Source organism: Vombatus ursinus, unplaced genomic scaffold, assembly GCF_900497805.2.
Source record: "Vombatus ursinus unplaced genomic scaffold, bare-nosed wombat genome assembly UNPS02014770.1, whole genome shotgun sequence".
NCBI lineage: Eukaryota > Metazoa > Chordata > Mammalia > Diprotodontia > Vombatidae > Vombatus > Vombatus ursinus.
The window spans coordinates 35,240,832-35,312,920 of NW_020954548.1; the positions used below are offsets into that span (position 1 = coordinate 35,240,832).

At 41.0% G+C, this 72,089-nt stretch overlaps 2 protein-coding genes across 3 annotated transcripts; both read right to left on the reverse strand.

Moving 5' to 3' along the window:
- Positions 1-24,400: 24,400 nt before the first annotated feature.
- Positions 24,401-41,695, reverse strand: UBE2I (ubiquitin conjugating enzyme E2 I). 2 transcript variants are annotated; one of them, XM_027862893.1, is made up of 7 exons: positions 41,531-41,695; positions 34,407-34,485; positions 34,122-34,205; positions 31,295-31,367; positions 29,816-29,925; positions 29,578-29,657; positions 24,401-25,058 (listed from the first exon to the last, which is right to left on the reverse strand). In XM_027862893.1, exons 2-7 carry the CDS (start codon positions 34,470-34,472, stop codon positions 24,995-24,997), a joined length of 477 nt encoding a protein of 158 aa, XP_027718694.1. In that variant the 5' UTR covers positions 34,473-34,485; positions 41,531-41,695; the 3' UTR covers positions 24,401-24,994. The 2 variants fall into 2 exon arrangements, with proteins under 2 accessions (XP_027718694.1, XP_027718695.1); XM_027862894.1 differs by lacking the exon at positions 41,531-41,695 and adding an exon at positions 41,065-41,206.
- On the reverse strand, positions 40,780-41,552 carry LOC114043635. Its single transcript, XM_027862703.1, has 2 exons — positions 41,531-41,552; positions 40,780-41,420 (listed from the first exon to the last, which is right to left on the reverse strand). The coding sequence occupies exons 1-2, from the start codon at positions 41,550-41,552 to the stop codon at positions 40,780-40,782; spliced, it is 663 nt and encodes a 220-aa protein (XP_027718504.1).
- Positions 41,696-72,089: the final 30,394 nt, after the last annotated feature.

A 72,089-nucleotide genomic window follows, 5' to 3' on the forward strand; every position in this document is an offset into this window, starting at 1 on the left:
TACAGACGTGTGTGTGCTCAAGTGTGTGCGTGTGTGTGTGGTCCTTCTGCCTCAAGTCCACTTCATCCCCCATTTAGCCGCCAAAAAGCACAGTTCTGATCATGTCACCCCGTCCCACCTCAATAAACTCCAGTGGCTCCCTCTTGCCTCCAGAAGTAAATACAAAATGCTGTTTGGCATTTGGCAAATGGCCCTTCATAACCTAGCCACTTCCTACCTTTCTGGTCTTCGTATACCTTAATCCCTGTATTTTTTGATCCAATGACACTGGTGTCCTGGCTGTTCCCCAAACACAACCCTCCATCTCTCCAGGCATTTCCTCTGGCAGTCCCCCATGCTTGGAATGCCCTCCCTCCTCTGGTCCAACTACTGATCTCCTTGATTTCTTTTAAATCCCAGCCGAAATCCCCTCTTTTACTGGGAGCCTTCTCCAAACCCTCTTAATTCTAGTATCCTCCCTCTATTAATTATTTCCTACTCATCCTGCACATGGCTTGCTTTGCATACATTTGTTTGCATGTTGTCTTCCCCATTAGATTGTAAACTCCTTGAGGGCTGGGACTGCCTTTTGCCTCCTTTTGTGTCCCTAGTAATTTGCATGGTGCATGGGTATCAGGCACTTAATAAATGTTTATTGATTAAGTGACTGATATGTATTACACATGAAACACACACTAACATTTGTTTTTAACTTTCCAAAACTCCTTTCACATTCATTATTTCACCTGATCTTCACAATAGCCTGGCAGCTTGGTGTACTGGATACTGTGCTAGATTTGGGAGTCCAGATGATCTAAGTTCAAATTCCACTTCGGACACTTGCTATGTGACTCATAGGCAAAAGTCACTTAATGTATTTTGGCCTCAGTTTCCTCATCTGTAAAATAGGGATAATAAAAGTGCCTATCTCTCAGGGTTGTGAGATAAATGAGATACTATGTAAAGTGATTTGTAAACCTTAAAACAATACAAATGCTATTGTTGTTGTTAATAAAATCCCTCTAAAGGAGGGAGGGAGGGAGGACAGTGCTCAAACGTAGGTCTGTGTGACCTTAGACAAGTCCCTTTTTCTCTCATGGAGAGAATGTGAGCTCCTGAGACCAGGGACTATTTCATCTTCTGTCTGAATCCCTAGCATCTAACATAGTGCCTGACACACAGTAGGCCCTTAACAAATGCTTCTTGATTAAATCTGCCTCAGTTTTCTCATTTGTAAAATGAGGATTTTCTTTCTAGACAGTTTCAGGTTTTTTCCAACTGTGAATCTATGATTCTATGATTCATCTTGCAGACTAGGAAAATGAGGCAGAAGTGAGCTGCTGACAGTCATAAAATGACTCACTGTCCTGCCTAAGACCAGAATCTAAGTCTCCTGAGTTCTGAGGTTTTCACTCTCTTAGAGAAAAGTCTGGAGAGGTCCTATGGTTTTCATCTCCTTGGGAAGTTGCTCCCAGTATGGGTCATAATGGGTTTGCTGGGTAGCTCTGTTCCTGTTCCTCTAATCTGGTTGTTACCACGGTGCTGGTGCTGGAGGGTGTTGGACCTAATCAACCCATTAAGGGGTTGAGGAGGAGATAAGAGAGGGCGGAAAGACTATAGGTTGCTGATACCAGCTACCATCATCAATGCCACCAAGGATGGGTGCTCAGGCTGAGCCACAAGCTTCATGTTAGAAAGTATAGAGGAGGTGTGGCCCCTGCACTCAAGGAGCCACATACTGGGACACCACAGGAGAATCCTTGCAAAACAGTCTACAAATAAATACATATCAGTATGGTTCCAAAGATCATAGGATTATGGATTTAGAGCTAGAAGGGGTCTTAGAGGTCATCAGTCTAACCCCCTCTTTTTTACAGGTGAAGAAACCGAGGCCAAGAGAGCTGAAGTGATTTCCCCAAAGTATACAGGTACTTGGTGACAAGAGCCAGAATTCAGCCTCGGGTCCCGTGACTTGACATCAGTGTCCTTTGTATATAGAAGGTGAGCTGGAAGCCACTGAGGTGAAGAGTCAACAGTTAGGATCCCTTCATGTGGTAAGACTTCCCGGCAGGGGTGATTTTTGAATCTGGGTTTTGAAGGAGGTGATGAACATAAACGGACGGGAGGAGACGACTTCTTGCAAAGGCATGGAGGAAATGCAAAGGTGTCGAGTAGCTCTGGTCTTGGTGTAGGGACGGGAAGCACATCATTCAATGCAACAAACCTGTGTAAAGTAACTGCTGTGCACAGAACACTGGGCTAGGCTATGTGCCAGGCTGCACTACTTCCCTTCAAACACTCCGCAATCCAATTAAACTGGGTTTCTTACTATCACTTATGCACCACAATAAATCTCTCATCTCAGCCTTTTCCCTGGCTGCCCCACTGGCTGGAACACAATCCCTCCTCATTTCCCTAGCTCAAACTTACCCTTTACATGAAGCTCTTCTTGAACCACCCCAGATGCTAATGCCTCCTCTTCCTCCCAATTACCATGTATTTATTTATTTATTTTCTATATATTTACATGTGCACACATTGTCTTGTCTAACAGAAAGTGAGCTCCTTGAAGTCAAGGATTCTTTTTGCCTTTGTCCTTGTACCCCTAGAACCCGGCACATAGTAGGCTCTTAATAAATGTTTGTTGATTGATTGATGGGGAAATAAAAAGTTCAAACAAGACAGATTTCTTGCTTTCATGAAGCTTACAGCCTAGAAGGGAGATAGACAGTAGTGCAAATAACTCTTATAGAAAATAGTATATTATTTTATGCACAAAAGATATAAACAACGAGTACGGCAAAGGGAAAGGGAAGGGGAAGGCAGAATACAGGAGAAAGAACAAGGATTGAAAACAGGTTGAGCAAAGATAAGGAGGAAGGGAATTAAAGTGCACGGTAAGTTTGTTGAATAATGAGTAGTCCAATTTGGCTGAAGTTTATAGTTCATAAAATTGGGGCTGAAAGATATCCCAGTCTGGTATAACTCCCATGGTTTGTTGTGGCATAGGTGGAGGGGAATACGACAAGGCTAGAAAGGTAAGATGGGGAGGTGTCCTCAGGCTGTGGAGGGCTTTGTTTGCCAGGCTACTGAGTCTGACCTTTACTCAAAAGGTAATGGTGGTTGTCCTTTGTTCTCGAAGAGGACCAAAATGATATCACTACGCTAGGGTCAAGTTTCAGCGTGTCCGACTATGGCTGATCAGACCAATATGACCTCAGAATGTTCTACCATGGGTCAGGCACAAATAGTTCATGTGAACATTTGGGGTAGATTCTCTAAATTTGCGCATCTTTCGTTTCTTTTAAGCTACTTCAGTTCTGCTTTGCTCATAGAGGACAGCACCTTCCCCGATGTGGGCATGCCATGCTGAGCAGTCCTGTGCCAGTGTCTCCCATGTCACACAAACAATTCCAAAGTTCTTAAGAGAGACCTTGAGAGTGTCCTTGTATTGCTTCTTCTGACCACCATGTGAATGTTTGCCCCATGTGAGATCTCCATAAAATAGTCTTTTTGGCAAGCATCCCTTCTGCATTCAAACAATGTGGCCAGCCCATCAGAGTCGAGCTCTCTGAAGTAGAGTTTGAATGCTTGGCAGTTTCGTCCGAGAAAGGCCCTCAGTGTCTGGTATCTTATTCTGCCAGGTGATCTTCAGAATCTTCCTAAGATAACTCAAACGGAAGTGACTGAGTTTCCTGGCATGGCGCTAGTATACTCTCCAGGTTTCACAGGCACACAACAATGAAGTCAGCACCAAGGGCTCTGTAGACCTTCAGTTTGGTGGTCAGTCTTTCCCATATTTTCCTTCAGAGCCTCCCAAACACTGAGATAGCTCTGGCAATGTGTGCATCAACCTCATTATCAATGTGTATATCCCTTTAAAGTACACTACCAAGGTAAGTGAACTTATCCACAGCATTCAAAACTTCTCCATTTGTTGTAATGGATGGTGTGATGGTGGTTGATGGGGCACCCATGTTTTCTTGGTGTTAATTGTTAGGCCAAAATTAGCACAAGTAGCAGAGAATCAATCCATACTTTGTCGCATCTCAGCTTCAGAGGCTGCATTGAGTGCACAGTTATCTGCAAACAGAAAATTACAGAACAAGACTCCCTCCACTTTGGTCTTGGCTTGCAGTCTTTTCAAGTTGAAGAATTTACCATCAGTGCGGTAACTGACCTTGATGCCACTATGTTCATCCTCATTGAAAGCATTTGACAACATGGCTGAAAACATCATGCTAAAAAGCATGGGAGCAAGCACACAGCCTTGTTTCACTCCATTGGTGACTGGGAAAGCACAAGAGCATCGTCCATTATCCAGAACCTGGGCAAGCATGCCGTCATGAAATTGATGTACAATGCTGATGAACTTCTCCGGGCAACCAAATTTTGACATAATTTTTCACAAGCCCCCATGACTGACAGTATCAAAGGTCTCATTCAGATCTACAAATGTTGTGTACAGACCTCTATTCTGTTCCTGGCATTTCTCCTGGAGTTGTTGGGCAGCAAACACCATATCCACCATTCCTCAGACCTTTATGAAGCCACACTCGCTCTCAGATGGATCACCATCACCCATACTCAAAAGGCAATAGGCAGTCATTGAAGGGTTCTGAATGGAGAAGACGTGGAGATGTCTAAGAATGAAAAGTATATTAGTAATATGAAGGATGGTTTGGAAAGGTGAAGACCGGATGTAATAAGATTTGTTAGAAAGCTCTTAAGATAGTCCAGATGGGTGAGAAAAAGGGCTGATACTGGGGTGGTAACAATGGGACTAGAAAGAGGACAGATTCAAGAGATATTAGAAAGTTGGTATGTGTAGGGCATGGTAGAATACGACAGTTGAGGGAAAGAGAAGAGTTAAAAAATATGACTGAAGGAGACAGGATATGGAGTGAAGTCACTTACAGAGGGTGAATTTAGAAGGAGAAGCAGGTTTTGGGGGAATTAAACTTGCCAAAGTGATGAATAAGGCCATGTTTAGAAGTATGAATGAGTGAATAAATGAATGAATGAAAAAGCATTTATTAAGCACTTACTGTAAACCAAATGCTGTGCTAAGCCCTGAGATACATATAGGAAAAAGGAACAATTTCTCTTCTCAAGGCGCTCACATTCTAATAGTGGGAGACAATACATAGAGGAGAGGACTTGGCTTCAATCGGACGAAAAGGCCTCAGTGGTTCTTTTTCCCCCAGTCTTTAGTAGCTCTGGCTGCTGAGGTGGTGAAGCTAGTGCTGGCAGAGACAACTGCCCGGTCTACAACGATTATTTTCATTTTTATTACTATAATCATTTGTGCACATAGCTTTCTTGATTCTGCTTTCTTTGCTCTGTATCAGTCCTCCTTGTAAATTTTTCCTTCTTTCTCCAAATTCCTTTCATCTGCTCCATGCCTTATGGAATAACAATATTCCATTGACATTAATATGCCACAAACTGTTATCAGTGGGACTGATGGGCATCTACATTGTTTTCAGTTTTTTACTACCACAAAAGTGCAGCTATGACAATTTTGAGCTATAATTTTTTTTATCTTTAGCAGCATTATTTCAATTCAGTCCTTTCCCTAACTCACTCCCCCAGCTCATTACCCCATTGTCAATTACTATTAGATTACCAAGCCAAGTAAAAGAAGTTCTGTGTAGTAGAAAAGACTACTGGATTTGAAGCCACAGGACCGGGTTCTTGTCTCAGCTCTGTCACTCTCTAGCTATGTGACCTTGGGTCAGGAACTTGACCTAAAGTGATTGGGCTTCAATCTGTTAATTGAGATGTTTCATGTAGTTGTCTGAACAGATGTACCAATGGATGTAAAAGTGAGACGTTGGATTATAACTCTAAGCTTTCTATAATCTCATGATTGAATAAAAATGCTGTACATTTTTCTTGTAAAGGAAGAAAAAAATAGATGATCAAGGCAACTCTCTTAATATTTTAAGTAGCAGAGTGGCCAATGGGCATCAATGGAGGGAGCCCCCATACCAGGAATTTCCTAGTACCCACTAAAAGAAAACATCAAAAAAAACAAAACACTTTCCAATGGAAGGAGAGTGGGATAGGGTGGTGTCCAGAGACCGAGATCCATAATAGCACAGTATAGATTGGGGACAGATGGGAGAAAAAGGGGCAACACATAGTTTTGTTTCGGAAGAGCACATAGCAAAGCTAAATAGGGCCTTATATGGTGATTGTCATGGCAGGTTAAAAAAAAAGGATTACCATTATACAACTGTGGTAATTTTTTTAAACTCTCATAAAGAAGTGTCTCCCTACTTAATTCTCAGGATATCCTGAAAACTGAGGCCTGGAGAAGGGCAATGACTTGTTTAAGGTTGTATCTCCAGCTAGAGGAAGAGTTGAAACTTTTCTGAATCCCACCCTGGGACCCTTTCCATACAACATGCTGGTACCAGATTAGTACGCTGGCACTCTGCTCATAAGGCACCCCTGCCCCACCCCCCAACATTTGTATTTCAATACTTTAACCTAAATTAATGGCCATATAATGGGTAAATTGCGACACGGAAGTCACTGGTGGCGGAGGTCTACAACCATGCAGGGGATGGAATAGGATGGGCATGGGATACCCTACCAAGGCCCTGATTAGTAATTTCCTCTCTTCTGAGCTAAGAAGGTGTCTCTTCCTTTTTCAGAAATCCATGAAGGACAAAGCTCTTGTAGAGAGCTCAAGGGTCGTGGGAGCCAGTGGAAAAGGGCCAGGACGGAAGGGGAAGAACAGGTTTCTCCAGTGTGGGAATAGGCCTATTCCATGCTACATGAGAACAATAATGCCTTTCATCTATTTTTACCACTGTTATCTCATTTTCCAGGAAAAAGCTTGGAGGCCCAAAGAGAAGTATCTTTTCCAAGGACACATAGCTGGTTGTGGCAGAGCAAGGACTAGAATTCAGGACATATCAGAGGTCATTAGACCAACCCCCTCATTTTACAGACAAGGAAACTGAGGTTCAAAAAAATTGAATGACTTACCTAGGGTCACACCAGCTGTAAGCAGCAGAATCAGGATTTGAACCCAGGTCTTTTGATTCTAATGCCCTATGTTCTTCCCTGGCTCTTCAAGAACCAGGCCTAGAACTCAAGTCTCCTGACTTTCAGTCTAGTCCTCATCAGTCTCCCAATCTAAGGAGAGACCTCTTAGATATTTCTGCCTTGTGTTTCCCAAACCTGCCACTGCTTCCCCTTCAAATTTAATTTACCATTTAATAATAACGGCTAGCATTTATATAGCACTTTAAGGTTTCCAAAGCACTTTACGAATATTACCTCATTTTTATCTTCACAACTACTTTGGGAGATAGATACTATTATTATTCTTCCCCTTTCACAGATGAGGAAACTAAGGCAGGAGGAGGTTAAGTGACCTGCCCAGGTGGGATTTGAACTCAGGTCTTCCTGAGTCCAGGTCCAGAACTCTATCCACACTTTGCTGCCTACCTTTAATGTAGGGGTAAAGAGAGGGATGGATGGGAGGGATAAAGGGGCAGATGAGAGACAAAACAAGAGTAAGGCAAATGCCAGGACATGAAGATGAGAGGTGTAGAAAAAGATATAAAATATGTGTCTACCATCCCAAATAGTCATGACATCAGGACAGGGCCTCTCAATTTTGTATTCTAACCTCCAGAGCAAAATTAGCGGGTCCCTTGACTTACTTGGGACAAAGAGTTCAAAGCCCAAAAAGGAGATTCAGTGCCCGTCCTAATCATACATACTAACTCCAATTTATACAGACCTTGAAGGTTTTCCTCCCAACAATTCTGTGGAGGTAGCACAGACAGGGATTATCACCCCCATTTCAAAATCACAGAGTGATTTATCCATGACCACAAAGCTGGGAAATGTCAGAGATCTCTCAGCTCTCAAGGGCACCCCACTTCAATGGGTTCCCCAAGAGGACTACCATGTCAGACAGGAAGCCAGGGGGAGGGTACTCTTCTGAATTCTTGCTTTACTTCGGCTTTTTGGAATCATCTTCCTTCAAAGCTCAGCTCAAATACCGTCTCCTTCACATACAGCTTTTCCTGATCTCCTCGCCCCAGCTCCGAATGCCTCCCCCACCGAATTACTTTGTTCATATTTTGCATTTACTAATCAGAGCCATGCTCACTTTACCCCTAGCTCAACTCATTCAATGGACCTCCTCACCTCCTTAAGCAGCAGCTTGCCCCCAGAAGGGCGCCCTCTCCTCTTGTTCACACTCGTTTTTCAGTTCCCCTTTATACACTGTTTTCCCCTATTAAAATGGAAGCTCCTTAAGGGCAGGGATCATCTTGTTTGCTTGTATTTGTAACCCCAACATTTAGCAGTGTCTAACACATAGTACTTAAAAATGATTTACTATCTATGCACCTGTTGATTTCACGGATAGAATGTAAGCTCCCTGAGGGCAAGGACTGTTTCATTTTTATCTTAGTATCCCTAATGCCTAGAAAGATGCCTAGCACATAGCAGTCAATTAATAAATTATTGCTGATTGACTCTGAAACCAATACGGTGCTTGTCAAGAAATAAGTCTTAAGTGAGTGGCTACTAAGGTGTGTCCAGTTGATTTTGGTGGAGGAAAAGTCAGGTCCCTGCCATAACAGAGTTCAGTCTCATCAGGAAGCTGACTCACTCACTTTTCAGAATCTTTTCTATCCTTGAAGCCTCCACCTTAGGCCTTCCCCCTTCCAAAACCTGCACTGATCACTCTGACCAACAGTATTGCTCCTTCTTCTATGGTTGAGCAGTCCTTAGAGTCTGGTTCAATTTAACAAACATGGACCAGGCATCTATGAGATGATGGTCCCCACTGAGCAGGGAAGATAGAGAAGTGAATAAGACATAGTCACTGTTTTCATGACAGTCACAGTCTAGCAGCAGGGTGTAAAGCATGCCAATATACCACAGCACAAAATGGAAGGTTTCAATTCCTTGAGGACAGTGTGTCTGTGGCACCTGTCCTTGTCTCCACAGGGCCTAACAAAGTTCCTTGCCACGTGATAAATATCCTTAATAAATGTTTGTTGAAATAAATTATAGATAAGAGCCCAAGGGAGTCTGAAGTGTAATGCTGAGCCCCCAGGAAAGATAGTTATTACTATACTTCTTGGCATTATCTTTCTTATTATCTTACGAAAGGCAGCTTTCATGGTGGGGAGAGATTGGCCTCTCCCCACAGAAAGAAACATCTGGCCTCTGACTTAACATATTGGCTGTTAACTATGGGGAAGTTGTTAATTTTTCTAGGTCAGATTAAAATGTAATTGGAAAATATTTAAAATAAAAATACAATAGAACATAGATAATGTTAATATGTAATTTTCTAAGTCAATATGTGGCCTGCAAGGATCCTTATGTATGGTTTGGTTGCCTCGTTTCTATTTGAGTTTGACATCACTGACTTAGGCTGCTCTAAGACTATATCGTGGTAAACTGCACTGGTAGAGGGAGCTTCCTCTCCAGGGACCACAGGTCCAGTCCCCATCTCTTGTTATCTTTCCATATGTGCCTCCCCTTCAATTAGACTATGAATCTCTTGAGGGCAGGGACTAAATCCATCTTTTCCACAGAATCACGAAGCCTAGGAGATAATAGATACTCAATAAATGTTTTAGTTGTATACCAAAAAGGTTGTTTTCTTTTTGACCAACCTGCAATTTCATTAGTGTCTTGAATTCTCAATGAGGCATCTTCTCGCCCATGCATTCTTTTCAACTTATAGTCTTAGAGCAGGGGTTCTTAACCTGGGGTCTGTGACCCAAAAGGAAATGGGGAAAAATAACAGCTTTATTTCAGTATAATTGGGTTTCCCTTGTGATCTTATCTATTTTATTTTTTTCACTATTGTTCTGAGAAGGGGTCCAAAGACATCATCAGAGTGCCAGAGAGGTTCATAACATAAAAAAGTCAAGGCCCTGTCCTAGGGAGATGCCTCAGGCACTGCAAGTTTAAGTGGGCATCTAGAGGTTACATAGGCAGTATGTCGGAGAAGAGACTCGAACCCAAGTTTTCCTGACTCAGAGGTGGGTTCTCTATCCACTCCATCACTGCAAAGATAACAATAATATGTCTGGGCCATGACATTTGAGATCTTAGGTTATGGATATGTTTAACCATGACCCCCTAACTTGTGGAGCTTCTGTGAAGGTTCTGATTGGCACTTATCCTTACTGACTTCCTCCTCAAGTGAAAGGACATCTCCTCCTCCCCCCCACATCAGGCCCCTCCTCCCCACGGCGATGGTTAAGGGGCAGGGAAGAGAAATAAATAATCTTTGCCTCTGCCTCCTTCGACCTTGGAGGATGGAGTGAGTCTTCTGCATCTCCTCTCGTCTGCCTTTCTCCCAAACCCCAGCCCTGTGCAGCAAGCAGGTTCTACTAACCTGCTTAAACAAACAAGTCCCCGGTTGCCATGGTAAAGGGAATGGCGTTGGGGGGAAAGAGATGAGGAGATTATGCAGAGGCCTAAAATAGGCCTGAGGCTGGAGGAGGAGGGGAAGGAGAACTCCTGGGGGACATTGCAGACCTAGACTGAGCTGGGGGAGATGGGGGGAGGGAGTGCGGAAGGGGGAGGGCCAGGAGACCACATCAGACACAGAACCCAGGAAGGCATCAACCTCAAAGATATAGGACACAATATTAGAACTAGAATGGCCCTTAGACACTAGCTTGTCCAATACCCTCATTTCGGAGATGGGGAAACTGAGTCTGAATGCAGGCAAGCGATTTCTTCAAGGTTACACAATAAATTCAGGACAGTAACTAGGAGGTTCATCAGTCTTCATGGCATCAGACCTCACACCTTAAAGACACCAGTTACTGAGATGGAATGCCCAGTGCCACTGACCTGGAAGGAAGCAGGAAGGTACAGCGAGGAAGAGCGTAGGCTCAGGGGAACCAACTATAATGACTCCTATATTTCCTTCACACATTAAGGTTTACTAAGTGCTTCCTCACTGCAGATTACTGAAGGTATTATCTCCCCCATTTTACAGCTGAAGAAACTGAGGCTTAGAGTGAAATGACAACCACGGTCACACATCCAGGAGTGTCAGAGCGGGTTTCTGAACCCACCAGGGTCCCCTCCCTGATTCCAAGACCAGCAGAAATTGTTGCCTCGAAGAATATCATGGAAAGAATACTGCGTTCAAAAAACTCAGTCTTGCCTTTTACTGGCCTTGTTGCTATGGGCAAATGAAGTCCAAGTCTCAGTTTTCCCATCTATACAATGGGATAATAACACTTTATATTATCTACTTCCTAGGGCTTTTGGAAAGTTCTTTGTAATCTGTTATAGCTATGTGGAGACCACTATTATTAGAATTGATTTATTATTATTACTATCATCGTATATCTTTTCATTGAGGTGGGGGTGTGTGTGTGTGTGTGTGTGTGTGTAGCAAGCCAAGACAATAATGTGGTTGAATCACAGTGTATCACCTGTTACCAATGCGAACTTGGACAAGCTCCTCTTTCTCTGAGCCCCAGTTTTCTCAACTGTAAAGTAAAAGAAATGGAATAGATGATTTCCTAAATTCCCTTAAAGTATTCTCTAATGACTCCCTGAATATACATCCACTGTAGTTTCGCATAGGTAGAGAAGGGAGGAATCCATCTGGTGGCAGTTTACTTGAATTGCAGGTGTAACATAGGATTGTCTCTGCTTACCAGCTGATACCTTACCAGAGTCCTGGGAAAATGTCTTTACTGGACGGCCCAACTGTTCCAACAAGCACACTCAACCCACAAAATAAAGTGTCAAAGGCATTTTTATTATAAATGGAAATGGCCGATTCAAAACGAGAAAACAGCCCACAGATGGCTTAATACCTCTCCCTTCTCCCTTCCCCTGCCTCATCTCCAGGTGTGCAGGTCTGGGAGCCACACTCTCATTCCTCTGGCGCTGGTTCCAGTTAAACTCCACTCCAAGTTTTGCCTGGCTCACCAAGGCTCCTGAGCTGGAAGGGATGTTAAGAGTTCAACTAATCCAACCCATTCAATTTTTTTTTTTGAGGGAAGTCCCAGAGAAGAAAGAAAAGTACCTTGTTTTAGGTCACAGGTAATAAGTAGCAGAGAAGAATTTTCTTTTTTTTTTTTAATTTCCATATCTGCCTCAAGAGAGGAAAAAAAGCAAGAAAAATAAAGTAATAAAAGTATCTGCACTCTGAGTTCATCAGTTCTTTCTCTGGAAGCAGACAGCATTTTTCATCATGGGTCCTTGGGAACTGTCTTGAATCACTGTCTTAATCAGAGTACCAAAGTCTTTCACAGTTGATCACATCATTACAATATTGTAGTTACTGTGTACAATGTTCTCCTGGTTCTGCTCACTTCACTTTGCATCAGTTCATGTAAGTATTCCCAGGTTTTTTCTGAAACCATCCTGCTCATCATTTCTTACAGCACAACAGAATTCCATGACAATTATATACTACAACTTGTTCAGCCATTCCTCAATTGATGGGCATCCTATTCTTTGCCACCACAAAAGGAGCTGCTATAAATATTTTTTGTACAAAAAGTCCTTTTCCTTTTTTTTTGATTTCTTTGGGATACAGATCTAGTAGTGGTATTGCTGTGTCAAAGGGTATATATGAAGTTTTATCGACCTTAGGGCATAGTTCCAAATTGTTCTCCAGAATGGTTTGACCAGTTCACAACTCCACCAACAATGTTAGTATTCCAATTTTCCCACATCTCCAGAAGAGAATTTCCAACTAGGTTAGAAGACAGAGTCCTGAAAACCTGGAGTTAAGGGGACATGGGAGTTCAAATACTGGCTCTTTTTTCGAATAGCTATGTGGTCTTGGGTAAGTCACCTTCCTGGGTCTGCTTCCTCATGTATAAATGAAAGAGTTAGTCTCAGTGGTCTTTATGATCCTTTCAAGCCTTAAATCTGAGCCTGGGATCTTAGCTGATAAATCTGATGCTCTTTCCAGAGAGGTCTCATCAGTGTAATGTCAAACTTAAAATAAAAAGAGATCCCTGCTAACTGCATATTGACTTAGAAAACCACAAATTAACATTATCTGTTGTGTTGTATTTCTATTTTGTTAAACATTTCCTAATTAGTTTAATGTGGTTCAGGCCGCACTGGGGGGAGCTTCATAGGTGGCTTTTGGAGTTTGGAGCCTTAAGAGTTTGACACCTATTTAAGGTGCTGGTCAGAAGACTCAAGTTTGAATTCTACCTGCAGACTCTTAATAACTGTGACCCCATCAGGCAAGTATCTCAGCCTGTTTCCTCCTCTGTAGAGCTGGATAATAACTGCAATGCCTACCTTACAGAGTTGTTGTGAAGATCAAATAAGATAATGTACATAAAGAATTTTGCAAACCTTAAGACATTATACGTCAGTGATTATTAGTGTTATTATTCCACATCAGAGATTTCATAATGCCCTTGAACTCTTTCACCAGCTGATATCGGACTTCTCTCTGCTCTAGGTTCCAGTATTCTCTCCTTTTGCTGATAAGATTCCATCTCCACACCCACACCCCTAATCCTGACAAAAGTTGTGGCTTTTGCAAAAACATCCCCAAACAGTTCTCTTTCTTTTCTTTAAAATTAGAACTTTCCTAGATGGTTCCTAGATTCATAACAATGACCAGCTACAGCTGGCCACCTCTCTCACACACTAAGGGCCATTGTTTCTCACTCTTCTACCGACCTAGCTGGGAGAACAAATACTAAGTCTGTTGTCCTCAGACTTGAAGGGCAGGCAAAGGGAAAAAGAGAATCGATAAGGATGTGGCCAAGTTTCTTCTCCAACTCTGGGCCATTTAGAGACTTCCCAAATGGCAGCAAGAATATCTTCTGTACCTGAGATGGATGGAGGTAGTTTGAGGGGCTTGAGGGTACCTGCATTTAGGGAAAGGTTGAGGTTTGGAAGCTGCAGGCTCTAGGTTTTCAGGGAGTTCATCAGTTGGGATCTGCTTGGCGTCCGAGTGGCCTGTCTAGGCAAGGAGGAGAGGTGCCACAAAGGTTGGGGATAGAAATGCTGGAAGCACCAGGGTCTTGGATCCTGAGGGCATGGGAAGCACCCATAGCCAGGAAGAACAGTTTGTGCCTAGATAAGAATCTAGGCAATAGCCTGACAGAAATATCAGGCAGCAGCCCAAAGTCTGACTCAGCCTCCACTCTGATGGTGGTGGCAGGAGCAGGGAGAGCAGAGGTTAAAAAGGGAGAGGTTGTTGAATTTCTAATATGACAGCTGGTCAAGGCAAATGTTATGTCTATTATGCAGATAAGAGGCAATATGTCATACTGGATCAAAAGTACTGGATTCAAGTCCTGGCTCTGACACTTGTAACCAAAACACTGTCGTTAATGGATCAATGCCAATTTAGAGGAAAGTCTGGAACATGCTGTTGGCTCTGGGTTCAACATTTTAATCAATCAGTTGAATGTTGGCCCAGATGCCATGCTTATCATATTTGAAAATGGCAGAAAGCTGTGAGCGTTTAACTAAGATGGGATGTCAGAATCAGTGATTCTAACAGGCAAGACTCCTGGGTCAAATTTATTAAGAGGAAATTTAAGACAAATACAAAATTCTACATTTGAATTAAAACAAAATCAGCTGTACAAGGTAGTTAATTACTTAAAAAAAAAATCCGGGGATTTTAACAGATTACAAGCTCAACATGAGTTGATTGTGTGACCCTTCAGCCAAAAGGCTGATGTTATTCTAGACTACAGCAAAAGTCAAGAGTATCCAGAATGAAAAAATTGAAAGAGCTGCTAAGTGGCTGTGTGGATAGAGCACTGAACCTGGAGTCAGGAAGATCTGAGTTCAAATTTAGCCTCAGACACTTACTAGGTGTGTGACCCCTGTCACTTTGCCTCTGTTTCTTCATCTGCAAAATACGGATAAGACCACCTGTGAGGATTAAATGAGATAAAATTTGCAAAGCACTTACTGTACTACCCAGCACATAGTAGGCACTTAATAAATGCCTGCTTCCTTTCTTCTTTCCTGTATTTGGCCTTGATCAGGCCCTACCTGAAGTATAATCATCAGTTTTGAGTACAACATTTTGCAAAGTACATCAATAAATTGAAATGCATCGAGAAGGTGGGCACGAGTCTGGTGAGGGGACCACGTCCATATGGGGATCAACTGAAGGAACAAGGGACTTTAGGGGGATCATGAAGGCTGCATCTGAGTATTTCAAGGGCTGCCATAGAGAAGAGAGGATTAGAATTATCGTAAATTTGTAAAGCACTTAGTATAGTGCCTGGCACATAGTAGGTGCTACATAAATATTAGCCATTATTATTTTTATCATTGTTGTTCTTTGCCCTAGAGAGCAGAACTTGGAGCAATAGAGAAAAGTCACTGCTCAGGGAAGTAATGGGGCCTTCTTTCGTGGAGAGATACTGTAGAAGTTACTCTAATTCAGTTATGAGTACAATTAGATGATACATCTGTGAGAATACTGCGATTCCCCTCCCCCAGTCTCAGTTTCCTCATCTGTAAAGTGGGGTTAAGAAGAGTTGGACAAGACTGAAAAATGACTTAACAACAAAGCCCCCATTTTCAGACTTGTAATCCACCCTTTTTTTTTTTTTGAGAAGGGGTATCACGGAGGCAGGAGTGTGTTGTCACAACTATTCCCCTTGTTGCCCCCTCCTTTCCTCTTGATCAGTCTGGCCTGTTCAAGCACAACTGCTGGATCATGCTTGGTCGAGACATGGGGTGGGTTTCCAGGGGAACCAGAAAAATATCCTCAGTGGAAAAAATTTCTTAGGTTGTGAAGGTACCCTATTCTTTGGGTCCCCTTTATTAACTGCCAGGAGTGGCCTCTAGTGCCTTCATTTTCAGATTATTGGTCCTTTCCACTCAGCCGTAATTGTCATCTTCTGGGGTCCTAAGGGACCACAGCCAGGTATATTGTAGAGTTAAGGCAAGAAGCTGGGGGCCCTAGCAAAAAATATTAGGTTCATTTGCAAACCAATGGACAAACAAATCAGTTTTTTTTTTGGGGGGGGGGGGGAAGACTGCTCCGAGAAACAGTAGCTGGAAACGGGTAGTCTTCCTTGAATGTTGTATTTCATCAATCATAGAATGCCAGGGTTTGAAAGGCCCTTAGTAATCTGGTTCAATCCCTTTATATTTTAGATGAGGCATTGCCTGAAGGGAGGGTCTCAATACTCTCTTCCACATAGCTCTGTATCAAATATTTGATCAAAAATTTGATCGAGGATCAAATATAAACTATGGTATTTGGCATTTGAAGCAGTTCACAAACTGGTTCTAACCTACTTCCAGGCTTATTACTCACTACTGCCCTTCATATACTCTTGGTCCAGTTAAACTGGCCTTCTTGTCTTTCCCCACAGATCCTCCATCTCTCCTGTCCAGACCTTTTATTTCTCGGGGGTGCTCCTCCCTCACACCCTAGCTTCTTTCAAAACTCAAGAACTCCTCCTACAGGAAACCTTCCCTGAGCCTCCAGCTGCTGGTAACCCCCAAATTACCTTGTATTAATTTACTTATCTATAAGTTGTCTCCCCTAATAGAATGTGAGCTGTGAGGGCTGAAACTGTTTTGAATTTGTGTCCCTACTATCTAACAAATCTCAGGAGACGAATATAAGTGTTTACTAATTTGACTAGGAAGAGGGTATGCTGGTTGTTGTGTCCAAGTCTCCAAACCCTGGTCTCTGCCATTTAGGTGCTGATAGTGTCAGAAAGGCAGCATCATAGATCAAGAACTAGAAGGGCCCTTAGAGGTCATGCAGTCTAACCCTCTCATTTTACATAGGAGACTGAGGCCCAGAAAAGGAAGGTCACCTGCCCAAGGTCATATGCAACCTGTCTGGGACAGTCAGGAGCAGAAGCCAGACTTCCTGATATCCAGTCCAAAACTCTTTTCACAGTACTGTGCTACTGGGAGGATTCTGGCATATCAGAACTAAAGCTTGGGACACTTGCAGCTTTGAGGAATAGCATAATGCAAGTGTTGGGCTAGGTTTAGAATCGGACAATATGAATTTGAAACCTAGTTTTGACATGCCTAGGCTACCTTGGGCAAGCCCTATACCTATCCAGGCCTCCATTTCCACATCTGTAGGTTTCCCCCAGCTTGAAATCTAAAGTACTTAGATTTAAGTTATTTCAAATTTTGCTCTTCCTGTTGAATCCTATGAGAAGACTTGCTGCAGGAGGGGAAGAGGCAAAGGTGAGTCTGAAGGCCAGGAGAGGGTTGAACAAGACTAGACTGTGGTTTCACAGAATCTCTCCTGACTTCTGGGAGCTGAAGTTGGTACTTGGTTGAATGCAGCCAAAGCACGTCTTAGCTACTTCTGATGGTTGAGCCTGGCTCTAACACGCTCCATGTGATAGGAAAGGGGAGGTCAAAGTTGCCAGATGAGGCCATATTCAACAGCCAGGTTGCATGGTCTCCACCACTGTACCTTTTCCCTGTCCACCATTGCAAGATTTTAGACATCAATGACCAAAACACTTCCCCATTTTATTTTTTTCCAATCAAGGATTGGAGGCATTCTAATTCAAGCTGATGCCATGGAGGAAAATTTCTGGGTCATCATCCAAATTATTCCTTCATCCAAGATAATCTTGGGAGTACATGTGTATGTGTATATGTGCAGCGACTCAAAAGCATTCTTTAGGAAGGCCAGCTTCAAAGATATCCAAGATCACAGACTGTTGGTACTGGAAAGAACCTTATGAGTAATCTACTCAAAATGAGGAAACTGGGACAGAAAGGAGAAGAGCAAAAAGCTCATTAGCAGCAAATAAAGCCTGCATTCCAGCAACAGAAGGAAGGACTGAACCCAAGAATGGGACAGTCTGCTCTGGCTAAGAAGTAAGATTCCTGTTATTGGAAGAATCGGAGCAGACTGAACAAACACCTCTCGCAGCGGGTGGCAGGCTGGACTAGGTGACCTCTGAAGACCCCTACAGCTCCAAGAGTCCAGAATTTTTTGACACACTCAAGGAGAAACACTACTGGCCTCAGGTATGGGGGTGGGCGACTTGCAAGGCAAGAAGAACAGCAACTGAGCACAAGCCGCTGTCCTCGCACTTTGTCGAATGAACTGGTCAAAATCAGCTTTGCTCTCTCCAAATCATCGGGCCCGGAACCACGGCAACCCCAAGCTAGACGTACTGCTGGTGCCAGGCTCCGGATTCACATGACTGTCTTTTCTGGCACCAGCCGCACATCGCCATGTTTCAGGTACAGGGCCAAGCCTGGTCCCAGAGGAGGGCAGGTGGCGAGTGTTTGTTCTAATCCTCCCCCACGACGTTGAGACTGGCAATCTTGCCTTTTAGATTATAACAAAAGAGTTACGTGGGGTTGGCTGGATGAAGACGGGGTGCACATACTCAGCTTCTCTTCCTCTGACAAATAACAGATGCTACTGTTGAATCGGGTATCCTTTAGCAAAGGCAGAAAGGCAATCTGGAAGTGGAAGCATCGTACAAGCGGAAAGCCAGGTTGAGGGGCAGTTGAGAATCGCCAGGCACAAAGAGGTTGATGAGCAACAAATCCCAAAGGCTGCCCATTTTCTCTGAATATTTTCTCCCTCATCCTGCAGTGAGTATATCTGCATAATTAGATTGAAACCCCAAATCAACTCTAAGATTAAGCAAGATTGGAGAGGTGTACAGAGGAGAAACTGAGCCTGGCACTTCTGAAAAGGGTTTAGAAAGACAGATCTGAATAGGGCGCTTGAAAGCCGTTCTCCAGCTTCTGATGGACTTTAGGAGAGTTCAGACGAAGGTTTACTGCACAGATTCTAGTCTTTACTAGGGCACTCAGAAACCAAGCTCTGAAATGCGCTGGGCCAGCAATGCTCTTGCTCGTGGTCTGCCACTGCGGGTGTCTTCAGTGGTCAAAGGCTCTCTGAGGAGGGAGACTGGGTTCAAATGCCCTGTTGTTAACATTATTCTTTCCATCTCCCTCCCATACCCAAGAGCTATGTGTCTATCATGTACCAGGCTGGAACAGATGTGTAAACACAGCATGCCAAGAGGTCCTGCATCCATAGGGTAATTCCTGTTGTCCTACTATTCTTAGCTCCTTCTCATTCTTCTACTGCAAGTCTGATCTCAGTTCAATAGGTAGTACCTAGGGTCTCCTCTGACCATCTGTTAAAAACAGTTCCCCACAGCCGAGACATCCTTACACCCACTCATCCATACGAGCGTCACAAATTTTCAGATTCCTTAAGGGTCTGGCCCATATGGCTCATCTTTAATAAACCTTGTCTTTAAAAAAGGGGCAGCTAGGTGGCTAAGTAGATAGATCACCGGCCCTGAAGTCAGAAGGACCCAAGTTCAAATCTGCCCTCAGACCAAACACTTGACACTTACTAGCTGTGTGATCCTGGGCAAGTCACTTAACCCCAATTGCCTAAAAAAAGAAAAAAAATTCCCTTCTTCTTCTTCCAAACATATACAAAACAAAATTAAAAACAAAACAAAAAAACAAAAACCCCAAGCCCAGCAAGCTCTTGTTCAGGCACTCCATCTTTAGCTATTTGTTATCAGCAGTAACATACTCGGCAGCTTTTAAGAAACACTAAATGTTATAAACCAGCTGTGTTATCTCCCCCTGCCCCCCATGATGTCCAAGGTGTCCTTCACAAGCTCCTAGGTCCCCTGTAATCTTCCCCAAATATGGCCATTTATGCCCCCCAGCAGGCTTATTTCTTAATAGAGTGTTCATCCATGACCATGCTACAGAAAAGGTAGGATGATGGTAGAGCCACCCACACTTTCAGGCTGCTTATTCTTAGTTTCCATTTTTAAGCTACCAAGTTCTATCAGAAAAGGAGTTTAATGATCAATTAACATTTACTGTCTTGTGCTAGGGTGAAGAATGAGGATTCTCTTTTACCCAACCTATACTCAAAAACCCTTCTACGCTTGTGACTTGACAAATCAAATCAGGCCACATTCCCCACCACCGTAGACCAAGTTTTAACGCTTAACTGTGTAGTTGAGAGGAACCCCAAAAAGGCTCTAGGAACCTAGATTGTTTACCTGGGAGACCTCATAGCAAAATACTGCTACCAAATTAGAAAAGGGTTGGGGCGGGGTGCTACAGGCCTGTACACTGACACATGACAACAAATGGATCTTAGGATAATAGACTGACTCAGAAGAAACCTCAGAAGCCATCTATCCCAATTCTCTCATTTTGCAGACGAGCAAACTAAGCCTCAAAGAGGTTAAATGACTTACTTGCCCAGGGTCATGCAGGCAATAAAAAGCAGAGCTGGAATTTGAACCCAGGTCCTTTATATCCAAATCCAGTATTCTTTCTACCGAAATATACTGCCTTGAAAGAAAAGTTGAACAAAAAACAGTACCTGAAATTTGGCCAGATCTGCTAAGGGATTCTGGCAAAAGTGTTGGTTAACAACCTGATGTGTAAGACTTTACATGTCTGAGGTGTTGAAGATCCACAGCAGGACCTGACTGGAATACATAAAGGATGTCACTCAGCTCTTACAGGGCAGGACTGATTTCTGATACAACTCTGAAGAGCAGAGGAGAGATGCGCATCATCATTGTCCAGATCATACACCTCGTACATGAACTTTGTTCATATAACATAGGGCCAAAAGACAATTTAAACGCTATGACTCGCCAGTGGGTCTTGAAAGGTTCCTTTTGCCCTACCCACATAGGGAGTATTCTTTGAAAGGCACGAGGAAAAACAAAGCCCAGGAGCAAGAAACAGTCCAATGCCTCAAATAGCCTAGCTCTTCATAGAGTAATAGATCTGGAGTCAAGACTGGAATTCAAATCCTGCCTCAAATGCTTATTACTGAGCGACCCTCTGCAATTCGCCTCTTTGAGTTTCAGTTTCTTCTCTGTACAATACTGGAGTTGGAATCAACAGCCTCTAAGGTCCCTTTGAGCTCTAAAGGAGGGCCAATGCCTAATTGTTCCTTTCCCCTAAAGAGGGGATACATACCAACCCCCTCAATCCTGTGCAGAATCCTAACAAGGCAAATCAATGTGTTTACTATATGTACTTAACTCCAGGTTTTGTATCTGCCTAGGAACGCTGACGCATAGACCTGAAAGGGAGGTATTAACTTAGCTGATGTCCCTAGGACATTGAGGATTTATGTCCTCACAACCAAATCTCTTCTCACCATGGGGCTCCTCCCAGAATTCCTGGGTCAGGCGAGTGCTGAAGCATGCAGCTTAAGAGTCCAAGGCAAATGGATGGGAGGAAGCCCCTTGAGGCAAAGGATACCAACACCAGTCTCAACTTTCCAAAGCTCGTTACCACCCAGGAGAACGACAAGGGCAGTGCATGAAAAGGAAACATCCTACATATCAATTTTATGGAAATTTTTTTAATGAGAGGATTCTCAGATACAGTGGTTACCTATTTCCCACAATTCCTTACTATAGGATTCTCATGCTGGGAACACAATCTTTTTCCTTACATTTAAAAACAGGAAGATCAAATTTCATAGTCCTCGCATTACAAGATTCACATCTTTGTTAAGTCAGAATTGTGGTACAAAAGAAACATTTCATTAGCCTTAAATCACTACAATTTGCTAGAAACATCAATTACTTTAGAATACTTTAACTATAAAATATATTGTATTTCCATATATATTAACCATATACATGTTTAACTATTACTAGATTTAGTTCAGTCATTACAAAATAAGACATTCTGGGAGCAGGCTACAAATATACAATCCAGCTGAATTACCCATGTCATATTCTTTGTATTATAAATAAATTGCAAATATCAAACTGAGGAACTAGTGAACAATACAAAATATATTAAGCAAGCAAACAAGGCACTCGTACCTCAAATGGAGTTGGAAGTGAATGAAAATCCTAAAAATCTTAAAAATTAACCTCGAATTGAACCAAGTTCTAGACGATGACATGCTAGAAGGTGTCTAGCCTAGGGGTTTTAGATGGGAAATATCCTACCATTGTGTTGTTGAAAATAAAAATATTATCTCATATTCTGTTTAGTTTTATTTGGGCCAGAAGCAGTCTTTCCCTACATGGAGAAGGTATGAAGCCCATGCATCTTCCTTCCAATTAGCTTTTTTCCCCAATGAATGGGGAAATCTTTGTGAGGGAAGGCAGCAATATTATGTGAGCTAGACACTGGTCTCGTAGTCCCTTCAGAGCCAGCCTGACAATGTTTCAGATGAATGACCCCCTTGCTTATGGATACCAGGCAGCTCAATTTCATGTCCAATCATTACGGTGATCAGAGGGTTTAAAGAGCTAGATTCAGTTTCTAGCTTGTTTAAATGTGAGAACTTTGATCTAAGAAAGGTCTACTTCCATAAGGAGCAATGGATTTAACATAATTCTTAAAAGTGGTTTCTCTAATTTGGAATCAGTTACTTGCTATCCTCACAGCTCTGATAAAAGCTCTGATCAAGTCCACCATCTGATGCTCTTGAAAATCTAAAACACTAAGAATCCCTATATTCCCAATATCAGGGAGGAATGTTTTGGTTTTGTTTTTTTTTTTTTTAAAACAAACACTGGGTGCTCCCCACCACCTCTTAATTCCTATCTATTTCCAACATATATTTTGCCAAAACTGGCAGAATCTGATAGCCACAGCTAAAGTGAGTTTTGACTCCAAGCTGCTGAGACTCCTAAAGTTCTATTTCTTTTTAAGGCCCACCTCAAACATCAGTCCTTAATTAAATCACCACACATCAGTGCATGGAACAGCTGTGAGAGTCATCTTTCATGACTGACAAAGGCTCAGCAAACCAGCTATTGAAAGTCTGGAGCAGAGACTGCTTGGCAGTTCCCCTCCCCCCCACCCCCAAAGTCATACTCTGCCAGCTGGGGTTGAAGGAGGTAGAGAGGGGGAAAAAAAAAAAAAGAAAAAAAAAAAGGCCTCCCCCCACCCCAAGTTTCCTGTTCCAATAAATTAAAGGTAATTTTGAAAATTAGAATGACCTTATTTAATAGGAAACAATTTCAGGAAGCTTAAGAGCCAAATGAAAAGGCCCCTTAGATGCTTATTGACTATGATTCACTACATTCTCAGTGTACAACTGGGGTTACAGGGCATGTGCCAGAAACAATATTCAGGTGCCCAACTGGAGTCTCATGCAATAGAAACCACTAAGTGTTATTCCCTAGATACACAGAAAGTTAACTACCTGCTGAAAAAGCATGTCTGTGCCCCACAGCTCTATGGGTTGGACACACATGCAGACTTTCACTTGTGGACTGAACCACTGGAGGCAAAGCGTGCAGCTGGAGTGAATGCCTATGACCTACATGGTTTAAAAGCCTACTCTAGGGGAATCTCTGGAAAGACTGCCTACGAGAGCACGCAATGAAGAACATGCAAGTGATTCTAAGGCAGCCATTGATACCAGAAGCATGTGACTTAGGATCAAACCTCCAACCTGTTTGCAAAGCCAGTCAATACATTTTCAAACAAAGAAAAACAGGAAGAGTATGGTTACTGTGAGAGGGCACTAACAGCAAGTCGCTTTCTCCCCAGATCCTCCCTACAGAGAGATGAAGAATGAGGTCATTCCTTTCACAAAGCAGTGATTTCCACCCTATGGTGCTCACCTCCAAGAACTGAGATTCTTTTGCGAATATATTAAAAAGGGAGCATTCTCCAAGTCATCAATTCCATCCCACTGTCGAAACAGATCTCTTTGGAGTAGAAGGATGCCATTTTCATTAAGAGGAAAGCTCATTTGTTACCAGTGAATTAAAGTACACAGCACAAGTGAATCATCATCTGGTTAATCTAGGTTTGGGTCCCTAGCCAGGTATACCCAGCTTTCAGACTGGCTTGCTCAGTTATTGCTTTATATCCAGTCTTCTAAATCTCTTAGACCTTAGTTTAGTCTTAGTTTTGGTCTGGCATTTTGTACTTAGAACTTAATTATCAAAATGCCTCTTGGAACCACTGAAGCTCTGCATTTCAGCAGAGTACATGGCAATGGGCCATGTACTCACCAATCTCTTAGTTGGATGTTTAAAATGGGAGAGTTCAAACCAATTCAGATTAACCAGGCTTAAAGTAAGTCCAACAGTGAATAGCCCCCCAAAGGTAGGGAGGAAAAGAAAAAAAAATCAACCCCAACAATAACAAAAAACCCTTATACATACAGATATATATATATATATTTTAACATAGCAGTATTTACAAAAGGAGAAGGACAAGGTATAAGAGCCAATCAGGGCTTCCTAGGTCACCAAGAAGCCAAACAAACAATTGGAATGCTCCCAGGCTGGCCCTAATTTGCAGGGCTAGTGAGATAAGTCTATACACAGAGGTCTTTACAGAGTAGGCAACAGAAGGGTGGCTATGTTAGTTTGAAGACAAAGTCTAAACTATAAGCCTCTTCTTTGCACTCATTTTAATGAAGAAGATAATGAAACAAAAACCTTTATATAAACAGTTTATTTACTCTAAACAGCAACACAGACAAAACGCCATATAAACACAAGGAAGTGATGCAGAAACGAGATGCTGGCTGACTTTGGATCTCTGGGGCTTGTAAGCAATATAACCTAGTCTCTGAAAGATAGAAAAACAAATTAAGGGCAGGGAAAGGGAGAGGTTATCAACTTCCTTTTTCATACAGCCAGCTAGAGGCTAAATAGAGTTCTAAACATTTGTAAGCATGCCTGCATCAGAGAGCAAATGAAACTAGATACTAGGGAATTTATAGAAGTATAAAAGTTTATAATTTTACAGCAGTTGAAATACTGACATCAATATTAAAATAAAAGCAAGTTTTACATAACAATCAAAAATACAAAAGACTGAAGGAAGAGACCCTGTATGAAAAAACTGGGGGCAATTCAGCGAATTCAGAACTGTATACAAGTGGCGAAAATGGAAAATGGCACACACACAACCCCCTCCCCTAAGTGAATAGTCATTGTACATAGCAACATTAGATTTTGCAAAAATTTTGTAAACAAGTTCTTGCCAAACCAATCCCTTCCTTTTTAAGATGCCACAAGATCGATGTTTATGAGGGTGCAAACTTCTTGGCTTGTGCTCGAACCCTTTTCTCATATTCCACTCTGTTTTGGCTGAGGTTTAAAAAAAAAAAAGAGAGAGAGAGATAGAGAGAGAAAGAGAAAGGCACGTTAGATAAACCAGCTCCTACTACCATGAATGTTTGGCTTTGCATAGTAGGATAAACCAGCTCCTACTACCATGAATGTTTGGCTTTGTATAGTAGATCTCAGACAAGTCGTATACAGAATCCATGAAGAAAGAATACTTAGCCCAGGACAAGGAAAGAATCCAGAGGGAAACAATCAAGTTAGATGAAGAGTATTTTAGAAATAATAAGTAGGTGAATGCCCCTATAGGACGACGAGAGGCAGAAGAATTATAAAAGGTCATCTAATCTAACCTCCTCATTTTACTGATGAGGAGAATGAGGCCCAGAGAGGTTGTGACTTGCCCATGGGTAGTTTAATGACAGAAACAGGATCTGAACCAGGTCCTCCAACTCCAAAGTCAGCTATTATATGAAGAAAAGTTAAGATAGAGGCAGAGCAGTAGCTAATTATAAATGGAAACCTATAAATGAACATCAGTAAATCCTGATGACAGGAGTAGGAAGGTGGGTGAGAGGGATGAATCATTTTTACAGGAGGCAAGGTATGATTTGGGAAGAGCTTACCATTTGAACTCTGCTCAATGAGTAGGTTAACAATGTAGGAGAAAAGTTATCAGCTGAGAGGCAGGAGGAAAAACAATCAATTCTACATTGCCTTCTCAGGAACTGGGGCAAAACAGAGGATGGGAAAGAAAAGAGAAGGCATTTATTGCTAGCATGTGACAGCTCTTCCTACACTACACTAACAAAATCACATACCCCTTTCAATTATCACACACTCAAGTTTTCATCCATTCAAATCTTTTGGTTTCCATTACAAAAGACCATCTAGAATGGTATACATTGACTGGTTTAGAGACAGGAAAAATTAAAACCATAATTATAGAGTTAGGAGAGTGGTATACAATTGGAAAGCATGAGCAAAATTCTGGTTGACACTGTTAAGTTTCATTCTTGAAACATTCACACATTTTAGATAACTCCTTTAACCTTAATTTCTAAGTCTTTAAACAAGCCACAAACAGCTTTTGATTTCTCTTGTTTCTTATGTATTCCTTTGTTTTTCACTGTCAAAGCCTAACCTAGGGGTGGGGAACCTATGGCCTCGAGGCTACATGTGGCCCTGTAGGTCCTCAAGTGTGGCCCTTTGACTAAATCTAAACTTCACAGAACAAACCCCCTTAATAAAAGAATTTCTTCTGTAAAACTTGTACTCAGTCAAAAGGCCACATCCAAGGACCTAGAAGGTCACTTGTGGCCTCCAGGCTGCAGGTTCTCCACCCCTGGCCTAAGTCCTCGAGGTTATATTTACCTGTCCTTTAGGATGTGCTAGAGTGGAAGAGGCAGATACTGCTAATTTTCAAAAGGGAAAAGTGGTCAGCACTCACCCAACCACTAAGAGAGAAAAATCTTAGACCATAGTTATAAAAGTAAATCATCGATAGGGTGTAGTGGAAAAGAGGGCTGACCTTGGAATCACAGGACCTGAATTTGAATCCCATCTCTGACACCTACTGCTTGTGTAACTTTGGACAAGTCATTTCATTTCTCCAGGCCTCAATTTCCTTATCTGTCAAATGAAGGGACGGGACTAAAGGACCTCTGAAAAGGTTCTTCCAGTTCCGAATTTATAATCCTGTGGTCCTAATTGCTTTAGAAATTTGGTAATATAGTAAGGGTGGGCAATTTTTATTTGGTGGAGGAGGAGATTGCTGCAAGAAACAGAAAACATCTTGGGAACTGACTGAGGAAGGTAATATTTATAGAATTTCTCTCCTGAACTCACTACTAATTGACATTAGGAAGCTTGCATCACTACTACCTGGCAGAAATACTCTGTGCCAACAACTTTCCATTACATGGCTAGTTCAGTACATATACATATACACAATGTTATCTCTCCCCCCAGTAATCTCCTGGCAGAAGGGACCTGAGCAAAGAAACTGCTGGCTTTCTTAAAATTTTGCCCAGCACTGAGTCCCCTGATCACTTAAGATACCGGGGTCATATACCAGTCTAGCTTTTAACTCCTAGATTAGAGGGAGGAAATATGAATTACTATTCAACTTTCCTACTGAGCTATACAATTAAAAAGTCCCATGAAATCAAAACCAAAATATCTTCCTAAGGATGCTGTATCACCTAATAATTTTTTTAAAAATGCCAAATGCTGTTTTTTTTTGTTTTTTTTTTTTAACAATTGGTTTCCAATCCCTAATTAGGGTCTTTATTCTTTTTCACAAGACCTTACCCCAAAGCTCAAATTTCCTGCCAACCCAAAGGACACAAAAATGCCCCTTGAGTGCTGATTCTCCATACCGACTTTTGGACCCTCTTTTCCTAGAGACTTGCCAGGCTGCTCTACTAGCCCTTCAAAGGACCTGTTTCAAGAGAGCCAAGAGTATCTGGGTTATGCTCATGATCTAGAACTAATCAGAGATTAGTTTGGCTTTTCATGAAACAGAGTAATGAGAGGGCCAAGTTTTCTAAGTTAACAACTTTAAAATAAAATCTAAGAGCCCAAGCTTAAGTTTAGCTTCCAAATAAAAGTAACATGTTTGTGTTCTCAAGAAGGTAGATTTTCCATAAGAAGATACACCCTTGCCAAAGTTGAATGAACACCATTTTGTGATGTGCCAGCACTAATTCTACCCCAGCTCACCTGTTCCATGCGTATAAAAGGTCATGAGTTCATCTGGCTCTACTTCAGTATTTATAGCCTCCCCCTAGAATAGAGCCATAACTCTATTGAAATACTACCTTAAATAGATTACCTCTCTAAATTCTATAAATTGAGTAAATACAAAAAGGGAACTTATTTTTAAAAGGAATGTTATGGTGAATATTCTTGCAAAATTATATAAGCAACCTCATTCTCCAGTCATTTCAAAATGTCCAAATGTCCACATCCAAAATGTCATAACGTATTTGCTTGATGCATATACTTGTACCTGGTTCCCAAATGTGCATCATTACCCATTTTCAAAAGGAGATTTGCTTTTCTTTCTTCACTTAGTCATGTGAAGAATTACATCACTCAAGAATTTTCATGTTACAGGTTCCCAAATCCTATTAATATTTGCATGCGACTCCAGGTGATCAACCTCAACTTTCAAATTCCCTCTTTTCCTTCAGAAAGTGAATTCTAAACAAACTCTCTGTTCTCCTTCACTGCCCTAAGAGTTAGACCACAGGCACAGAAAAGTCATTTTGTCTCCCAATGGGAGGGGGCTAATATATCACATTACTCATCAGTGACAACCCCATTTCCATCTGGATAAAAAAGGTTTTATACTATAATGAGTACTTACACATCTTTCATCTAATTTTAGCCACAGAAAATGCACCCATCCTTGCCCCCTCCCAAGGAGGATATTTAAGGGATGGGGCAATTTACTATATCACTCATGCCAAGGTTGAAACAATTATCTGCTTTTCCTATATTCCTTGCTCCCTCCTCCCATCTTAGCTGCTTCCCAAACCCAGGTAACTTCTACACATGGCTTTGTGGGAAGCAAAAAAGATAAGACAGATGCTCAAACTCAACAGGCATAGAAAGCCGAGAGCTAAGAAAAATCTCATAACCTGCCCTCTTCAGAGAGTACCTGAAGACTCAATACCTCTACAATTCTAGAAGCGGAGTGGAAAGATCCCAAAACCCTTGGCCCAGGCAGAGATTGGGGAAATCACTTCTCTGCACAAAGTGTGCTTTTCCTTTCACTTTGCTTGATAAAATAAGTTTAATGTCTGATTTGGGATTCTGAATAAATCATACCAGTGTTCTACAATCAAAGATGGCAGAAAATTACGTAGAAATGGACCTTATTGTAATTAAATGCTGACACAACATAGTCAAAGCAGAGGAAAAATAAGGTTAATTGGCAAGTTAAGAAGGTAAAAGTGAGTGAGGAACTAAAGTTGCACAGCCATCATTAAAATGATAATGCCCAAGCCTCTCAGTTTTTTTTCCTATGTCCACAAAAAGATGACACTTTGTTGTGTTACACCCTTTTGTCACACAAATATAGCTATTCTGTCCCTCTGCAAGGTCCCTTATGCACACCATTGGCTCATCTACAAGACAAAGTAGGTGTGTAGTAAGTCAATATGCTAAGCAACAGAGTCCCTTTCCCTCTAAATTTAAGAAAGGCTACAGGTGGCAAAAGGGTTGGTATTACTATTGCTCACCATCAAACAAACTGATTGATACACCCCACCTATTCCCAGGTTTCTACAGTGGCTCAAAGCAAAACTCCAAAGGGAGTTACTTTCTTTTGCAATAAATGTGTAGCTTGTAGTCATTCAAATAGCTTATTCTCATGTGAAGCACATCACACTAACGTTTAGCTAGCCCTCTATAGTCAATCCTGCCATACAAGGCACATTTTTTTTTTTTAAGAACAGGCTTTTCGTCAAAAGCACCCAAGTCAAAAGAAACAAATCATATACAATAAAAACAAGTAACAGAATGAATTACCAACCAGTAAATTGTGTAAGCCTCTGCTTGAGCTGGGTCTTGAATATTTGGTTCATTTAGAAGTTCCTGTATTCCTAACAAGATCTATATAGGAGACAAGAAAAGTTGAGTCATGCCTTTAAAAAAAAAATTTTTTTTAAAGTAAAAACCTGTAGTTCTGCAAAAGTAGCTTCAATGTCTTGGTTTGCTCAAGATTACAAATAGTCTTTTTGCCAACTCTCCAGTTGGAAAGATTTCCCTACCTGTTTAATTGTGATTGCTGGCCTCCAATCCTTATCTTCCTCTAAGATGGACAGGCATACTGTGCCTGAAGGATACACATTTGGGTGAAATAACGGTGGTTCAAATTTACCTAGAAAATAGTGGGAAAGAAAGCAAGATGAATTAAAATGTAGAGTTCCAATGTATTTTATAAGAAATAGGGACTTCTAAGGCCTACCAGTAGTTACCACACCTCGAGTCTATTTTACATTTAGTAGGCCCCCCCTCTCCCCCCAACAAATCCCAACACTAATATAATAGTCAATCCCCAGTGGCCTTGCTAAACTATGAGGAAAATGCTAACAGCTTTTTAGACAAAATTACAAACTGTGATCATGGTCTGGAGAGAGGTTTAAAAAAAAAAACCAAAAAAAACCAAAAAAAAACTCCTTTCCAATTTGAAGAACAAAGCTAGAAAGAGGTCCAGAGATTCTGGGAAAGGATGTAACACAGACTAGCAATCTCATTCATGTTCCCTTCTATTAAGGGGATTAGTGGAACGAAGACGAACTCTTTCCCACCCGTTTTTGTGATCTAGCACACCTTTCCAAAGCAGCCAGAGACCGTGGCGAGTGGAGTATGGTATAGTTAAAACAACACTGATTTTGGAATCTGGTTCAACTCCTAGCTCTGCCGATTACTATACTGTGTAACCTTGGGCAAATAATTACTTACTGTCTCTCAGTTTCTACATCTCTAAAATCCTTTTTAAGTTCAAACATCCTATGATTACATGGGTAGGTATGGAACTGACAATGGCACTATAGGACTTGGCCAACCTGATCTAAAGCCATCTAAGCCCATCTGTTCAGTGAAAAAATCCATATTCTGGGTTTTTAATTGGTGGGGTATATATCACCAATTCAGAATAAAAATAATCCACTTTTTCCAGGAAATTTCCAGAATTTTCCAGGAAAATAGTTCTGAAGATTCACTCACATCAACAATTTTTGCTGCAAACAATTGGCCATGAATTTTATATCAAAATACTGAGGTTTTTAAGGATCCTGAATTTCAAATGTCATTGCATCTTTTCCCCCAAACTTACCTTCTGTTTAGAGGACTGTACATTATTCAAAATATGAACAGAAGATACAAATGAAGTTTGTACAATGAATTAAGAAGAATTTCTGAATCTGGGCAAAAAAATCCCCAGGCCCAAAAAGGGCTGTTTTGAGCAGGTAATGTTCTGCAATCTCCAGGCAAAGACCCAACAGCCTTGGTGCACACAGAACATAAACTGCAGTTCAAACTGTGGCTATGAGGCATTTGAGCTAGTGATCAGAGTGAATCTCAAGTTAGTCACATTCATCTCAATTACGCATTCAGTCTCTCTTAATGGCTAAATAATTTTCCTTTGGTAGGCCCAATGGCTTCAGCAATCACACGATCTCAGGAGACCTTTGGGTACTGCAGTAGAAACTGTTAAGAAGACCTGCCTTAGACTTTACTGTACTTACATTTTGGTGGTGAAGATGGATAATCATCCTTAAAAAGCATCCGTAGTTTAAATAAACCTCCTTCCCATGGTGTCTGCCAGGGAATTAAACCAAAGTTAGGCATGTCATTTGCCTCTTTTGTAGGCAAAGTAGAAACAGGGAAGATGATTACTGATGTCTACTATACACCCCAGATCTGTCCAGTATCCATATAGTCACTTTAAACAAAATAACCTAATAAATACACAAATAGAGCTCATAGAGAGCCAGGAGCTTGTACACAATTTCAATTAATCAACAGGCATTTACTGAGAGCACTTACTATGTGCCAGGTAGTATGCTAAGGATACAAAACAAAAATAGTTCTCACCCTTGAAGTTTACATTCCAATGAGGGAAGACAACATATAAAGATCAGCACACACAAGATAAATACAGAGCAGATAGAAGGTAACCTTAGAGGAGATGGCACCAGTAGCTGGAAGGAATCAAAAAAGGCCTTCTAGAGTAAGTGGCATTTGAGCTAAAGCTTAAAGGAATTTAGGGATTTTAAGAATCAGAAGTGGAGGGGGTGCATTCTAGGCATGGAGATGTGGAGTGTGGTGTTCAAATTATGGCTGGATTATCGAGTAGAATGAAAGAAGGCTGGAATGGGAGGAACAGACCAGATAACAAAAAGCTTTAAATGCCAAAGGATTTTATATCTGATGCTGGAAGTTAATAGGAGGCTACTGGAGTTTACTGAGGAAATGGGTAACAAAGTCAGACCTATATTTTAAGGGGGGGAAAAAACCACAATTAAGATTTGCAGATGATGGCATGTGGTGGAGGTCTCTGCTTTGCATTTATCTTTCAGAAAAGCACTGAAAGCAATGGTACAAAAGAAAGAACCTGAACTAAAAGACTTTGATAGTTCTAAATCCCAGGAATAGTGTTTTGGTAAAGGAGTATAAAAGATTACTATATATATGGCTACATTTTGCTACCCAAGTTTCCCCATGATTTCAATTAGATACAATTTCTTTGTTGCTCATCTTAGGTGAGTAGGAGATTTCCGGGTGTCAAAACAGAGGCTGTACAGGGCAGCTAAATGGCAAAGTAGACAGAGCACTGGCCCTGGAGTCAAGTTCAAATCCAGCCTCAGACACATAACACTCACTCTGTGACCCTGGGCAAATCACTTAAACTTAATTCCTCACCAAAAAAACCCAAAACAACCAAAAAAAAACCAAACCCCAAAAAAACCAGAGACTGTATTCCTAGCTCTAATTCAGATGAATTTCAGAGTTCTAGTACAAAAAACTACAACTATATTTTTACTTTATGAAATACCACACTTTGCCAACTTTCTCTCTGGGAAATGCATCTGCCTTATCTTGGAAGCAGGGTATCAGACAATAGCTGAATTGTAGAAGGCCACAGACACTTTATACATCTCCCTATGATTACTCACAAAATAAGGGAGTAAGAAGCTACTTTTTGGAAAGAAATCTAAGTAGGTCCCATTCAAAATAGTTTGGGGCGGGGGGGAAGGGAGGGGAAAAGAAAAGTTGAATGGACTGTTTGGAATGCAGCACTGTCTTTCTTGAAATTATATGCCTGAGCAAAGAGACCTGCCTAAGTAGCTACTCTGACCAGTTAGGTCAGAAAGGTTCTGGTAATCTAGTACATATTCTTTTGTTCAAGAGTCAGAAATGTCGACCATCACAGAATTAATTTAAGTTCCCTGACAGCAGGAATTCTTTCAAGCTTTGTATTTGTATCTCCAGCATCTAGATGGGTGCCTGGCACAAAACAGGAATTTAATAAGTGTTTGCTGATTGACTAGAACAAGTAATGTCTCCAAGAATTTGAAGTCAATGAGGATACCCATGATTCTTTTCATGGGATTCAGAGGATTAAACTGCTTCATGCCTAACACTTGAACTACACAAACCATCATGTCTCAGTTCCAAAAGTTTCTAGCAAAGATTCCTATTTCTGATCATAAAATCTGCAAAAGTCTGTTCTGGAACTATATAAATCTATTTTGCCTCATCTTAGGCTAAGGGAGTATTTAAAAGACAAAAACACCCCAGTTTCTAAAATACATGCATACTTAAACAAAAATTCTGAAACTGTTATTTCCCCCAGAGTTCTTTCATGTTAAATAGTTCTTGCAATCTTTCCTTCTAGGTCCTGATCAATCATTTTATTCATTTATAAGGCTCTTTTCCAAATTATCCAAAGTCCTACTCTGGAAATTCTGCTGAAGAAAACAAGTTAGCAGTTGAGTATCACAGTATTTCCTTCTTCTCAATGCCATGAAAATATAAACTGACATGGTTAGTAATATGCAGACACACACTCTCTGTATGTGACACACTCTCTCTGTATGTGACACACTCTCTCTGTATGTGACAATGGCAATCTTAGCCCACTGTTAGCACATATTTTGTATTAGTCTTCCAGCACAAGAATGAGTTATACTGAGCCATCTAAAGCAGCTTTGAAGATGGCTGTCCAGGATTGAAGTTGCAGTCTCTAGCACAAGAACAAAAGTGATCCAGCCTAGTAAAGCAATTAAAATCACTTAACTACCCTACCGGGTCAATATTCTAATCAGAAGCTAAAATGGCCTCCTTACATGTAAATACCTAGAAGTTTAAGTGGATGGATGGCCAAGGCACTAGCAGTACCTTGAAAGTATAAGCAAATGGGAAAACAAACAAGCAGTCAGCTTGTTTTGGAAAAGGTTACATCAGAAAGTTTTGACTTTATTTTGCATTCCATAGGCCAACTCCAACCTATTTGCAGCCTCTGCTGAAGTGTAAGACAGGTAGAAAAGGCAAGCTACTGAGAAATCTTACCCCTTTCTTCCCTGGAATGGCACATTCCCAGTTCATGAGATTCATTGTGCCATCTGGATTTTTCGTAGGGACTGCTACAAAGCCCTAAGTTTAAAAAACAGAAACAAAAACAAAAGCATCAATTGAAGATCTCACTTCAAATGCTCTGGAAACAAATCCTATTGACTAGATCAACCAGTTTGGCACATAGTCACACACCTGAATAAACAGTTCCTAGCTAGCAGTTCAATTAAGAAAAGGCTAAATTACACTTTGCATGTTACAAAGAAACTCTATTGTACTTACAAAAGGATGATCTTTTCTCCAAGCTTTCCGCTCCTGTGCAAGTCTGCTGAGGGCTATTCCAGACATATTCAAAGTCCCTCTAGTACAAATGTGAAAGAGATAGTGTTAGGTCAAGACAGTCTTTACCACTTGATTTTATACCCTTCTCTCTACCACCACTTTTTTGGGGGGAGGCGGGGGAAGCCTGAAAATTTTCATCCATTACATTTTGCCTCAAGCAAGCACAGATTACTAAAGGAATCAAATTAATACGCAAGAGATTGTAATGCTGGCAAGATAACTCCACCCAGTGTTTGATGTTTGTACTACACTAGGAGGAAATTAGTGCTCACTATATTGACAAAACTAAAGCAGTTACCAAAAGAAGACCTCACAGAAGAATCAAAACATCAGATCTGGCCTGTAGTTCTAAGTAATATTTCCAAACCTTTCACTCTACCCTGTTACTCACTCTCTCTCTCTCCTCTATTAGCCTTCCTAAGGGTCAACAGCACAAAAGTACTGTTATAACACTCACCCATATCCCCCAAATCTCATTCCTCCCCTTATGAGTGGAATATAAGCTCCTTGAAGGCAGGATTGTTTTTAATCTTGTCCTTCTAACCCCAGAGCCTAATGCATTGCCTTACAACACAATAAGAATTTAACAAATACAACTCTATCTAAACTGTCAAAATTGAAGCTGGCCAGTAGCACAATCTCACTATGATGACAAGGCCAAAACAGCAAAGGAGTAATGTCAGAAAGGCTAAAGCATAGAAGGGATGGATGATGGCCTGTGGCATCATATGAATTCGGAACTTGTGCCACTGGTTTCAGTGTTTGCTCCTAAGCTGCTGAAGCCAGGCAGCAACTACTTTGACAGTTATATAGCCCAGATCCAACCATATCATTACGGAGTTCTTGTCCAGAAGGGAGAACTGCTTATTTTACAGTTAACAAAAAAGAGCATGGGAATCCTGTCCTGGGGCCCAGAATTCAAGGATAGGTCCCAAGTGAAAAAAGGCACATTTAAAGAATAAAGAGCTTTAGCCTGTTAATTGTGGATGAAAACTAAAGTTCCCTCATTCACAAAGAAAGAGAAAAAGAGACATCCAAGAGAGAAGAAAAAGGGGACTGTGATGGTAGATAGGCACTAAATACAATTAACTAGATTATCTGGACACCTTGCTCTCTCTCCCCCATCTGGCAGATCTTTTTCTTCTCATTAGCCACTTTACAAAGTGGAGAGGACAAAGGAAAGATGAAACTCAAGCTCCTATCAGCCTGTGTACTCTGTATTTGTCAAATCCACACAGATATTCTGTGAAATGTGGTTGGGGAGAGAATTGGATTGCATTAGAGAAGTGACTAAACCCAAGCCCCACTTTCCTCATCTATAAAACAGTGCTATCTACCAGCCCCACAAACCTTAGAGGGCATCAGTATCCCTGTGGATATAAAAGAGCTACTCAGATGGACACTCAAATACATACCAAGTACTAGTATGAAGGCAAAGGAATCTTTCACTTAAAAGTAGGACTACAAAAGCTAGATTGTAGTATTATGTATTAGATGTACTATTAAGAGAATATCTTCAGCAGTACAGTCAGAGTATGGATATGTTGTTTTCCTTCAGAAAAAAGGTGGCAATGCCAATTCCGTAGTATACATTAGTACAACTATCTACTTTATTCACTTCTAAGTCTCATGAAATGTCAAAGATCACCCACCCAGCTCTAGTGAAAAGAAATGCCCCATATAAAACACAACATATCTTTAGGATAGGTACTAGAATCCAGGGAAAATTACTCACAATGATGCTTTGGGCACTAACACTAATAACAGAAGGCCCAGGAAAGAAAAGTGAAAACCTCATATTATAAATTGTCACTTAGAAGTGGCTTAAATACTTCTCTCTACCCAACTATGGACACTCCACCCCCTCTAATCCACTCTTGACAAAAGCTAAACATGCTGATTACTTGAATTTCACCACTCTCCCAGCTAACACACAGCAAAACAGTCCAAGAAAATGCATCATGTGGCAAGAAAGGTACTCATATACATCTTATCAGTCCAGGAACACCAGAGGAAAGACACCCTCCAATTAAATATCTTCAAACAAACTACCAGAAGAACTAGGTTTCAAGGATTTGCTTGTGTGTGTTTACCACAGACTGACAGCTTTATCCTGAAGCTTTTTAGTCCCTCCTTCTCCATAAAAAAATGCATCCAAATGATAAAACATCAAGCTTGGACAAAATTAATGTTTTCAGCAACAGTACTCCTCCAGACCTATATGTACAAAAATATTTATAACAGCTCTTTGTGGTGACAAAGAATTGGAAACTGAAGGGATGCCCATCAATTGGGGAATGGCTGAACAAGTTGTACTGTGATTGTGATGGAATACTATTGTGCTATAAGAAATGATGAACAGGATGGTTTCAGAAAAACCTAGGAGGACATACACGAACTGATGCAAAGTGAAGTGAGCTGAACCAGGGGAACATTGTACACAAAAACAATACTGTATGATGATCAACTGTAAATGACTTGGCTACTCTGGTCAATACAATGATCCAAGACAATTCCAATGGACTTATGGAGAAAAAACACTATCCACCTCCAGAGAAAGAATTGATGGGAGTCAGAACACAGATTAAGGCTTTTTTTTTTTTTAAACTTTCTTTGATTTTTTTGGATCTTTGTTTTCTTTTGCAACTTGGCTAACATGGAAATGTTTTGCATGACTACACAGGTATAGTCTATATCAAATTATTTGGAACTCAACATTTTTTTTAAAATGTTAATTTTTTTTGTGTACAGGTAACTGAGGAAAAAAATGTAAAAAGACTGTAAATTCCTTAAGGACAAGAATCATGTAATTTTTAGATCTTCCTTAATGATTAACAGTGCTTTATATACATTACATGCTCAATGTTTATTATTAAGAAAAAACCCCAAAAGCAAAAAACAGTACTCTTCCAGAATTTTAGCCAGTCCATTTCTTTCCCATGTATGGATCAATTCCTTTTCTGCCCTGCCTATCACCCTCCTCACAAATATAAATTATTCAGTCTTGCATAACTGGATTCAAAGAAAGTTAAGGAAGGCAATATACAGCTGAATATATCACCAAAGAAGTTACCACATTACTTCTGAAAGGCCATGAATGAGGGTTCTTACTTAAAAACAAAACAAAACCTGAAACTCAGTGGCATCTGTTTTAATAATAATCCTGAACCACCTTAATATGTAAACGGCTGCAAGAGCTGGGAGTGCTCAATAAACTTAGATAAATTCATTTGATCCTTTTAACATCCCTAGGGGATGAGGAGGAAAAAAACAAAACAAAACAAAATCCACATAGCCAGTTCAAAGATAACAAAACATAGAAAGATTGAAGTGATGTTCAAGGTCATCCAGTAAGAGCTTGAAATCAAAACAGATCTTTTGATTCTTAGACCGCTATTCTATCTTGTAGTGCAGAGGTCAAACCTTTATAGCTTTGAGTACTATCAATAGGAATGAGCAATGCCTACAAGCAAGCATAAGTATAATTAGGAAGAAAAGAAAGGAAAAAGGCAAAAAATGATGATTTTTGGAATCAAAGGATCTGAGCTAAGTAGAGGCTTTTCAGCTTACTACCTGAAGGACTTTGAGCCAGTCACTCAACCAGTCTGGGTCTCAATTTCACTATTTGTAAAATGAGAGTATTGGATTAGATGATTTTTAAAGTCCCTTCCTGCTCTAGATTCTATGATTTTATAAGAGGTAGGAGAATGGAAAAACTACAGCTGCCTCTTATTCCACAGGTATATTGGGGAAGAACTGCTTACTTCTGTTCTATAATACAAGCCTAACTACCTATACATAAAAAAATCAAACTCTATAATGGCTTTTCTTCCTGAAATTATTTATACCTTGAATGATGGCTAGGGGTTGTTGGACAAAGTAATCTCTCAATACCAACCCTTACTCTTAGCCTAAATTACCTGTTCCCCTTTAGTATATCTGGATACTAGACTAAGTACTTCCTGCTATTCTTAGGAATGCTACTAAAGAGGGCTTAGATGTACACTTGTAAGAACTGTATAAAGTCCCTTCCAATTCTAGGATTCTCTGTTTAATCAGGGGAAAAGTCAGATATTACCTTATAATTACAAGAAACCAGATCCCACTTTAAAATTGGTCTAACTTCGGAAACTAAGCACTTAATGGACTAACCAAGTGCTCCTAGTAGTTTAAAAGCAGAAAAATTAAGTCATGAAGAAATAGCAATAACCTTATCAAGTTTTCAGAGACAAGGTAAAAACACTCCTTAAGTATACCAAGTTAAACTGAAACACTGCAATTTTGTTTCTTCCTTACATTGCCTTTGATAATGACTTGATCTTTACATGATAGCCTGAATCACACTTAAAATGCTTCATATTCCCATTACACCTTCTATAACCCTCAGGTACGTAACAGTAACTATCAGATACATCACTTAGCGAAACTAAGTTCTGGCACATCTGTTTAACAATTCAGAACTAGAAACCGAAACCATTCTAAAGTATCTATCTCCTAACCATTCAAGGCTATGGTATGTGATATATTTCTGTAATAGAACCACAACAAATTTGGAATGAATTCAAAAGTTAGTTAAATCCTAGAAAAGTCCCTCTTCACATCAGATCCTAACAGCATTTTCCCCTATTAATGAGACATTTAAGATGTTTTTAAGCCACCATTCCTTTTAATTCTAGTAAAAGCCTAAATTAAAAAAAAAAAAAAAGTTAAAATCATGGACCCGAATTTCTAATTTCACTTCATTTTAAGTGCAACTTTGCTCTCTAATCACTCCCATAACAAGTAACACTATTAATAGTGATACTGAAAAATAAACATAATTTTTTTTTAATGTGTCCTTTCATCTGGAATTAGTGTACTTCAGGAAAACTTTCGGTCTTAGCAATGTTGTTTTGATCTTAAGCCACGAAAACCAGCTGTTCAAAATTTTCTGTATGTTTGAGAATGCTAACTGGGCCCATGAACCAAAGAAATAATTGTAAAAGTCTTTTTTTGGTGGACTTATTGTACATTTGTATTCTTGCTAACTTTGTCTTCCCCTCACAACCAAAAAGTTGGACTTTCCTTTCACTCTTCCTAAAGGGATAGGAGCATCTCTGAAATACTGCCAAGAATGCAAGAGGGAATGGGCATTTTTCTTTAAAAAGTGAAGAGAATTCAAGGATAAAGGAGAGAAGATTAACTGCTCACACTTTAAAAAAAAAAAAAAAAAGCATGAGTATGTAGGGGGTAAGGTCTATAATAGCCAACACTCTGAAGAGAGAAAATGGCAATCCAGTTTTCCCTCTTGCTAATTTTTCTCAATTTCTGCTCTATATCAGGCAAGACCTGTCTAGCAAACCTAAGAGTTGTTAATAATAAAATTAAGCCTAGAGATTAAAATACTTAAAAAAAAAAAAATCTTTCTCTTAATCCAACCAATCACATTTTGGCTCTATCTTTCAAAGACCTGATGCATTGTTACTTTTTCTTTTCGGAGGTGGGGCAAAAGAGAATTCCACTGCTATCACTGAGAAGCTAAATAACCCAATTAAGTTTTTGTCCACCTCTAGATAATTTTTAAAGTTTTATCAGTAAAATCACATAGGATTCTGGACTATAATGCACCCATCCCTTAGCCTCTCACTAAAGTTTCACGTAGGTATTATTTTGGTGGCAGCGCTACTACCGGATCATCGGATCCATATTTGGGGAAAAACTCAATTCTGGGGGCCTTAAAGTTCCTCAGCAGTGCACAAAACCCCTGTAATGTGCTGAAGTGTTCCATCACTCCAGAAGTCTAATCAATCAAAATTGATGGGAAAAGATGGAGTGGGGGAGGGGTGCTTGACATCGTTGTACAATTATGGTAGTAGTTTCGAGCAGCCTTTTAATACCGTTTTTAAGAAACCCATCACATTCCTAGGGCAGTTCCCAGTACCTATTCCTTTCCCAGCTCAAAAAACCCTGAATACTTGGCATGCCTCTCCCAAGTCTTTCCATCTCTCTGCTAGCAGGATTTAATGTAAAAAATTGGGCAGCCAAAGGAAGGAGCTGACTCAGTCTGGACATGTGACCTTGGGCCGGTCCCTTTCACTTCCCTGGGCCTCAGTTTCCCTATCTGCAAAAGAGGAGCCTTGAACAGGATGAGCTCTTAGCCCCTTCTGTCGGGGATCCCTCAGCTAGGATGACTTTTCCTCCCCAAGGATGGAGAGGGAGATGCGTCCTCCCCGTCTACCTACTTAGAAGGGCCCTTCCCGGGCCTCGGAGATTCCCAGGAGGGATGGATGGAGGAGAGTAGCCGGACTGCGCCCCCACCCCCACCCCAGCCTCCTCAGGGGCTGACAGACTCGCCGAGGTGGCCAGGCCCGGTCCCCGGAGAGAGAAGCGTCCCAGCTCTCAGCCGGTCTCTGGAGTCCGAAAGCCCGGTCAGCCCCGCTCCATTTCCCAGGCCAGGTCCGGGCCCGATGGCCGCAGCCTCAGGCGGGTACGAATAAGAGGAGGGAATGGGGCCGAGCCGGGCCGGGCCTCGCCAGGAGGGAGGAGGGAAGCGGCGCTGCTGCTGCCGCCGCTGCTGGGCCCAGCTCGGCCCGACCCGGCCCAGAGAGGGTCGCCTCACCTCAGCGCGGCCGCGGCCCCCGGCAAGTGTCCCGGATCGAGGCAGAAGGTGCCCGGATGGTCGGTGGCTACGGCGACGCTTCCCTTTGTCTCGGGACTTTCCCTCCGGAGCCCGCTCCGCGCGCAGCCGGACCCAAGACGGCAGGACCCCGGCGCGGCGCGGGGCGGGGCGGGGGGAGGGGGAGGGAGCCGCGGGCTGCCCCGCCGCCCGCCTGCGCCCGCGTGCCGCCGCCGCCACCACCCCCGCCGCTCCCGCGGCTCCCCTTCCCCCTCCCCTTCTCGCCCGTGCCTTCGAAGTCCCACCGGCCGCACTGGCTAGACCGGTTCGCCTCCCCAGGGAACGCGATGGGGTACGAACTTCGGGCGTAGGGACCCCCGAGGAGCGATTTCTTCCACAGGCAGGGACTTAGCTACCTGTACACTTAAAGGAGCCGCGTCCCTAATATTAGGGACCATCTGCAAACTACCTTTCGGAATGAGTTCGTTCATCTGAAGATACGCGTAGAAGGAATAACGAAAAGGGGGCGAAGGAAATCCCAAGGACTCTTCAGATGCTCGGAAGGGCACCTCAAGGTGGCCAGTCCCCGAGGTCCCCTAGTCAGATAGCACCAAAGACCTTGGAGAAAAGTCCACTGAGGCCTGCAGATTAACCCGAGCATCTCAGTATCCGGATGACCCCCACAAGCTCAGAGACCTCTGAAACCTTTCCGGATTGGTCACTTTGGAGGAATAGGCGGAACCTACCTCAGATTCAACCAATGAGAGGGTTCGGCACAAAACTCCGGCTCCTGCAGGACAGACGGAAGCAGAATTGTAGACGGTCCCTAAGTGACAGCAGGGGCCAGGACGGAATGGGGGAGGGGCGGGCTACAGTGTGGGGGAAGGGCGAGAACGAAGGACCCGGGGCCAGGGCGGGGGAGGAATTTAGTGGGCGATCCTCGAGCTGCCTTCTTGCACCGGCCTAACTCGAGGCCCTCCCTCCTGTGTGTAGTGAGCTCGAGTCCAGAGCAGGCGGGGGAGGCTTCGAGAGTCCTGGCACTGGCCTAGGCCCAGCCAGGCCGCGTTTCCTGCGAGGCTCGGGCATTGCCTCCCCCACCCATCCGCCTTGAGTACCCACGAACTGTAGGCTTGTAGCCCTAGAAGCTGCCAGGGACCTTGGAAAGCATCCCTTCCATTGGACGGTGGAGGCCTGCCAGGCCCAGAGAGGTCAAGGCCCTTGTCCAAGGTCACTCAGGCTGTAAGATACTGAGTCACGTTCGAATTCAGATCCTCGGACTACCAAGGTCATCTCCAGCCTTACCTATGGGGCCCCAGCGCTTTTCTTGGGTCTCTTTATTTTTACTAGATTAGAACACTAAGTTGGGGACACTCCGCATAGAGGATTGAAAAGGTCACATCATTCAGCATTTATTAAGAAGCTACTTAAGGTGTATAACACATTTACTGAGAAGTCTATCTCAAAAGAGTAGAAGAGACTTTAGAAATACCTTTCTCATCCTGGCTTTCAAGACCCAGCTCAAATGCAATCTCCTCCAAGAATCCTTCCTCTGATCCCCAAATTGGGAAGTGATAGCTGGAAAGGACCTTAGAGGTAATTTTTTACATCTGTGGCTCCCTGTTGCCTATACAATGAAATACAAACTGCTGTCCATAATACAGTTTCAATCTGCCTTTCATCTGTGGATAAGTGTTGGCTGTTTCTCTATAACTGGAATATATTTATCTTCTCCATCTGCCAAAATCCATTCCTTCAGCTAAGATGTCCCCTCTTCCATGAAGCCTTTTCTGTACCACCCCAAATTTTCTTAGATTAGTTCAACTGAAGTTATTCCTTTGCTCTTATGCTAATCTACTTTATATTAATCTTGTTTGTGGACACAAAGCCCCCTCCCCTGAGGCAGCTAGGTGGCATAGTGGATAGAGTACTGGGCCTGGAGTCAGGAAGAGTCATCTTGCTGAGTTTACATCTGGCCTCAGACACTTATTAGCTGTGTTAACCCTGTCTGCCTCAGTTTCCTCATCTGTAAAATGAGCTGGAGAAGGAAATGGCAAACCACTGCAGAATGTTTGCCAAGAAAACCACAAATCGGGTCACAAAGAGACCTACACAACTGAATAACAACAGCTTCTTATCAAGCAGATCTTAAGCTTCTTGAGGTGAGGAACCGAGGAACCGCTAGCTTTATGTATCACCTGGCAGCACCTCTCAGCTCTTAAGTAGGGCCTCCCAAACTTGGTATCCCACATCCAAGGTACTCTGTAGGTCTGTAGCTGCTCTCAATCAGATGCAGAAATCATAGCTCACACGCCCTCACTGATGTGTTTACTTATCAGCCGTACCACTAGTTCAAAGCAAAGTCATTTAATGAAATTATATGGAAAGAAAAGCAGTAATAAAACATTTCCCTCATAAATGATGCACACACACCTACAAATATATATATTGGGAAGAGTAGACACATAGGCCAGTGGACACACAGGATAAACTTACAGTTTTGACTTTATACTGATGGTCTCTGGTACTTTTATAGCATTGTTCCTACAGGGCCTCTTCTCAACTGGCATCCTGAGGCATTCAGTTTCTGCCAAGTGTATAGACTTTCGTGCGTTTCTGGACATGATGTGTAGTCTCTGCTGATACAAATTCCTACCACTTGACTTTCTGATTATCTTGTGGCTTCTACCAAACTGAGTTTATGGTTTATATAGGCTCTTAATAGATTCTTAATATATGCTTGCTTACTGATAGATTTCAGCTTTTGGCTTCAGCTGGAGCCTAGAGGTGCTAAGATGCACCGTTTAAATAAAGATTTGGCACAGGTGGCTCACCTTTCAACTTGAAGTCTAAAGGCTTAAGGGACAGCTCTTTTAGGAAGAGAGGGCCCTTCTATTCCCAGTAATCAGGCTAGGGAAAATCCTTAGGACTTTGGCTTTTTCTTCAGTATAAGGAGACTTTATGAGTTCTCAGAGCCTGGTTAACTCAACCATCATAAGGGAGTGGGGTGGTAAATGTTTGAATCAGTCACCCCATCCCACCTTAAGTAAGTACCTTACCTATGAGTCAGTCAACTGAAGCTATTAAAGTCTGTACACAAAGTACTTAAGCAGTTTGGAAGGAGTGAAAGTCATTGACTGAGGAAGTATTTGGGATTAGTTAAATTGCCTTTCAAGGTGAGTCTGTATAAAATAGCAAGCCAGTTAGGATTTCAGCATTTGAGTAACAGGCCAACTCAGGGGTACAAGGAGTTCCAGCTAAGTCCCTAAGAGGGAATTGCTTGTCTGGGCAAAGCCTCTGCCTCTTTGCATCTCTCTCTGTCTCTTTCCATCTTCAAAAGGTTGGAGGATATAAAGTTCTCTGGTCTCCTGCTAGTGTTCCTGGAATAGCAGTTGCTGTTAGTATCTTCCTCAGGAGTTGAGGACAAACTAGAATCTCTGGGGAAAAAGAGCTTCATGACTTTATAAGGAGCCCGGCAGCAAACTGCATCCTTCTTCAGAGGACCTTACTGAGGACTCCACAAATGGGAGAAAAGGTCTTTTAACCCTCAAGAGATGTGAGTTAACTCATTGCCACATATGTTTTCTAAGGTTAAGTCCACTTTCCTCTGAACTCTGAATTTATTGTATAGGAGTGTACCCCTGGTTTGGGGTGAGATGGGGTGTTTATACTAACTGTTCTTATACCATCTTAGTAAATATCTGTTTCTACAAGTTAATTAAGCCAACAATCAATGATGTGGTGTTTGTCCTTCATTTTGGAAGAGGATTAATGACATCACAGGTGATATCTTGACTTGTGAATGCTTGGGGTAGTTATCCCCTAATCCACCAATGGGTTTGAGGCCTGTTGGTTACCCTCAATCGGGTTTAGCCCATCTGCCAAGAGAGTTTTACTGGGGTGTGGCATTCTGCATCTGGCATCATCTTGGAGCTAGGTGAAAATTGGGTGACAGGTAGACACTAAACGTGGTTGAGCAGCCCTGAAGTGGGCTTGGTAAGCATTCACACCAGAGGTGTTAGTCTTCCCTGAACATCCTACATGTGAGCATGACAATAATACTGGAAAGTCACTCCCAGCCCCTCAGTGTTGCCTCCTAAAACTTGAGAGGAGATGTAGGGACCCAGCTGGCTAGTCTGAGTGGGGTTTGGGAGAGTGAGTCCAGAGTATGGGCCACATCAAGATTTACCTAGACCTTTGTATTCCCGACATGTTGTGTGGTACATTGCTTAATAAATATTTGATGAATTCACATTGAATCTGGCATACCCATCTGTCCTCATACATCTCTTACTAAGCAAGAATAAGTAACTTATAGTAATAATAGCTGGCATTTATATAGCTCCTGTGCTAAGCACTTTAGTATCTCATTTGAGACTCACAAAAGTCCTAGGAGGTAGGTGCTATTATTATCCCCATTTTACAGATGGGGAAACTTTGACTTGCCAGGGTCACACATCCGGGATTTACTGAGGCTGGATTTAAACTCACATCTTCCTGACTCCAGGCCCAGTACTCTATCCACTGTACCACCTTACTGCCTCTAACTTCCTAACTTTCACAGGTGATCCTTTCCTGTTCATACCTTAAAAATAAGTCTGTATTCATTCCACAAGCACTTATCTAGCACCCACTTTGTGATGGGCAGGATGCTGGGGAAATGAAAACAGGAAACAAAACTATCCCTGCCTTTGGGAAGCTTGTATTCTCTTGCAGGGAAGTGGAGAATACTATGTACACAGATAAGTGAATTACAAAACATATGCAAAGTCAATATAGGACATGGTCTCTTTTGTACTATAGTTATTTCCCAAAATCCTGGAACAATATTTCAAGTTGAAAGGGACCACATAAGCCATCTACAGTAATGCAACCAGTACCTGGCCCATGAATCCCATTTATAACATCCCAAGGAAGTAGTCATTCACCTTCCCAACTCAGACTGTTTGGGAAATTCTTTCTTATGCTGGGTCAAAACCTGCCTCTGGTAAATTCTGCTCTTGGCTTCTAGGTCAGCCATCCAGAGGCAAGCAGAACAAGTCCAACCTCTCTTCCCTATGACTGTCCTTCAACTATTTGAATGATTGAAAAGCATTTATTAAGTGCCTGTAATAAGTTCCGGGGGTGTAATCTTTTCTTTAAATGAGGTTTCAGGTTTAAATCAAATAGAAGGGTGCAGGTGTCCTTAGAGTACAGAAGTGAAGCAGCTGGTAGTACATTACCCTTTGATGTCCTTTCTGTTACAATCATATCTATGACTGAAATTGAACCATTTGCCAGTGCTGTGGATTTTGGTGGCAATAACTTTCTTTTTTGGGTCTTCAGAGGCTGTTGCATCTCAGTGGTGGTTGAGATGTTCTGTCTCTACAAGGGTTGCCCCTTTGGTGGTGGAAGCTGAGCTGGAAGCAGGAAAAGTGGTCAAAGGACACTGTTCCTAAGAATCTTGGGCCATGTGTGTTGAGCCGTCTCCACTGGGATCCAAGGGAATGTGATGATTGAGGTGATGGCTTTAGCCTGACCTGCTGAGTACCTGCTGCCTCTGCCCTATGACAACTTTCTGCCTAAGTTCTGTTGATTCCAGTCCTGCATCACCAGTTGCCTTTTGGACATCAGTAATTGAATGGCCCTCAAACTCAACCCATCCAAAACTGAACTCTTCACCTTCCCTTTTTATTTTGAGAACATCACCTTCCTTGCAGTCTCAAGCCTTACAAACTTGTGATCATCCTTGTCACTGACATTCATTCAGTTAACAAGCCTTGTCATTTCTGTCTCAATACCTTTCATGAGTGTGTCCTCATGACTTTTCAACTGGCTATTGCAATAACCTCCTCATTGTTCTCCCTGCCTTAAACCTTTCCCCACTCCAATCCTTCCAACACACAGCTATCAAAGTAACTTTGCTAAAGAAAAGGTATGTTACTCCCACCCCCTACTCAGTAAATTCTACTGGTTCCTTATTAGCACTCTGATCTAACAAATTTTTTAAAACCTGACCCCTTTCTAACTCCCTAATCTTTTCCACATATTATTCATTCCCTCTACAATCTAGCCACCCAGGCCTATTTGTTGATCCTCACACCCAGTGCTCCCATCTCCTGTCTCTGTGTCTTTGCTTTGGCTATTCCTCCATCTGGAATGATCTCTCTCCTCATTTCCACCTCCTGGAAATCCTAGTTTTCTTCAGGATTAAGCTCAACCGCCAACCGGTTCAGGTCCCTTTCTCAGAGGGCCTGCCTTCTCTAAGGTTACACTGTGTCTACTTTGTATGTATCACATAAATACCTATGGAACCTTGCTTCCTCCAAAGCTGCATTAGTTTTTTCTTCAGGACTGCCATGTCACCTGTGCCGAGTCAGTATTAGGTGACATACTCAGCACAGGTTACAGGGCCTCCCAAGCCTGGAGCTCACAGCCATTAAAAAGTTTATATTCACTTCTCCTGACTTGCCTTTCTTCATGTCGTCTCTCTCAAAATGTGTCTCCAACCAACTGAAGGCCCTTCTCCATCACTCATCGAGGCTCATTGTTCTTTCAACCCGTCTAAAGCTCTGGACTATCTCAGGGACTGAATACATCTGTGGGTTGTCCTCAGGATCCCCCTTTTTCCCTCCTCCCACCCCATGCCACCTAGGTCTATACTGCAGGGTAACATCTACACGGGTACATAGTCTCTTCCACATTAGCTTAGAAACTTAATCAAAACTGGTACTGCTTCACTTCTGCCTCTGGATTCACAGTGTTTACCACAGTGCCTGACAGAGAAGAATTTCTGTTGACCCTCCACCACAATTAACACCAAATGAAATACATGACATAAAAGTAAAGTAAAAGATGATTTTAAAAACAAAAGGCAAGGTAAATAACAAAGAGTTAACATTCTCCAGCAAACTCTCATTATATCTTTTACCCCTAAAACACCAACTCCTGAGTCCCTAGGAAAACTACAAATCTACCTCTCCTTTTCTTCCCCATCCTATTTTCAACATAGCAGAAAAGAAACATATCGCTTCCTTCATGGGAAGTTGCTGGAATTCATGTGCACAGCAAGTGGCATATCCCTTTCCATTGGGTTCAAGGACTTCTTGGCAAAGGAACCAGAGGTTTCTTTTTGGGGGTATTATTGACTTTTAGTGCCTTGGATATATGAGCTTCTCATTTGGAAACAAGTGGACAAATCTACCCCTATCTCCATGTCCTGACATTACTGCCATTTCTGCTGTGTTAATCCCAGCATGAGTCAGATACAACTGAACATCAGTGAGTGAGGAGAAGCCTCTTGGCTTCATTTTCTTCTCTTTTCCCTGCTCTACTGTCCTTCATCTTCTTGTTATCTTCTCTCTTTTGAAAGACCTTTGTCTAGCCTCCAATGGGCATTCTGTAAATGCCTCATTCATGTAGGGCTCACATGGCCTGGCTAACATAGTCCCTACATCCAGATAACAGGTGGCACCACAGGACTTGAAGACAAATTGGAATCGTGCTGATGGTATCTGTTAATGGCAAGAATAGTCTCTGATGCTCTCTCACATAAGATTGCATTAGTTTTTTAAACTGCAGTATTATACTTCTCATATTGTTTGTAGTCCAAGACCTCAAGACTTCTTTTTCATCCTGACTACTGTTTAGACTACTGCATTTCATACTTGTGAAATTCATTTTTTCAAGCTAAGTATATACTTTCATGTCCAGTTTATTACACACAACCACCAGGTAGCACTGGTGGGCAAGGAAGATGGCTACAATCACTTGTGAGGCAGAGGACCTGGGGAGACATTCTCTTGCTTTCCCTTCAAGGTGGCTGGTTTTACCTGGTAACTCATTTCCCTTCTAGGGAAAAACAAGTATTCGGTTTTCTGGGAGAAGAAAAATGGCTATCCACCTCACTTATTCTTCCTGCCTCTGGACCCATACTGGCTTGTATTTCTTATAATTATATTCCCAGAGAAAACCATTTTTCTTTCTTTCAGGACATTTGTTACAATTACTTGGTAAATTCTCATTTCTTTTAATTGGGTCGCTCCAAAACCCTATCCAGTTTGCAATAGCAAACTCTAGATTGACTTTATAGTCTTGTTTACAAAATAGCAATAACTTAGATCTCTGTCCCTTCCAGGTCACATACATAATCAAGCAGGGAAAGAATCACTGGCTAGTACATTTTATAAGTAAAATTTTAAAATCTAAATTTAAAATAGCAAGTAAGGAATAAACAAGTTTGTTCACACTGGTCTACTTTCATTGGAGTAGGAGATTTGTAGCTTTCAATTAGGAGGTGGAAGAGCTCCAAGAGGGTGGCTTCTTCTTGGGGATGTGGGGATGAACAGAGAAGAAACAGCCAGGTACCATCAATTGGCCTTAGAGGGCTCTCCTCCTTTCCCTGGATATCAGTCCAATCATCCCTACCACCTGCAATCTGGGTACCTGACCACAGCTCTGCTTCATACTGCCCTGACCCTCTGGCTTGTCTTCATGGCTCATTTTTCAGCAGCTGCTCCTAAATGATTTCTCTTGAATATCTCCCTGCTTTTAATGGTTTCTTCCCTCTCCTTTCCACCAGCTTCCTTCTAATGTCAGGGTCACACGTGGAACTTGGGTATCTGAGGTAACTTCCCCTTTAGCAGGTTTTTTTCCTTGCTCCACTATCTCTGCCTCTTATTGATACTGTCAAAGCTGGAGCTACAGCTATGAAGTAGCATGACACATGGGATAAAGGTCTAGCCTTAGAGTCAAAAGGCCTGTTTTCACGTCTTTTGTCTGACACATACTGTCATGCCATGGTCATGTCCAAGTTATTTAACTTGTCAGCATTCTAGGCAGCTCCCTAGTGAGAGATATTTCATTACATGTTTGCTAGACCTTAATCTTAGTATCAATGCCTTTTTCTGTTGCCTTTGTTCATATTATTATAGTCATTCTATGTATGCTCCTTGTTCTGCTTAATTACTCTGTCAATGTATATAATTCTTCTTCCTATGTTTCTCTGGAGTCTTCATAGTTGTCATTTTCCATTCTTTTTTTTTTTTTTTTTTTGGTTTTTTCTAGGCAATGGGGTTAAGTGACTTGCCCAGGGTCACACAGCTGGTAAGTGTTATGTGTCCGAGGCCAGATTTGAACTTGGGTCCTCTTGACTCCAGGGCCAGTGCTCTATCCACTGTGCCACCTAGCTGCCCCCTCATTTTCAATTCTAATACTGTAAGTCACAGAGTAAGTGCTAATCAGTATTGTGGGAGAGAATGTCTTCATTGGAAGTTTCTCTTATGAAATCCCAGGCATGGTCAAAAAAATTTTCTCTGAATTTCTCATTTGTCATTTCTTATGGTACCATAATATTTCATTGCATACTACAGTTCAGCCACTCATCAATTGATGAGCATCCATTTTATTTTCTGGTTTGTTTTTTTTTTTTGTTATCACAAAGTGCTGCTATGAAAAAATGTGTCTGTGTCTGTGCGTGTTTGTGTGTATAAAACCCCTTTTTGTCTTTGACCTTCTTAGAAAATATGCCCAGAAGTGGGATCACCAGATCAAAGGATATAGACAATTTTAATGATTTCATCATGTAGGGAGGAATCCCTTTCAGATGTGAATAGTTTTGCTGATGGAAAGGGGCAGAAACAGGAACAGTTTTGAGAGAGAACACTTAAAAACAGGCTTGTAGAGAAAAGGCACTTAGTGTAAAAATGATATGTTTTAGTATTTAATTTTCATATGATAAACGTGGATTTTGGAGTTAATATAGCTAGGGAAACTGATTCTTAGAACTATCGGTAACTATGGAACAAATCCATTGCTTAGTTATGTTATAAATGGCAGGAATATGGACTTTGGATTGTTGTCAGAAGATAGAGGTGAATTATCTCGCTGAAAAGACCCTGCTTTGGAATAGTAGGATAGCTGAGCTTAGGGCAGAGAAGAAAGGAAAGCAAAGCTGACTTAGAAGAGATCTCTAGCTGGGGCTGGATAGAGAGCTCAGAACTTGCACTATCACCTGATACAGGAAGAAAAGATGTTGTCTTTGCTGCTTGGAATAGCTGAGTGGAAGAAGAAAAGATATTAATTTTACTTTTCTCTGCATTGCCATCTGTTGCTTAAGAGGTGGAAAACCCTCAGAGCTCAGCCAAGGGAGCCAATCTAACAAAGCTCTGCAGATTCCACACTTTCTGCTTTTGCTGAAAGTGTGTAACACTAGTACAGAAGATGAATAACCTGAATGGATCAACCCCAGTCATCAGGGAATTGTTATTTGGGCTGATGCTAAGGACGATAAAAGACATGGCCCAGAGTCTAGAATTGAGTTACCCCAGTAACATGTTCCTTATGCATGTGCCTCCTTGATGTGGTTTTATAAGTTTGTACCCTCTTTCCCCAACAGACACTGGGGAGGGTCCCTGGCTTACAGAAAGAATATTATTATTATCATTATTATTATTATTGCTTTGCCTTTGTCCCGAAAAGGAGTGTGGACAAACTTTCTTGGTCAATCCTCCTGAGGTCTCTGGCTCTCTGAATTCCCTTCATGCACTGTGTTCCAGGGTATTGTGGCATTGGGTGCTATGCTTAGACAATACTTTCATAATTATAAATATGTGACATGCTCTTGATGAATCTTGGCTATATGTCTGTGATGAACATTTTCTTTTCTAAATATTTACTGTCTCTTTAATACATACTATAATTCTGTCTTTAGGAATCAAAGTCAAACTTACTAGCTTATAGTTTGCAGGCGTCATTCTCATTTCTTTTGAAAATGGAGACATTTACCTGATCTTTCTTCCACATGACAACCTTTCATATACAAGAAGCCAGCTGTCACATACTCTGTCTTCTCTTTTGCATGGTAAGTGTATCCTCATGTGACTTCATTTCAGGCATCCTTGCCATCCTGATCACCTTCCTTTGGACTTGTTCTAACTTGTTAATGCCTTAAAATGTGGTGCCAGACCTGAACACAAGATGTGTTCTAGATGTGTTCTGAACTGGACAGAGGACAATTGGGATTGTAATATCCTTTCTGGATACTGTTTCTAACCCAGAGTGTCATGAGGGTTTTTTGTCTACCATATTGCACCAGTGACTTCTATTACATTTACAATTTACTAAAAAAACCCAGATCTTTTTTCACATGAACTTTTGTTTAGCAATGCCCCGCCCCCATCCTGACATTCAGAGGATTTTTAAATGTTCTTATTAGATTCATTCCGCTTCTCTAGTCTGCTATGATATTTTGAGACCTTGATTCTGTCATGCAATGAATTAGCTAGCCCTTTCAGCTGAATGCCTTCCACAAATCTGATAAACATTCCATCTAAGCCTTCATCCCAGTCATTGCTGACCTGACTGAGTGAAGCTTCTGGGAACAGATCCAGGTAATTTGCTGGTGCCCGATGAGACAAAGCTCCCTGGGATAAAACCTGGCCCAGTGTCAAATCACAGGTCATTGATGCTCTCTGGTGTTGACTGGGGATGGATGGAGGCATAGTTCATGAAGGGAATTCACAGAGCCGGAGACCTCAGGAGGTCTGACCAAGAAAGCCCCTCAGCGCTCCTTGAAGACTTCAGCGGAGGGAAGCTGCCATATCATGTAGAAAGCAGTTTCTCTCGGCCCTCAATTATAACTGATCTGCAGGAGTATGAAATGTGCTGAAGTCTGCTCAAAGAAGGGCACTGTCATCTGGTGCAGCCTGCCTTAGGAACAGAAGGAGCAAAGAGATGAGATTTCAAGTCCTTGGAAGGAAACAAAGAATGTGGGTAACATTCTAGAAGAGTGGCCCACTTCCCATCTGCTTATAGGCTCTTCAGTTGTGAGCTCCGTTAGGGTGTTAACTTCAAGAGAAGCAACACGGTACAGTTTTAAAAGCCCCAGCCGTGGGGAGGTGAATGGTCTAGAGACTTTGACACTGGCCATGGGATCATGTGCAAGTTATTCTTTGAGTTTAATGACGATCGTCCTTGTAGTTCCTAATTCACAGGGTTGACTTTTAAGTACTATAGAAATTACTTTGGTATTATTTACTAATGAGAAGCAGCATGGTATAGTGGATAGAGAGTTGACCCCAGAGGCAGGAAGATTTGGGTTCAGGTCCAGCTTCTGACACATAGTGACTTTGTGACCCTAAAGAAGTCATTAGCCTCTCTATACTACAGGAACCTAATACCATAAACTTCAGAGAAAGTACAGATCTAGAATGGTAAAAGTTCTCTATATCAGTGAAATCACATATTCAAGTCCCCATTCCAACAACAATAATATTTTTTGTATGTCCAGTGTAATGTTTTCCACATAGCAGGAGGGGAAATAGCACCGGATTTGCAATTGGAGGTCCAGGGTTCAAATCCCTGGTTTAACCACTTACCAGTGTAGCATTAGGAAAATCACTTTACCTCTTTGGGCCTCAGTTTCTTTATTTGTCAAATAAGAAGATTGTTTCAAAGATCCTTTGCTTTTTAAAAATATAGAACCTTCCCTTGGAACAAAGAAATGAAATTAAGCAAAATTGATAGGATATGTCTGATGACATATGCCTCGTGCCACTTTGTCTGTGGGAGATAATAATAATAATGATCATGATGATAATAATAAAAATATAGTGCCTAGTGTGTTCCAGGAGCTCTGCTCAGCACTTTATAAATATTATCTCATTGGAGATTCTCAACAACCTTGAGAAATAGGTACTAGTATTATCCCCATTTTACAGATTAGGAAACAGGCAAACAGAAGAAGCTAAGTGACTTACCCAGGGTCACACAGCTAGTAAGTGAGAGATGTAACGAAAATGTTTGTTCCCATAAATTTGGAGCAAACAGTAGAGAAGTAACTAAGTAAAACAGGATACAGTAGGTCTCTTGTTTTGCTGACAGAAGTTAGTTAATCAGAACAAAAGATTCCATAAAATTGAAACAACTGCTAAAAGTATGTAAAATAGGATAAAGCTGATCTTATCTTGTTTTGCTGATAGAAGTTAGTAAGTAGGACAAAGGTTAAGCTTTGCTTAGAGTGTGCATGCTTAATAGGCTTATAAATATTAGCTTCTCCACCTCCGGGAAGGGCTAAGACACCATTTTCTGAACATGGGATGTTTGAAGAAGGAGGAGTGAGTGACATGTCAAGGAGTAGATGTGTAATAGGTACACTCTGGAGTACTCAGTCAATGAGGAAACAGAGGAGGGACTTTGCAGATTAGTGAACTCCTGCTTTGGTACAATGTGTCCTAGTCCATAGGACACCCTCTTTTGCAACTGCATAATAAATTGGGCTTTTAACTTCATCCCTCCTGAGTCTGAATGAGTTATTTCTCACCGAAGTGTCTGAGGCCTCATTTGAACTTAGGTTTTCCTGACTCTAGGCCCAGCAGAGGTAGGTACTATTTGGGGAGGTATTTGTCACTGTTGGACCTGTGACTGGTTACTCCATTGATCAGAATTCTGCTGTCTTTCAGTGTTGTTTTCTTTTATGTTACTGTGGGCATTGTGAAATGTGGTCCCTTTGTTTTTAGTTCTTTGTTACCATGAGTATTACTGTGAGTGTGTGTGTGTGTGTGTGTGTGTTTATACAGAGGTCAGAACATTATACTGGGTTCTGGGAGACTTATAGTACGTTTCCCTGTCTTTGACCTCCATTTGACCTTTGACCTCCTCAGGAGTAAAGCCCTATCTTTTCCCACCTCCCCAAAGAGATGGAGCCATAGGGATCTTGTGATGTATCAGACCCAAGAGAACGCAAAACCTTGTTTGGGGACAGATAAAATAAAGGCCTTCTTGGGAAGACCAATGAATCTTTTCCCCTTTTATCTCCTTTCTTTTTTAAAATTGTAATCCTCATCATTAGCAAACGCAAGTATTCCAATACATTTAGAACAAGAGGATCACATGAAACCATGGACTGTTACATACTTTATTTTTTTAGTATATTTTAAAAATTCTTTTTAGTTCCAAATTCTCTCCCTTCCCTATCAGAATGAGAAGGCTAGAAAAACAAATTATTATTCTTACAAATATGTATAGTCATACAAAGCAAATTTTTACATAAGCTGTGTTTTTAAAATATATGTTAAATGTGACATGGAAGTAATAAATGGTCATTTGTATCCCCTTAGGAACTTTTTTTTAGTGGGTATTTTTTGGTGCCCTCCTTCATCTTTTTTGCATCTTTGTTGCTTCTTACTAACTTCACTTCTCTTCCTTATAACAGATATAGTCAGTGTATGAAAAGGTACACATATGTAGTTCTGCACTTCAAGCTCCTTTTTGCTAAGAGGAGAGAGTAGTTCCCTTGTGAGACTTACTCTAGCTGCTTGTTCTGCTACTTCTGCTTCCTTCACCTCTGTCTAGAGCAGCTTTTTTAAGAAAATTATTTATTTTTAGTTTTCAACATTCACTTCCATAAGATTTTGAATTTTAAATTTTAGAGCAGCACTTTTTAAACTGTGGATCACGACCCTACATAGGGTCGTGTAACTGTATATGGGGGTCGCGAAAAATTTGGAAACAGGAAGAGGTTTCTGAATGTGCAATGACACGTTAATTCAGAATGAAAGACATAATGAATCCAAGGTGTTTCTGGCAGCACTTGCCTGTGTTGTGTGGTGCAACTTCACTCCAGCCTTGGTTTTGAATACATAACGTGCTCTTTGCACTGTGCATGCTGTCCTACCACACAAGGCCAAGAAACACTGCCAGAAACACCTCTGCTCAGGTTCAAGACTATTGTATGTTATGAATTGCAGTGTTTTTATTGTACATACAAAGTTTTCTGCTCTTACAGAAACATATAGTTTAATTACAGAACCACTTATGTTTCCAAAACTGCTGTTTTAACTTTATACAAATGAGTGTCTGGGGACGAAAGTATTGATATAATGTGTGCTCTGGGGCAAATTGATCTTTTCTGGGCTTTTCACATGCAGCTGAGTTATTAAAAGCCTCCAACCCCTTTTGTAAGCCTGTGCAAACAACAGAAGGCCTCCTGCTCTGTCAACCCTTATTGATATTGATAGCTCACAAGCAATCAACTTTTTTTGTGGCCTATACTTTATTAGACAAAGTAAAATTGCAAAGAAGCTGTGTGTGTGGCTCTTGTGTAGTACTTTACCCAGTAGTCTCCAAATTTTCTCCCACTTTTTTGGGGTACCTAGGGAATAGATCTGAACCACCTGCTTCCAAAGGTCATGGAAGGGATTGTGAATATGGGATGTCTCTCAGGATCAGGGACTATAGTCCTGCTTATAAGCAGGAGAGCTAGGGAAATGTAAAGTAGTACTGAGGGTTTGAACTGTTTTTCTGGACTTTTTTTCATGGAAGAGGTTTTTGGGAAACTATTCTGGCTCTTTCTCCACCTGCCCCTCACCTCAACCCCACTCCCAGACTTGGCTCCTCAATGTGCTAGTTCCAGATTGGTTGGCTGACAATGTATGATCCAGCTTTGCTGATATTGCCTCAGGTCCCTAAAGATAGGAATATAGGTGCAGCAGCCCAAGTACTGTGGCTTTCCCTGTCCCCAGCACCTGAATGGTTGGATAGAAAGAATGTCTTAAAGGGGCAGCTAGGTGGCGCAGTGGATTCAGGAGGACCTGAGTTCAAATTTGACCTCAGACACAATAACACTAGCTGTGTGACTCTGGGCAAGTCACTTAACCCCATTGCCTAGTCGAAAAAAAAAATGTCTCAAGCTGTGTGGCCCCTGTCAAACTAAGGGGACTGAATCTGACCTTGTCCCCATTCCCAGACCCATAAATTGCCTGAGGCTATAGACATTATCACTCCCTGCCTCAGTGAGATGCCCCAAACCCCTCCCACCTGTAGCTTGGCCATTTCCTCTGCCTGATCCCTCCCACCTCTGGCATGGACATTCCCTCTGTCTTAGGACCCTATATAAACCATGTTCCCAGTCCACTCCTGGGATACTCTGTGTAGCACCCCGAGCTGCAGCTCACTTGCCCTGTTTAAAGACCTCCATTTTGCTATATTGACTGTTTTCTTTTGAATTCAGGTTGATACATCATTGCCAAGTCCTAATTCCCCAAATCAGCTGCTGATCGCTTGCATAGCTATCTACTTTCTCTCCTTTCAAGTGGTACTAGTCAGGCATTCTCATACCCCTTCATGGCAAGGAAGGAAAGTAATGTCCAAATCTCAGGGGCAAAAAGGAAGAAGGGATGAACATCTGATTAGGTTTGTCCATGTACTATTTCATTACTGCCTTATCCTCTTGTGGTTTCTCTGTCATCCTCCTTTTCTCCTCCCTGTCACCAAAAGCAGTGTGCACTCTCTCAGAATTCTTCAATAGGAAAAAAAATGGTGATAGAAATTGGTCCCCTGAGTGAGAGAGAAAAGGCAATCCTTAATAGTGCTCTGTCAGTCTTTCATTCTCTTTCCTAAACTGTTATCACCCCAGTCTCTGGAATAAATGGTCATTGGAGAGCAGCAAGGTATCATCGTTGGCAGTATCTTAGCATAGGTCCCCTACATGTAAAATGAGGGATCCATAATAGGCACTTAATCATAGATCTGGAGCTGGAAGAAATCCTAGAGGCTATCTAATCCAACCCTCTCATTTTATAGATGAAAAAACTGAAGCTCAAAGGTTGAGTAACTTGCTTGGGATCAAATAGCTAATAAGTATCAGAGGCAGGATTTGAACTCGGGGCTTCCTGACTCGGGGCACATGATCCATTATGCCATGCTGTCTATCGATATTTTGATTACTGATTGATCCCTATGGTTTCTCCCAATTCTATAATTTTCTAATTCTGATTTTTGTTGTTTTATTCCACAATCAACACATACTGTGGATTATTGTCCATGTGGTATTCAAAATGAATGTGTTTGACATAAAAATGAGTGTGTTGTTTTAGACAGTTGAAGCAATTCTGTGACCACTTTCCCAAATCCAAATCAAAATACTCTGTTCCCTCAGGCAGGTGTCCCTAAATATTTTATCACTTCAGAATCTAAATTGCCCAAGTGGCTATAATAGGATGTTAACTCCCATAGTCTCATGAGTGCTGGGTATGTAGCAGTCTATTCAAAGGAGAGTTCACACCTGTCACTCTGAATACACTGGTACTAAATGATTGCTCAGTAATAATGATTATACCATAGAACATTCTCCTCCCTCTGCCCAGCCATGTGCTCTGTAAGTGTGTTTGTGTGGGTGACATCTTTGAAAGTTTCTGACACATCCAGACTTATAAATCTTGTGAAGGAGTCTTGGCTCTGGGGACTTTGGAATACCACTTATATAATGTTATAAAGCATGAAAAGAGATGATTTTTTTTCCTCTCCTTGGGCAGTTTGAATGGATTTACATATCTACAGACACACAGTTTGATACAATAAAAGAGCATTAGCCTTGAAGTCAAAAGACCTATGTCTAAGTTCTGGCCCCAACACTTATGATCATGAGTAAATCACTTCTCTGAGCCTCAGTTTCTTCATCTGTAGAATGAGAATGAAAGGCAGTATGTCATAGTAACTAGAGTGATGGACTTGGGACAAGGAAGACCCGGGTTCAAATTCTGCCTGGACACGGACAAGTCATTTAACCTCTCTAAGCCTCAGGTAACTCTGCAGCTCATTGATCAAATAATAGGCATTTCAATCTGTGACAGTGGAGGAAGCGTAGCAAAGCAGAGTTTCTGACCACAGAGGAGCAGGGGACCCTGGTCACAATTCTAGGGTGGAAAAGAATGTTTGTGGTGAACCATAGATTAGAGCACAGGCCAGGAGTATAGTAAACACACTTCTTAGATCATACCACCTTGGAAGAACTGAAAACTTACAGACCCTCCCAGAACCAACTCTGAAAATAGCTATACAAAAAGAAACTCTGAAGCTTGGAATAGTACCTCCTTCACTCCAGGAGCACAGTCCCATTTCTAACATAGAGTTAAAAGTCAAGAAATAGGCTAGAAAAATGAGGAAATAACAAAAAAAAAAAAAAAAGAATGTGACCATAGAAAGTTACTATGGTGACAGGGAAGATCAAAACACAAACTCAGAAGTGGGGGAGGGGTGATAGAAAAGAATTTAGAGGATGGACAGAGTGAGAGGAGAGAGTAGGATAAATGGAGCAGGGGGTGGGAATCGGATGGAGGGAAATATACAATAATCATAACTGAAAAAATTTTATAGCAAGTTTCTTCATAAAGATCTCATTTCTCAATATAGAAAACAGAGTCAGATGTATAAGAATACAAGTCATTCTCCAGCTGATAAATAGTTAAAAGATATGACCAGAAAGTTTTCAGATGAAGTAATCAAAGCTATTTCTAGTAGTATGAAAAAATGCTTTAAATCATTATGCATTAGAAAAATGCAAATTAAAACAACTCTGAGGTATCACCTCATACTTATCAGATTGGCTAATATGACAGAAAAGGAAAATGGCAAATGTTGGAAGGGATGTGGGAAATTTGAAACACTAATGCATTGTTGGTAGAGTTGTGAACTGATCTAACCATTTTAGAGAGCAATTTGGAACTATGCCTAAAGGGCTATAAAACCACATGTAACCTTTAACCCAGCAACACCACTACTAGGTCTATATCTCAAGGAAATAAAAAAGGAAAAGAAACTATTTGTGTAGAAATATTTATGGCAGCTCGTTTGGTGGTGACAAAGAATTGGAAATTAAGAGGATGCCCATCAATTGGGAAATGGCTGGATAAATTGTGGTAAATGATTATGATGGAATACTATTGTGCTATAAACAACAACAAGCAGGATGCTCTCAGAAAAACCTGGAAATATTTACATGAACTGAAGCAAAGTGAAATGAGCAGAACTAGGGGAGCATTGTACATAGTAACAACAATATTGTATAACAGTCAATTGTGAATGACTGGTATTCTCATCAAACTTATGATCCCAGACACTTCCAAAGGACTTAGGATGAAAAATGCTATCCACTTCCAGAAAAAGAACTGATGGAGTCTGAATGTAGATTGAAGCATACTTTTAAACTTTATTTTTCTTTTTTGGGGGAGGAGGTTGTGTTTTGTTTCACTGCGTGACGTACCAAAATATGTTTTGCAACATTGTACATATATAACCTATATCAAATTGCTTGCCTTCTCAATTTGGAACTCAAAATTTTAAAAAATGAATGTTAAAATTATTTTTACATGTAATTAGTGAAAAATATTAAATATCTTTTTAAAAAATTTAAATATCAAGCATTTATTTCTCTTGTCTTCCAACTCCTTCCACCATCCCTTCTCTTGGGTGGAAAAAAAAAGCCTTTGTAACAGATACACATAGTCAAGCAAAACAAATTCCCATATTGGCTATGTCCAAAAATGTCTCCTTCATATTTAGCATGTGACCTCTTTGTCAGGAGGTGAATAGCATTCTTCATCAGTTTTCTGGAATTATAGTTGGTCACTACATGGATCTGATTTAAGAATTCTCAAGGTTGTTCGTTTTTATAAGGTTGTTGTTATATAGTATAAATTGTTCTTCCAATTTTGGCCATTTCATTCCCTATCAGTAATGGATATAGTTCTAAAGCAACAAGGTGGTGTTCAAGATGTAGATTCCCAAAGGTAGGCTGATATGGTAAAGCTATTTTCTGCTATATCCTCTGCCTCAAAATCTTTCTCCCATTGGTCTGTGGCTCTGCCTGGAATTACATCTTTAGAATCTTGTTTTTTTTAAGATAAAGAATGACTCCATTCTAACGTACACCTGAGTCGGGCCAGTCCCCTAAGCAATTTGGGTTCACTGTTGGAAATGAGATATTCATAGATCATTCTACAGTTAACAAGATTTACGTAACCATAGCAAAGAAAGGATATTCGATAAGGATTACACGTTAATTCAGGGAAGGAAGCTCCTCTGCCTCTGAGTTGCCCATCATGGTGTGCTAGGCAAGCCTTAAGGATTCTTCACCTGAGATCTGTGAACTTTTTAAAAAAGTATTTTAATAATTATATTTCAATATAATTGGTTTCCTTTTATTATTTTATTATTTATTATTTTATGCATTTAAAAACATTCTGAGAGGAGATTCATAGGCTTGATCAGACTGCAAAAAGGTCCACATCACAAGGAGGTTTAAGAACCTCTGCTTTAGATGGGCTGGAGCTCTTGTTTTGTATTCTGGTGATCAGGAAATCATGTCACTAGCTTGAACCTTTAATCCTCTGAGCCAATCAGATCTCAAGGAGAGTTTCAACAACTTTAAAAGAAAAAAAAAATCCCACATGTTACATAAAAAGTCCCAAATGATTCCTTCAGCACAGTTTTTCAGGCTGTTCCCAAAATATACTCAGGGGGATCAGACCTAAAACTGCCAGCTGGTGGGCCTTCAGTCAACTATTGCCTCCAAATATAAGAAATAATTCAATCACTAGTGGTTTGCTGCAGTTTTTTCTTTTAGATATAATTTTTAATGATATGTTGGTTTCACACTGCTAAGTGCCTATGGATAGTTTGCTCTCATATCTAGGATGCGGAGGGGGGAACCCCACCATAAGCAATCACCATTTCTAGAAGCATTACCAAAAGTACCACCAGAAGCATAGAAGGCAATCCAAATTTACTTTCCCCTGAACTGCCCATTCCCCACTTTGAGATCATACTATATGACTATGCCATTTTTTCTAGCCTAGGCCTGACTTAATCCAGCCCTCTGATAGCTTGTTCAATATTGGAACAAAGTGAGACACTCGTAGGTCATTCTATTGTTAACAAAAGGAGATTTACTTAGCTATAGAAGAGGAAGTATATTCACAGAGGAAGGGATTATACATTGAGGGCAACCAAGAGTTAATTCAGCTGAATGTTCCCCTCCCTTTGCATTACCAGCTGTGACTGGTATACTAGGCAAGCCTTAGAATGAGGTCAGATCCTCATAATTGTTTTGTACATTTAACCAAAAAGTGGTGCCAACTCCCTATCCTTTTAATCCTCTAAACGAATAAAATCTCAAGGAGAGTTTATTAATACCTTTTAAGGAAAAACTAGACTAACTTGCATGGGGGTGGTAGGGTTAGGATATTTCTTCCACTACAGCTCTCTAGTAAAACGTTCAATTTAGAACGTTAAAATCGACCACGTTAGGAGATGTAACATCATGCATGCTGATATTTTTGGAATGACTCTGAAAGAGCCATTACGCAAATGGATCACGTAGCATAGATTTAGAGCTGAAAGAGATCCTCTAGTCCAAATACCCTGTTTTAAAAATAAGGAAACTGAAGCCCAGAGAGTTTAAGTAACTTCAATATGGTTATACAAGTAGTGACAGAGCTGAGATTTGAATCTAGAGATCTTCTGACTCTAAACCCAGTGATCACATCATTACCCTCGGACAATTTTATATGACAAACGCATATTCCCAGCTTAAAGTACAATGATTTCTGAAAGTTGTTTGGCTTGTATGAAATTGCTAAGAACAACAAGGCTGAGAAAGTTTTCATCAAATAGATCTACATGGTGTTCTTGGCATTCTACATACTGTTCCAAATCTGTTTTTTCAGAATATAAAAAGGAAATGGTAATCAGTTCCTATCTCTCATTCCTAATGTACTGCTCTTTTTGGAAACAAGCAAAAATCTCCCAGGGGATAAATTATAGAGACCTTGGGCAAGTATTGCTCATATTTCTTCCCAGAAGGCATCTCTGTCACCACCAAAAAGGTTTTTATTTACTGTACTTGATGGTGGTTTCAGACATCTCTATACTACAGGAATGCAGGTTTAGAATTGGCCTGTTTGCTCCCAATTTGGCTCAAATCAAGATTTAGCTCAAATCCCACCTTTTGCAAGAAATCTAGTCCCCCCCCCCCCCCCCCCCCCTTCTAGTGGCTTACCTCTGAGGTTACCTTTCATTATACTGTATGTATCTTATACATACATTGTTATTTGCACTTGTCTCCTTCATTAAAATGTGAGTTTCTTGAGGAAAGGTACATGTTTTTGCCTTTATATTCCCAGTGCTTTGTCCAGTGGCCGGCATGAAGTATTTGATAAATGCTTGTTAGTTGAATTTTTGTAACTGAGCTGTTTCATTAAAGTGGTAGGAAAGGAAACCAGGGGTTGGTTGAGAAATGAGTGGGTCATTAGAATGAGAAGGTGGCAAGAGTAGGCAACTTTTTCTAACCTTTCACAGTAAAGGGAAAGAGACTTAACTAGTGGTAAGATCAGGGGAAAGATTGGGTGATTTTGTGGTTGTTGAATTTTTTTTTTTTTTAAAGACAGAAGAGATCTGTAGGCTGAGGGGATGCAGATATATGATCATGCCCACTGAAGATATTTGCCCCCCCAAAGGCTCTGTCCTGGTTCCTCTCCTCTCTATATACTATTTCACTTGGTGATCTCATCAGCTCTCATGGATAGAGATTATCATCTCCATGCAGATGATTCTCAGGTCTAAATATCCAGCCCTAACCTCCAGACTTACATCTCCAACTGCCTATTAGACATCTCAAACTGGATGTTCCATAGACATCTTAAACTCAACACGTCCAAAAATGAACTTATCTTTCCCTCTAAGCCAGTGTCTCCTATGTCTCACAATCGATTCCAAAGTTCTTCAGAGAGACCTTGAGAGTGCCCTTGTATCACTTCTGACTTCCATGTGAGCATCTGCCTTGTGTGAGTTCTCCATAAAATAATTTTTTAAGCAAACATATATTTGGCATTTGAACAACATGGTCAGCTCATTGGAGCTGAGCTCTCTGCAGTAGAGTTTGAATGCTTGGCAGTTTAGTTTGAGAAAGGACCTCAGTGTCTGGTATTTTATCCTGCCAGGTGATCTTCAGAATCTTCCTAAGATAATTCAAATGGAAGTGATTGAGTTTCCTGGCACGGTGCTGGTATACTGTCCAGGTTTCAAAGGCATACAACAATAAGGTCACCAAAACGACTTTGTAGACCTTCAGTTTGGTAGTCAATCCAATACCTCTTCTCTCCAACACTTTTCTTCGATGCTTCCCACACACACAGCTAGCTCTGGCTGTGTGTGCATTGACTTTATCATCAATGTGTACATCCCTGGAAAGCATACTGCCAAGGTAAGCAAACTTATCCACAGTATTCAAAACTCCATTTGCTATAACTGATGGTTCTATGTATGGATGGTGTGGTGCTGGCTGGTGGAGCATCTGTGTTTTCTTTGTGCCAATTATTAGGCCAAAATTAGCACAAGCAGCAAAGAATCAATCCATACTTTATTGCATCTCAGCTTCAGAGGCTGCATTGAACGAAAAATCATGTCCCAACACTCCCTCCATTAAATATGCATACACCCACTTTTCCTAGAATTTTTTTTTTTTTTGGTGAGGCAATGGGGCTAAGTGACTTGCCCAGGGTCACATAGCTAGTAAGTATCAAGTGTTTGAGGTTGAATTTGAACTCAGGTCCTGCTCACTCCAAGGCCGGAGCTCTATTTACTGCACCACCTAGCTGCACCTCCTAGAACTAGAATGTCTTTTGTTCCTCTCCCGATATCACTGGCCAGTCTGGACCCCAGCTGGTGGCTACTTCTTCTTCAGAGCTGTAGGGGTACTCTGAGGGATTGGGGTGCCTTTCTAATGCTGTTGACTTGTGCCCCCATTCTGATGTATTCCACCCATGCCAACTGCCAGTTCCAATTAGTATCTCTCCTATATCATTGATTAATCCAGTGATTAGTGCTCCCACTATCAGTTAATCAATTGATATCCTTGATATCATTGGGAATTAATTAAAACCAAATAACTTTTACAAAGGACTATTTGCTGAAAAGTTAGAGCATGAGCCTGGGCATGCCTTCCCCTCTACATCTCTGGGAGGAGTTGGTTCATACTTAAATTGGTAGGTATAGATATTCCTCTCATCACCAAGTTTACTTCCAGGTGTGGTGTAGCTGATGGATGAGTTGATTCCATGCAAAGGGCAAAACATCTAGGGAGCCAGGTTGATATGAACTGTTGGGCTAATTCAAGTAGATTACTTTTCAGAGCTTCTGACAAGCTCTACTGGTTCTACTCACTTTTTCCAAACACAAAAGGTAGTTCTGTCTCTAATTGCTCCCAGCCAGCATCATAGATTGAGTTCTGGACCTGGAGTCAGGAAGACCTAAACTCAAGTGCAGCCTTAGATACTGTAAGACCCCTCAGAAGCTGTGATACCCTAGGCAATTCACTTAACCTCTGTGGGCCTCAGTTTCCTTATCTCTATTATAATTCCTTCTGTATATTATAACAATATCACTAGGATTATTATAATAATAGCAATAAGGTTGTTGTGAGGATAAATGAGATACTTGTAAAGCTCTTTGTGAATTTTAAAGCACTATATAAATGCTGGCTATTATTATTGTTATGTGTCTTTGTTGTTGTTATAAAAGAACAGAAGGAACTCACACAGTGGGCAGCAATGACAAGTCCAGGCATTCACAGGTCACATGGCAGTGACCTGGGTGAGGAGGGCCCCAAACCCCTTCTCCATCAGAAGGCCTATAGCAGTTTTTGCTTTGATTGAAGTCAGGCAATAGAGAAATTTGGTCTCATGCTCTCTTATGTACACACTAAATGCTGGCTCAGTAACCAATTAAAAGATTTTGTCATCGCGCAACCAACAGGCAATAGTTATAGAATATTCAATCTATTAAATGGGGTTTGGGCCCCTCTAATTCATATCGTTATAGGCTTGACAAGTACCATTCTAGGCTTTTTTGAATGAGAGAGAACCCATTACCTCCCAAGGTACCCTTTTCTACTTTTCAGTCATTCTAATTGTTAGGAAGCTTTTCTTACATCAAGCTTAAATCTGCCTCTTTGGAACTTCACCCATTATTCTGTCCTCTGCTCAGGCCAAACAGAACAAATTTAATCTTTCTTCCATGTAATAGACCTTCAGTTACTTGAAGCAAGCTACCATGTCTCCCCCAAAGTTTTATGTTCTTCATCCTGAGTATATCCAATTCCTTCAACCAGCCTTCACTTGATATAATATTGAGGTCCTTCAACATTTTGGTCTCCAGCTTATCAATGGTCTTATTAAAATATGGTACCCACAAACTAAACCCCATCTTCTATATGTGGTCTGACTTGACTAAATAGAGTAGGATTTTCATCTCTCTAGTTTCCAGACACTGTGCTTCTCTGAATTCAATTTAAGATTATATTACCTTTTTTGGTTGCCATTATCATCCCAATGAGTTATACTGACCTTGCAAGAAAATCCTCAGATCGCTCCCTATCTTTTTGAAAAACTTTTTAATTCTTATTTACTGACAACAGGATGTTTAAAATCTTAAAAGTTTAAAACTGTTTAAAACCAGGACATAGAGTAAACAATAGCTATTCTCAGTTTCACAATTATATTCTAATTGTACTATTGTGTGGGCCTGTCTACCTGTTCCAATTCCTAAGACGGTGTGTAAGGGGGTATTTGCCAATGGAGGCCAATCCTGTATATGCTCTGATGACTGGATACCCAATAGCTAATTTATTAGTCAGTTCCTCTATTACAAATGTTCTCACCCTCTTAATACAAACTATTATGCATTTCTGAACAGTTCCTTCCCCACCCCACCCTCAGCCTGTACATCAAGGGGGAAGTCTCTGTCCTCTTGCCTACTTGAACATCTGGACATCAACCCTAGTCTATTTGCTTAAACTATGAACCTTGCCCAAATTATCCAGTTTGGTCTGACATCCAAATCAAGTCAAATCAAGAAAAATTTATTTAGCAGTTAGGATATGCCAAGCATTGTGCTAAGTGCTGGGGATACAAAGAAAGGCAAAAATAGTCCTTGCCTTTGTGATAGATGATTAATTGGACCCTTATTTTATTGTACCCCTATTTTATGTCAATCAGTATTAATCAGTTTGATATGATTTCGTAGGGAAGTGATTTTAAGTTCTGATTTTAGGCCCCACAGCTGTGAACTTCTGATTGTAAGTTCTTGCTTAATCATAGGAAGCTAACTAGAGGACCTTCACTCTTGTTTTTCCTTGTCATGGTGACCAAGCCCAATTACATGGAAAGTGCCCCAGCTATTTTTGTTACCCCTCCATCCCTTTTCATCCCTCTGTTGCCCAGCATGAGGAGATGACCATGAGCACTTGAACAGTAAGTGGCCCTGGTTGCTGGCCCAGGGCCTTCCTTTCTACCAATCCATGGGTGTGTTTATCAGGACCTCCTGAAAGGTCAAGATAGATCTGTCAAGGTTTGCTCATTAGCCTGTTTGTCAACCAATGGGATTCTTTATTTTGTGTAGATCCCAGAGGGTCAAGAGCAGGGTCTATCAACCAATGAGATTCTGTATTTTTGGTCTGCTTTATCTGTCTTGTTTGGGTATCAGGCACTATAAAACTAAGGCCCTGGAGAAAGGGGGCATCTCAGATCATGAGGAAGATCTGAGGTTCCCTTCATTAGAGTGAGCCATGGACCCTTTAGTAAAGTGCTGTTGGCTTAGAGTTCTGCCTCAGTGGTTTTTGTTGCTGGATTGGACAATTTTGGAATGCCCACACCTGCAAGGTACTTACATTCTAATGGGTGAGAAAACATGCAAACAACTGTGTATAAACAAGATAACGGACATGATAATTTGGAGGCAACCTCAGAGGGAAGGTAAAAGCATTATGGGAGAATAAGAAAGCCTTCTTGCAGAAGGTGGGATTTTAATTGAGACTTGAAGGAAGACTGAGAATTCAGGAAGTGAAGGTGAGGAGGGAGATGATTCCAGGCATGGAGGACAACTAATGAAAATGCATGAGGGTAGGACTTAGCTTGTTGATTTGACTTAGGGACATTTCCTTCCTACCAGAATAGGTCCCCAGGCAGTGATCTTTAGACTGTACTCTACAGTAACTGTTTTGGCCCCCATAACCTTCTCTGTCATAGTTGCCCATGACTCAGTACTAACACTACACCATTCATTCTGGCTTCTCTTCCTCTGCTCACTCTGTAACTGTGGGAATCTTCTGATATAGCGCTGGCACTAATACTTAATAAATGCTTGTTGGTTGAATTTTGGCTTAGTTTTAAGCACCTGTTAGTTATTTCTTGTTACCTCCGTAGTCATAGACTGACCTGTTATTGATTTGCTTGCCAGTGTTTTCCCCTCCTTTGAAGCTCTATTTCTTTGGTTAAATTTTATAAGTTTCAAAAAAAAAGGAACATTTCTTGTCCCCATGGGACTCACACACTGATGTAGACCTACACAAAACAGATTAATAACTGAAAAGAGAAAAATAAGATACGCTATGGTTATTTTATTTACAATTATGACTTAATGTTTGTTTCTTATACAATTTTTTCATGTTTTACTAATTGCTTTATAATTTTCTCTACATTCATTATATGTATTGACTTTCCCTGATCTGTATTCTCTTGTGTTTATTAAGGCGTGACTTCTGACAAAGATATTTTTTACAATCATTGTGTTCAAAAAGTTTATATCCAGTGGAAATTTCTGATATCAACAAGATTTGGGCCCATCCTAAAACATTTTCCACATTTATTCATAAACCATAGGAATTCAGGCATTAATTTTCTGTGTGAATTTAAGCCAAAGGGCTTCTTACATTTGCTGCATTCATAGTCTTCCCCCATCAATCAATCAGCAAGCTTTTACTAAGTGCCTAGTATATGCCAGACTCAGGACTAGGTGCTGATGATACAAAGACAAAAATAAAATGGCATCACTTCTCTGATGTCTGGTAAGATTTGGCCTCCCCTCTGTCCACATTTGTAGGGTCTCTCTCCAGGGTTGTGAATTCTCTACTGCCTCATAAGCTTTGAGTCTCTATCTGATGCCTTTCCAACATTGATTACATTTTTTTTTTTTTTTGCTATGGATGTTTAATAAAGTTTGGACTAATCTTGATGGCTGTTGTGGTACAGAAAAACCTCTGCTTTGGGAAACCTAGTTGTGGTTGTTTTTTCCCCCCTAGCAGGTTCCCTGCCTTTGCTATGCTTCCTTCCTTGCTTGGTTCCTCCTCCCTTTTCTGGAATCTGCCCAGAAACATCCATCTCTGGTTCCTTCCGCCTGTGACACCAAAGAGGAGAAACCAATTGGATTCATGTGAGGAAGATAATACACCTCTCAATAAAACATTTGGTTCTCTTCAGCATCCCTAAGCTGCCTTTCATGGAATGCTGTCGTGGGGAGTGGTGGGAGCTTGGCCAGTCAATGCTCTGAGCCCAAGGATCAGCTCATGCAGCACCATCATGGGCTCTCTTCCTCTGGCAACTGAGACTCCCCCTGGATTCCAGTTGCAACTTTGTCCTTTTATCCTTGTCTTGAGGGTGGCTGAGATTGGACCCTATATACCCTATTCCCTTGGAATTCTGGTCCCATCACTTGCCCTACTTCCTCATGCCCCTGAGCATTTCCAGTTAAGTCACATAGCCTTTCCTTTTGAATTAAATGTTCCAAATAAAAAGTTTGATTACTTTCACCTGGGCATAGACAGAGCCTGTGCTTGGAGAGCAGGGAACGAACAGGCCTACACATGGTTATATTCCCCAAATACAACATTTAAGTATTTGGAAGGAAAGGAGTTTATTTATAATAGTCTAGGATATATTCCTTTTCTTAAGCAACTAGATAGTGCAATGGATGCTGGGCCAGGAGTCAGGAAGACTTGAGTTCAAGTCCAGCCTGAGACACTCACAGTGTGACCATGGATATGTCATTTAACCTCTGTCTACTTCTGTTTCCTCGGGTATAAAAAGGAGATAATAAGAGAACAGAACTTATCTTGCAGGGTTGTTGTGGGGGTCAAATAAGATATTTGCAAAGTGCTTAGCACAGTGCTAGACATGTAGTATGCCCTTTATAAATGCTATTCCCTCTCTCTTTTCTTCCCATTTTAAAAAGAAACTGGGGGGCAGCTAGGTGGCACAGTGAATAAAGTTCCGACCTCGGAGCCAGGAGGACCTGAGTTCAAATCCGGCCTCAGACACTTGATACTTACTAGCTGTGTGACCTTGGGCAAGTCACTTAACCCCAATTGCCTCATAAAAAAGCAAAAAAAAATCCAAAAAACAAACAAAAAAACAAATAAAAAGAAACTGAAGCTCATTCATAGAGGTCAAATGACTTTTGACTGCTTATAAAAATGGCCTCCTAATTTGGGGATTGGCCTGTAAGGGATCAGGGAAGGTGGGGGAAGCATACTTTGGACTAAGATTTCAAGACTCCAGGTCTAACAAGACTCAGCTCACTGCTAGCCTCTCTGGCAGGGAATGGATCAGTGTTCCAGGGATTTATTACTGAATACAATATATGTTGATGGAGTGCTACCTGTTTACAGAAATTTAATCCTAAGGATCATATAGCTAGGTAGAGTTCTTTGATTGGCTGGAAGCCCCACTTTGGAAAAGAGCTGTACCTCAAGGTTATAATATGTGGAAAAAGGTCTGACCAGATATTAAGTAAAATAAAAGGTCTCTAAGAGAGAAGACTAATGCATAAGGGCAGTAAAGGCTGGCAAAGGAAAAAAAAAAACTTTAGGACTTCCCAGAAAATGGGGTTTACAATTACAAATGTAGGTGTTTAGCAACCACATCTGCCAGTTCTGTCAGTAACCTAGCATGTTTCATCAGTCTGGTGACTGAAACATTATCAAGGGCAGGTAGGTGTACTTTTCTATTTAGTAGTTACTTAACAGAAATTAGGATATGATATAAAAAATTAAGAAACGTGGGCTATCTAGCTGTACCAGATCTAAAAGTATGTTATAAAGCAGCAGTCATCAAAACTAATTGGTACTGACTAAGAAATAGAGTGGTGGATCAGTGGAATAGGTTAGGTCCACAAGACATAGTAGTAAATGACTATAGTAATCTACTGTTTGATAAACCCAAAGACTCCAGCTTCTGGGATAAGAACTCACTATTTGACAAAAACTGCTAGGAAAAACTAGAAAATATTATGGCAGAAAGTAGACACAGATCAACATCTCACACCCTATACCAAGATAACGTTAAAATGGGTATATGATTTAGACAGAAAGGGTGATACCATAAGCAGATTGGGAGAGCAAGGAATAGTTTATCTGTCAGATCTATAGAGAAGGGAAGAATTTATGATCAAGCAAGAGAGAACATAATGAAATGCAAAATGGATAATTTTGATTACATTAAATTAAAAAGGTTTTGCACAAACAAAAGCAATGTAACCAAGATTAGATGGAAAGCAGAAAGCTGGGAAACAATTTTTATAGCCTGTGTTTCTGATAAGGGCCTCATTTCTCAAATATATAGAGAACTGAGTCATTTATAAGAATACAAGTCACTCCCCAATTGATAAATGGTCAAAGGATATGAACAGGCAGATTTCAGATGAAGAAATTAAAGCTAAATATAGTTATATGAAAAAATGCTGTAAATCACTATTGACTAGAGAAATGCAAATTAAAACAACTCTGAGGTACTACCTTACACCTATCAGATTGGCTAATATGACAGAAAAGGAAAATGATAAATGTTGGAGAAGATGTGGGAAAATTGGAACATACATTATTGGTAGAGTTGTGAACTAATCTAACCATACTGGAAAGCAATTTGGAACTATGTCCAACCAAACTGTGCATACTCTTTGATCCAGCAATACTACTACTAGGTCTGTATCCTAAAGAGATCATAAAAAAGGGAAAAGGACCCACAAGTACAAAAATATTTATAACAGCTCTTTGTGGTGGCAAAGAATTGGAAATTGAGGGGATGCCCATCAGTTGGGGAATGGCTGAAAAAATTGTGTTACATGAGTATAATGGAATACTATTGTTCTATAAGAAATAATGAGCAGGTGGACTTCAGAAAACCTGGAAAGACTTATATGAACTGATACTGAGTTAAATGAGCAGAACCAGGAGAACATTGTATACAGTAACCGCCACGTTGTGTGATGATTGACTTTGATAGATTTGGCTCTTCTCAGCAATGATCTGAGACAACTCCAAAAGACTCACGATAGAAAATGCTATCCACATCCATATCTGAAGTTTGAATGCAGATTGAAGCATACTATTTGCTCTTTCTCTTTCTTTTTTTTTTTGTTCTGTTTCTTTTTTATCGTGGTTCCTCCTA

Coding starts and splice junctions, on each gene's coding strand:
- UBE2I (XM_027862893.1), bottom strand. CDS start 34,472: ATGTCTGGAATAGCCCTCAGCAGACTTGCACAGGAGCGGAAAGCTTGG. Junction 34,206..34,406: donor GGAGAAAAGATCATCCTTTT/GTAAGTACAATA, acceptor TTTTAAACTTAG/GGCTTTGTAGCAGTCCCTAC. Junction 29,926..31,294: donor TCCATCTTCACCACCAAAAT/GTAAGTACAGTA, acceptor ACTATTTTCTAG/GTAAATTTGAACCACCGTTA.
- LOC114043635 (XM_027862703.1), bottom strand. CDS start 41,552: ATGAACGAACTCATTCCGAAAG. Junction 41,421..41,530: donor GAACGAACTCATTCCGAAAG/GTAGTTTGCAGA, acceptor CTACGCCCGAAG/TTCGTACCCCATCGCGTTCC.